This window comes from Lytechinus pictus, chromosome 2 (assembly GCF_037042905.1).
Source record: "Lytechinus pictus isolate F3 Inbred chromosome 2, Lp3.0, whole genome shotgun sequence".
NCBI lineage: Eukaryota > Metazoa > Echinodermata > Echinoidea > Temnopleuroida > Toxopneustidae > Lytechinus > Lytechinus pictus.
Window position 1 is genome coordinate 1,982,731 of NC_087246.1, and position 72,089 is coordinate 2,054,819.

The 72,089-nt window shown below is 36.5% G+C and overlaps 2 protein-coding genes and 1 long non-coding RNA gene across 3 annotated transcripts; all 3 read left to right on the forward strand.

The window, feature by feature from the left end:
* The first annotated feature begins 12,521 nt into the window (after positions 1-12,521).
* LOC129276503 (sialate:O-sulfotransferase 1-like) lies at positions 12,522-26,535 on the forward strand. The gene is made up of 3 exons (XM_054912885.2): positions 12,522-12,723; positions 17,964-18,152; positions 24,822-26,535. Exons 1-3 carry the CDS (start codon positions 12,522-12,524, stop codon positions 25,202-25,204), a joined length of 774 nt encoding a protein of 257 aa, XP_054768860.2. The 3' UTR covers positions 25,205-26,535.
* Positions 23,180-24,362, forward strand: LOC135153260 (uncharacterized). The gene is made up of 2 exons (XR_010292725.1): positions 23,180-23,244; positions 23,778-24,362. It is a non-coding gene; the product is annotated as an uncharacterized LOC135153260 (long non-coding RNA).
* Positions 26,536-39,751: 13,216 nt separating the features above from the next.
* Positions 39,752-55,053, forward strand: LOC129276492 (SEC14-like protein 2). Its single transcript, XM_064107113.1, has 12 exons — positions 39,752-40,051; positions 40,443-40,512; positions 42,480-42,523; positions 43,978-44,040; positions 47,096-47,189; positions 47,669-47,763; positions 48,708-48,803; positions 49,678-49,822; positions 50,107-50,216; positions 51,105-51,247; positions 52,739-52,890; positions 54,224-55,053. Exons 1-12 carry the CDS (start codon positions 39,998-40,000, stop codon positions 54,496-54,498), a joined length of 1,341 nt encoding a protein of 446 aa, XP_063963183.1. The 5' UTR covers positions 39,752-39,997; the 3' UTR covers positions 54,499-55,053.
* Positions 55,054-72,089: the final 17,036 nt, after the last annotated feature.

Genomic DNA, 72,089 nt, shown 5'->3' on the forward strand with positions numbered 1-72,089 from the left:
CCGCATGCCCCCCATTTTTTACAGCAGTATTCATTACTGAACATCATAAAATGTTAATATTTCCAAGTCGTTTCCCCCCTCATAGTCTTTGTTTATATCAAATACCCTCCCCTAATAAGTATGATGATCTCCGCCACCTAAATAACAACTATCAAAAAGATACTGGATGATAGGCCCAGTGATACGACAATCATTTCGAAGTGAAAATATCTATTTCGTGATAATTTTCAAACGAAGTTTACATTGCAAATTCTGATGATCAACTTCAATTCTCAGATAAATGTTACTATACTCAGTATTCCAATTCATTTGAAATGAATAAAGTAATTGAAGAAATGTCGCAGTTTTTTATGTTGTTGTATTATTTAACTTTATTTCAATTCAGTTAAAGATCTATTTTATTCCAATTGACATTTAATCAATTTTCATGTATGGGTCAATCCACGTCAAATCAACCAATTTTCTGACAATTTGTCACGCGACCCTCTTCGATTTTCTTTAAACTCGCATGTTGCCCCAAGTGTCCGATGGAAAAATCTGAAATATTTTGCCCCAAGGTCAAATGGTTGCTAAGATTCGGCCTACCATAGCAACCAATGCGCACTCAAAGAAATTACTTTAAATAAAATTGAATATTTTGGATTGACTACTGCAGCAAAGTTTGATTGGTTACAGTACTCATTTTAAGTAAATTGGAAGAACTTTTTTGTCTAAACATGCAGAGTATACTATAGCGCGGACCGAGGTCACCGGAAATGGTGTTAAGCTTAAGCATCCATGTTAATGTTTTCAGGAGCATGTTTGGAGGCTCATAAATCCAAAATTCAATTAGCTTAGAATCAAATATTATGCACATTTATGGACTTTCATATACCCAACAGAATTACAAAAATAATATTGACCCAAGAGTGTGCGTCGTTTTCTTGTAGGGCGCCCTCGAATTTGGATTTTTTTTCAAAGATGCCAAGTTCAAGATCACCCCCCCCCCGTCCCATCGAGGAGGGGGAACATCTTCTGTGTTTTGATAGACCTTGCCAATATTTTCAAGTGTTACTTGAGAAATTTTGCTACCGGAATGTTTAGTGGCTGATGTGCGCATTCCAAAATGCTCGTAAACACCCTAAACTTAATGTTAAACGAAACATACATGCCTTTCAACACTTCAAATTGTGATAACTCAAAGATGAAGAGCCAAAAGACAGTGATATCTTCTGTGATGATAGTCTGTAATTAGTATTAAAAAGGATATATCTTCAGAAATAGTTTGTATAGTTGGTAATGACCTTGAAAATACACCTAAAATTCAATAAAAACAATAAATTAGCATTGGTTGATTTGACATGGATTGACCCGTATAAACACGTCAATAATGTCATTAATATAGTAGAGAAACAATGAATGTAAAATGCAGTATATAAATGGTACATGGAAGAATGCGTAAAAACCCAGAAAGCAGGTGCCTTTGTCGGAAATCGGAATACCTTTAAAACCATGAGTAAACAAAATACAAATCCATCAGTCAAATAATTTGCAAACATCTGAAGCAAACAATAATCTTCCTAATATATGAAACAAGAATATATTTTAACATACCCTACATTATCTACAATACTAGAAACCAACCGAACAAAATGTGTGATTTTACTGGTAATACTGTTTTTGAGTTGCTTCCAGTTTTAGGTGCTTCTTTAATGCACTCTTAAATTTAGAAAAAAATTGAACAGCTTTTACTTTATTAGGAAGTGCATTCCAAGATTGGATGCCATTAAACACTGGCGGTGCCCGCCGTCTTTAATCTAATTGTCAAAGTTATGTTTTATCAACAAGCTTTGCTTATCAGTATATTACACCATTTGATCAAGTTTTTTCTTCTCATCTCGATCGTTCTCTGCATGGATAGTGTTTAATTCATTGTTCTAATTGTCATGTTAAAACTTTTCAAATAACTTTGGTAAATAATACGTAATTTTGTCTTTTGAATTTTGGCGAGTATTAACAAGCAATTGTTTACAAAAGTGCAGTGGTCATCGGACTTAAGTTAGTGACCTCTTTAGGATACATATTTCACCAATCGAATAATACGAGTGCGAAGCGCGAGCTGAAAAATTGTAAATATTCTGGCCTGAAAATTAATTTAAAATGTAGACTTTAAAAAGAGTATTTATTTTGAAAAAAGAGAATTTCCCATTTTGGAAAAATAGCATTTCCCTGTTATTTCTTTTGGGGGTGCAAGTGCCACCTGCCCCCACCCCCAGCGGATCCAACTTTCGCCAATGGGGGGGGGGGGCGGCGAAATGTTTAAACCCATATTTTCCCCGATCGGCAGCTCAAAGTTGATTTTTGTTTGTTTGTTTCTTTGAAAGGGTAGTCCTAACAGTCAATAATTAGCTTTATTCTTATTAAAAAAAAAAAAAAGCGCGAGCAGAAATTTTAAATATAAGCTCTGACCTGATCTAAAAGGGACGTGTTAAGGACTTTTTGCAGTTAGCAATTAAGACGATACATGTTTCAACCAGGGACGGCGGAACGTATTTTCCTTTGGGGGGAGCCAAAAAAGGTGTACTTATATGCCAAAACGGCCTTTTGGTGCAAACGGATATTTTCACCATGAGATTATCGTCTGTGTAAAGAAGTTGTGTGTTTTGTAGTAATTAAGTTGATAAATTTTTTAAAAATTGATTTCTGATTGATAAGATATATATTCAGGTTTTATTTTTTCGCGAGCAAGCGGTTTGGAAGAAAAATTCAAATCTGAAGTTGTATAACTCGCTTTTTGGTCAATTATGGACCTAATTTACTGTTAAAAGGGCATCCTTGTGAGATGTTGCGAGCGAATCACGAGCTCAAACTTTTGGAAATTTCATGTAGGACTAATAAGACATGATAATAATAATAATATTGGTGTTATTTACCCAGGGAAGCCACTTCAGTTCTGAAAACTGTTCTCCCAGCGGGCTCTGCTACTATTATTACCCCGGCTTAGCTGGGCTGCCTAGGCGCCTAAAGGAAGGCATGTAATACATTTCTTCCTACCGGGTACCCATTCACCTCACCTGGGTTGAGTGCAGCACAATGTGGATAAATTTTTTGCTGAAGGAAATGGCTGGGATTCGAACCTACGACCCTCTGTTTCATAGTCAGAAGACTAATCCACTGGGCCACAACGCCCCACATAAAAAGTAAACATTCCGAGCATTTTTTGTAATCATGAAAAAAGGATTAACATTGTTAACACTAGGCGTAACCATCAATAAAAATAATGTTATTAACATTTATATTCTTTATTACCATTTTTATTAGGATCATCGTTTGGATTATTATGATCATCATTAGTATTATTTTTACTTTTATTACCAGCAGAAGCTCTTATTAAAAATGACATCCCCTCCAATACAAATCCTATTATCTGGAGGTTACTGACCAACACACTTAATACCATTTGCTGAGGCAGCAATTGCTCAGATAAAATCGAAATTAAGCCCATGCTTGATCCGGGCGCCTATTCTTAATGCAAAACTTGCTTTGGCCACAACACACACATGTATCATCGTTCGTTATTACTTTCATTGCATATCCTGTTATCTTGTAATGACAACACCGTTCTTTTTACTAAAATGAGTTAATTTCATTTTCGGAAATACGAACCTTATTTAATTTTTGAATTAACGAACCTCATTTCGTTTTCGGACTAACGAACATTATTTTGTTTTCGGACTAACGAACCTTCGGAATTACGAACCTCATTTCGTTTTCGGACTAACGAACATTGTTTTGTTTTCGGACTAACGAACCTTCGGAATTACAAACCTCATTTCGTTTACGGATTAACGAACCTTCGGAATTACGAACCTCATTTCGTTTACGGATTAACGAACCTTCTGAAATACGAAACTTCGGAATAACGAACCTTCAGAATAACGAATCTTCGGAATAACGAATCTTCGGAATTACGAATGTATGCGGTAAAATGCTACCAAGTCTCTACGATGCCAATAATAGGCAATGGAAATGTGAATTTTAATAAATAAAAATTCGCAAATCATATCAAAATTATTTTGTAAACTGTTTATATTTATGTGCAATAAACTTAATTCGTCAGGAATATCACTATTTTATCAAAAGTATTATCAAATTCATTAGCTGTAAAGTATTTAATTTGGGGTAAAAAGGTTTCACAGTTTAATATAGTAGGTCGAAAATGCATGAACAGTGTTTGGTTTTCCAATCGTTGGAGAAAAAAACCGAAGTGCTCAAAATCAAAATCAGCATGAACAATAACAGAAACAATAAAACAGAAAGTCAAAAAGGGGCCTAAGCTTTCGATCCCAGCAGAATCTTCGTCGGAGGCAAAATGACAAACATATAAAGTGGAACAACCATAGTATAGACCACAAACAAGCTACAGCAACACTAGAAACAAGGAGACAAAAGGGGCATTAGTGAGTATAGAGAAGACCAATCAGGTTAGTGAAGGGGATGAAAGAAAAGGAGTAGGCAGACACAAAGGGAAGTTAGTGTAAGGCCAGTAAAAGACCTCAAGCCAAGAGGGATTAAGATAATGAGGCAGGCAACATCAAACAGGATCTGGAACAAAACAGTGATAGAGGGATGAATAACAAGAGAATTAGTGAGAGGTGGGTCAAACAGATTACAAAGAAAGGCACAATAAACTGGTGCATAAGAGTGGGGGGGGGGGGGAAAAGGAAAAGAATAGGGAACAACTGATAATGTGCAAAATACATATAAGTATATATGATAAAGCATTAAACAAACTAAGAGAAGAAGGTAAGTGTAAATATGTATCTATAGGTGATATGTATATAAATATATCCAAAAAAGAAATGTATATGAAACAATGTAAATACACATATGGTGTAACTGATATTGTAATCCGCTAGGTGTGACGGGAAAAAACATAAGACTATATAGTAGAAAAAAAAGAAAAAAAGAAGAAAAAAAAAACCAACCCTGTATATGTGAAAAAGAGGAAGCAAATTGCCTAAAAAGGTAAAAGCAAATATAGAAGAGAGGGGGTGTATTATGAAGAAACCATAGTATACATGTAAATAAGCAAATGTGGTAAATCTAAAAGAGGTGAGTGGAGAAAAAAAAAATTATATATATATATCATAATTATTATATCGCCTGAATAAGGAAGGAAAAATTGGAGCTGAGCTTGTATTAGATATGGGAGGAAAGTAGAGGAAGAAACTATAATGTAACTATTCAAAAGAGCTGAGGGGAAAAATTATATGTATATATAAATTGAAAGTGGATAGGAAAGAATAATCAGTCGTTCCCCTCTTGGATGTTCAGGCCATGAGGTTGGGTGGTGCGAAGTCGTCTCATCCAGAGCTTCTCTCTGCTAGTACGGACTGAGTCAGGACGGGTACCTAAAGATTCAATGCCCTGTAGCATCATGTCAGTGATGGAGTGGTTGGGGAGGTTAAAATGGCGGCCAACTGGAGTGTCCAGCTTTGCTGTGTTGACGGTGGATATGTGCCCGTAGAATCGTTTCTTGAGTGTGGTCTTGGTTTCCCCTATGTATTGTACCCTACAAACTCTGCAAGTGATGAGATATACAACATTAGTGGTAGTGCATGTGATGTTGCCCTTGATTTGGTGAGACAGGCTGGTAGACTTGCTGGTGAAAGTGTCGCCCTCGTGAAGGTGTATTTCACATATGATGCACCTGTTGCTGGTGCATTTGAAGGTGCCATGCTGTATGGGAGAAGAATGGTTAGTGAGGGAGGGCACTTCAGCACGAACAATGAGGTCCCTGATATTCGGTGGGCGTCGGTATGCTAGAAGGGGAGTATCGGGAACGGCCTGTTGGAGACGATCGGAAGTGTGTAAAATGTGGTGGTTATCACACAGGATTTTGCGGAGAGGGGGTAGATTGGGATGGAAGGTGGTCACAAGCGGTATTCTGTCGGTAGTCTCCTTGTCACTTTTTGGTTTGAGAACTTCAGATCTGGGTAGAGAACGAACTTTGTTAATTGCCAGTTGGACTGCCCTGGCCCCGTGGCCCCTGGCACAGAGATGTTTCTGCAAATTCCTGGCATGGAAGGAAAAATCAGGGTCCTCGGAGCAGATACGGCGAAGTCTGAGGGCTTGACTGTAAGCGATGCTGGTTTTGCAGTGACGGGGGTGGCAGCTGGATGAGTGGAGGTACTGGTGGGTATATGTGGGTTTAGAGTATAGGGTAGTGGTGATACCGTTAGACTTTTTCTGGACTGTGACATCAAGGAAGTGGGTTTCCTGTTGGGAGAAATCAGAAGTGAATTTGATGGTCCTGTGGATGGAATTGATGTGGTCAATGAATTTATGGAGGCTATCTTCATCCCAGGTCCAGATGAAGAAAATGTCGTCTATGTAACGCCACCAAATCCATGGGCGACAGGGGGCTGAATCTAACATCTGCTGTTCCAGCTTGGTCATGAAGAGACAGGCGAATGAAGGAGCCATCCGGGTGCCCATTGCTGTACCGAATATCTGTAGGTAGTGCTTGCCCATGAATGTGAAGTTGTTTTTTGTTAGTACATGAGACATCAGAGATTTGATATCGGATATGGGGGGACTGGAATGGCCACTGGCGGCCAAGGCTTCACATGATGCTTGGATACCTTCGTCGTGGGGAATGCTGGTGTACAGTGAAGAAACATCGAAAGTGCCGATGATCGCAGTCTCGGGTATCTGGTCCTTGATGTCATTTAGTTTCCTGAGAAAGTCTGGAGTGTCGTGGATGTAAGAGGGTGCACGTGAGACAAGGGGCTTAATGTGGTAATCAACAAAAAGGGAGATGTTCTCTGTTGAGGAACCATTTCCTGAGAGGATGGGTCGACCGGAGTTGCCAGGTTTGTGGATCTTCGGGAGGAGATAGAAGCGGGCAGATTTAGCATTAGTAGGGGAGAAAAATTTGTGGGCCTTCTCGGAGAGATGCTTGTGTTCTTTCATGTCATTCAGTGTCGAATGGATCTGTAGGGAGAAATTACAAGTAGGGTCAGAATCGAGGAGTGCATAGTGAGATCGATTATTGAGATGTTTCATGGCTTCATCGATGTACTGCTGGCGGTCCATAACAACGACGGCTGATCCTTTGTCTGCAGGCTTGATGATGATGTCGGACCTGTTTTTGAGTGATGAGAGAGCTTGGCGTTCTTCTCGAGGAAGGTTGTCATGTGCTCTGGTGTCGAGGGTATCTGTGGAGCGGACTTGGGATGAGACAGCTTGGATGTAAGTTTCAAGGGAAGGAACTCTATTCTTGGGTGGAATCCATGTGCTTTTCTTGTAGAAGGGCTCGGGATCAGGAGGGGGTGCATCTAAAAAGAACTCTTTGAGACGTATCCTGCGATAGAATGTAGAGAGGTCTTGGCTGAGAGCTATCTGTTCAACTTCTGGTGGCGTGGGGCAAAACTTGAGACCTTTAGAGAGAAGAGAGGTTTCTGCTTGGGAGAGAGGGGAGGATGAGAGATTAACAACCAATTGGGGGGATGCATCATTGTTGTTGGTATGTCGTCTAAATCTGTTTGACCGTTGTCGCTTCTTTGTGAGGTTGCCTATTTTCTTGTTCCTGCGTTCAGTGAGGAGAGACCTATGTTTAGAGAGATCAGATTCAATTCCATCATTATACTGAAGCCATTGGGTTTGGGTACAGCAAGAACGTAGTTAGTCTTCCAGGTTACTGATGTCAGCTGAAAAAGAATCAAGAGAAGCAATACACTGTTCAGAGAGGATGTTAATTAGTCGAACTGAAGCTCCATGTAAGGTCTGGTTCCATCGTTTGCGAAGTTCAGGTGTGAGCGTACCGAGACCGGGAGTGCAATGAAGTTGGAGGCCTGTGGGTATAATACGATTGAGGGAATAAAATCTGTAATTGTCCTGGTGAAAAGAGGTCTTGAGGGCCTTCAGCTTGATCTTCCTGAGCTGGTGAAATAAAGATAGATGGTTAGTCATGGTAGAAAAGAGACCTATAATAAAAAAAAATAAAAAAAAAAGGGTATAAACAAATCAAATATAAAGAATGAGAAAAGTTGAGATATAGTAGACTTGTTAACTGCAAAAAAAGGGGTGAACGCTGCATTTTTTAGTACAAATGTCCCACTTGGCACAAATGTTCCTTGAGTCAAAAGAAAAGGATTCATCCAAAGAGACACGCTGTATCTATGCAAATAAGCAAGTAATTTGCATAAATTTGCATATTATGTCGATATAGTAAAAACAAGTATTTCAGAATAAATTTTTAACCAGAACTGCCCTAAAATTGGTAATAAAGACTTAGGGTAAGAAAGGGAAGAAAATTGTCATAAAATAATTGGGATATCCTTGTTTATTATTACCTAATTTACATAAATTATGCAAATTATAATTTAAAACAAAGTATTTTTTCATGAATCCTGAACTGTTTTATAAATAACAGCAATTAATACACAATGTCAACATTCTACATGGAAGAGAATATATTAGCGAAAACATCGATATGCTTCATGACAGTATTAGTGTCTTAATTTGCTTAGAAAGAGGGCAAATATGTCAAAATGTATGACGTGCTATTGCGCTAAAACGAGACCAAAACAACCTCTATATCACAGTCACACTCACGAATCGGACAATAAAGCGATCAATGGTATGTCATTCGAGATAACACAATCTCAACACAATAGCTTCCATCGGCTTCTCGTATCGCTTTTGTTGGTGTGTCTGCCATACCGTAATCTATGGTATATACGGGCAAAATGCATTTCGGTATCGGTAAAACACTATTAATTTTTTTTTTTTCTAATTTGTTTCTCTTGGAAAATCTACAGGAGACATTGCTTTGCAGGTTACTGCTTTAATGAAGCTCTGGCACATGAATCATGACGAACGTACCCCACCTCAATCCATATTTTAACTTTATTAAAATATATATCTTTTGGAGACCCCGAAGTGGCAAAACTGCATTCCCCACGGCATTCCCGCTACTTTACAAAACCAGTTTGACTTGTATTATCGACTTGGAAAAGACAGAAGTATGAGACATCAGTTAACATGTTTCCAGAAGATAGTTTTTTATTGTTTATTTAAGCCTACGTCCATGGGAGCCCTCCGAATTTACCCCATCCCCTCTCTGTATTTCGACACTACATAAAAAAAAAATATCGTGTTTTAAAGCCATGGGCAAGGCAAATTGCGTTTTTGGTATAATAAAGCAACTTTTATATCTATATTTCATATTTATCTATATTAATATTATTATTATCATTAATATTATTATTATTATTATTATTATTGTTATTATTATTGTTGTTGTTGTTGTTTTGCAGTTTGTAATAATGCTCTAGCACAGTAAAGGCTATAACTCAACATGAGCGTGCCTAGGATACCCTTTCCCCTTTTGGTTTTATGTATTCAAAAATAGTTTATTGTCTTTAGAACTCATATCTTGGAATAGATTGAGGTGAAAATACTCTACAATTGACATGTAGAAGAGCTGTGGTACATTGAATAAAAGCCACACGTAAGCTCTAAAATACCCCTTTATTGATTCCACTCTATGTTAAATTTAAATATTTTTAGAGTCCATTCGGAAGAAAGATACATTTCTACTACACACAGTAAAGCCTCTTTACTTTCTCCTCTTGAAAAAAAAAACATAGAAGGCATTGTTTTATATCGCATAAAATAAGTTCGTGTAAATGACGGTGGCCTGTCGAAGTTGCCCAACCCTTTATTTTGTTTTGACAATATATATTTAGAATATCGTCTAAATGAAGCCCTCATCTGGAAAAGGGCACTTATTAAAGGCAGCATCTACATTATATAGAGGAGGCCCTGGTACTTGGAAGCGGGGGCTGAAGCACCCGCAAGATTTTTCTGAAGGGGGGGGGGATGTGCTGCGTGTGTTATTCTCCATAGACAGCACCCCCTGGAATTCCGGCAGATGTGACAAAACGAAAAAAAAAAGAAACGTTACCAAAAAAAAACCCTTCATTTTGTAGTGCAATCCATTTTGTTTATTTGCTTGTTAAATTTCTTGATGTAAATTTGAAAAGCAAAAAAGTTTCAATGTAAAATTTTGGTCCGAAGAAATTTAACAAGCTTCAGTCCCCTCTTCCCAGTGCCAGGGCCTCCTATATATGGTGTAGATGCTGCCTTTAATAAGTGCCCTTTTCCAGATGAGGGTTTCAGATCATTTAGACGATATTCTAAATATATATTGTCGAAACAAAATAAACGGTTGGGCAACTTCGACAGGCCACCGTCACGTACACGAACTTATTTTATGAGATATAAAACAATGCCTTCTATGTTTTTTTTTTTCAAGAGGAGAATGCAAAGAGGCTTTACTTTGTGTAGTAGAAATTCATCTTTCTTCCGGTTGGGCTCTAAAAATATTTAAATTTAACATGGAGTGGAATCAATAAAGGGCTGTGTGGCTGTTCTTCAATGTACCACAGCTCCTCTTCATGTCAGTTGTAGAGTATTTTCTCCTCAATCTATTCCAAGATATCAATACAAACAAAAGTAATCTTTTAAGAGTTCTAAAGACAATAAACTATTTTTGAATACATAAAACCAAAAAGGGAGAGGGTATCCTAGGCATGCTCATGTTGGGTTATAGCCTTTACTGTGCTAGAGCACTATTACAAATGGCAGAACAATAATAATAATAATAATAATAACAGTAATAATAATAATAATAATAATATTAATAATAATTATAATAATATCAATAATGATGAATGTAAATATAAAAATATAGATATAAAAGTTGCTTTATTATACCAATAAACGCAATTTGCCTTGCCGATGGTTTTAAAACACGATATTTTTTTTATTTAAAGTCGAAATACGGAGAGGGGATGGGGTAAATTCGGAGGGCTCCCGTGGGCGTAGGCTTAAATAAACAAAACAAAAATTCTTCAGGAAACATGTTGACTGATGTCTCATACATCTGTCTTTTCCAAGTCGATTATACAAGTCAAACTGGTTTTGTAAAGTGGCGGGAATGCAGGGGGATGCAGTTTTGCCACCTCGGGGTCTCCAAAAAGATATATATTTTAATAAAGTTAAAATATGGATTGAGGTAGGATACATTCGTCATGATTCATGTGCCAGAGTTTCATTAAAGCAGTAACCTGCAAAGCAATGTCTCCTGTAAATTTTCCAAGAGAAACAAATTAGAAACAAATAAAACAAAATTAATAGTGTTTTACCGATACCGAAATGCATTTTGCCCGTATATACCATAGATTACGGTGTGGCATACACACCAACAAAAGCGATACGAGAAGCCGATGGAAGCTATTGTGTTGAGATTGTGTTATCTCGAATGACATACCATTGATCGCTTTATTGTCCGATTCGTGAGTGTGACTGTGACATAGAGATTGTTTTGGTCTCGTTTTAGCGCAATATCACGTCATACATTTTGACATATTTGCCCTCTTTCTAAGCAAATTAAGACACTAATACTGTCATGAAGCATATCGATGTTTTCGCTAATATATTATCTTTCATGAAGAATGTTGACATTGTGTATTAGTTGCTGTTTTTTAAAAGCAGTTCAGGATTCATGAAAAAATACTCTGTTTTAAATTATAATTTGCATAATTTATGTAAATTAGGTAATAATAAACAAGGATATCCCAATTATTTTATGACAATTTTCTTCCCTTTCTTACCCTAAGTCTTTATTTCCAATTTTAGGGCAGTTCTGGTTAAATATATATTCTGAAATACTTGTTTTTACTATATTGACATAATATGCAAATTTATGCAAATTACTTGCTTATTTGCATAGATACAGCGTGTCTCTTTGGATGAATCTTTTTCTTTTGACTCAAGGAACATTTGTGCCAAGTGGGACATTTGTACTCAAAAATGCAGCGTTCAACCTCTTAACAAGTCTACTAATATGAACTGGACCTAAAACAGAATGATGATTCGAATACACAAAGTCACATGTAATTAAATCAAGCTGAAAAGTAAAATCGACCAGACAAAGATACCAGAAAAAAAAACAAAAACAAAGATGCAAGTTTAACTGTGGAAGGAAAGTAAATAAGAAAACACTAAAATACAAATACAGAAAATCAAACATATATGGATAAATCAAGACAAATTAGATAAGGAGGATCACATGGGAGTGATACAACAGCAGAATAGGAGATCAATGGCAAAAAGAAGCTGCTGAAAACTGCTTATCTAAAAAAAGAGAGCCAACAATAAAACAATAACAATAACAACAACAACAATAATAATGATGATGATGATAATAATAATAATAATAATGATAATAATAATAATGATAGAGGGGATAATTATGATAAATATTGGTTTATATCCTATAAAGAATATCACTACATTAAACAAAAATTCCCCCACCTTGAAACCTGGGGGTGGAGCACGATTGTATACCCATCGCTGTCTACACCTCTCCATAAGGCTCTACGGTGTATCTTGTATACCTCTAATCAACATAAACAGCAGCTTTTAACATGTTTAAGGCACTAAATTATGAAGGGTCAAATTCAAATATGCCGGGTTTTTTTTCTTCATCAATCTATAAAGGCCTTGTTTCCTGCAATGATACCAAACTAATGCCAGATGGAACATTCCCCCTGACAGCTCTAGCAAGTTATCCAGGTTCTGGTAATACATGGGTGAGACATCTTATAGAGACATCAACCGGATACGCCACGGGACATGTGGCACCAAGCTACATACTCGTCAATGCAGGTACACCCGTCTATACCCACCCTATTTTCTCTGACTCGATTTTTTTTCTCTCTCTCTTTCCAAGTTGGATTTCTTATACTAGCTTTATTTTCTGTCATACCATGGTTCCAGATACCAGCCAACCGTATCCTACCTCCGCACCGATCGAACGGCCGCGAAATTATTTTTCCCACTGTAGTTCCGGATTCCAATATGAATATTCATGACTTGCGTCTTCGAAATAAGAGTACACATGTTACCGTTACCGGTACCCTTACATAGGCCTTGTTACAACCGATAATCCCGACTTTTCGCTGGAGAACGCCACCGCAGATTTACGACGGAAGTTGACTTTGGAAGAGACTTTTGGGCCCGTCGTAAAAGACTGTCCTGTAATGCAAGTTGCGTGATATGAGAATTTTTTTTTGCGTTTCGCATCTGCAACGGAAACATTCAATCTGCGTTTCGTGTGCAAAGTTCTGGTTGCTACTATGGTAACAGCGATATATTCGATTTAGGACGAGTTTCCAGAGCCTCATTTGGTTCCTCCTAGAGCTCGAGAGGCTGCCCGGGGGCGAAATTATTTTTCCCACCGCAGTTGTGGAAGCCAATATGAATATTCATGACTTGCGTCTTCGGAATAAGAGTACGCATGCGCGTATATTTAACGTTAGCGTTCACGTTGCCACAAATGAACCAGCACCCTCAAATTATACCCTTACATTAGTTACATAGGCCTTATAGGCTTAGATCTATATCTAGATCCAATTTTTAAATACTTATCAAACTGCCATTAATGACAAGACAAAATACTAGACTAGGGCTAGCCTAGGCTAGGGATAGCTTAGGCAAGCGCATTAACTTTATCTCAAATCTGGACCTGTCTAATGCCTAATTATAGAACTAGTCCTAGATCTAAAAAAAATTATCTTAGTATAGTCAGATAGTCTCTAGACCTTGATAGACTCTGATCTACGCTGTATCAGCATGGAACGTATTCAAACGTCAGGCACAGTGAGCAGAATAAGCAGTTACGTAAACTGTCTAGATCTATGTTTAACGCACGGCTCTGCATTATACTAATATTGTAATCGCAGAGTAAACTGTCGATCTTGATCCCCGTCTTGATCAACAAAATATAATAGATCGATCTGCGTTTTCTTTACCAATTATTAAGTTTTTAATTTCTCGTGCTCCAAATCGGCAATTGTGTTACTAGAATCTAGATCTAGTTCTATATACGGACTAGACCTATTAAACCAAGGCGACCAAGCTCATCGGTCTAACGTTTACAAAACAGTAAACGTAAAGTTCGGAATTAACCAATTCTGAGTTATACCTTGGTCACATTTGCTCTACGGCGGCCGTTCGGCGGCCGTAGATACCTGAATTCGAGAAATTTCTGCGGCGGCCGCAGAAAATCTGCGGTGGCCGCAGGGTCGACGTACGGCGGATTCCTACTTTTTACAGGCCGTAGGGGTGGCCGCAGAATTTTAACGCGGAGTTATAACATTTTTTTATTTTCTACGCTCGCCGTAGAAATTAGAATAGCCGTAGGCATGGCGTAGAACGGTCTACGGCGGCCGTACGTCGAGCGTACGGTGGCCGTGCGGCTGCCCTCGTGTTTTTCTTCCCTCCTTTCCCCTTCTCCTTTTGTGTTATCTGCTCAGGAGCCACCAGGCGCGTATTTAGAATTTTGCACCTCGGGGGCCCTACCTATAATTTTAGCCCATATGCATGTGTACTTTTCAGAAAAAATGGCGACCCCTCCTCGTCAGGCAAACAGGTGTCTTAAATGCATGTTGAATTATCTTATTTCATAATCACATGAAAAAGGGCAACTGCAGACCAGGCACTTTTTTAATGATGACTTGATAAAAAGTAATCTATCCATGAATATGATGTAATACCACTTTTTTTTTTAGAACAAATGTGACCAGGAAGCACAGACATTGCCCTTTCACCAGCGGCTAACTTGGGTAAAATATGACGTTATTATCATTATTATTAGTATTATCATGGGGAGTTAAATGCTGATTTTTGTTGTTTCCTAGGGTGTAGTTCTTACTTAAGACTAAAGCGTTTATTAACATCTTAACATTATTCATACAAACAAGTTAGCATGGTTAAGGGAGATTTATTTCATAAGTCCAGATAAATAATGCGAACGCGATTTTTGATAGCTTGTGTATAGACCTGAAAATATAATATTCTGAGAAGTTTTGTAAGCATGAGCAGGTTGGGTATCTCTCTATCTGTCAGGGCGAGCTGAAAATTTTTTATATTCCAAAATGACCCAAAGTTTGGAAATTCTAAGCATTATTGGTAATCATGAACAGGATGGGCACTTAAAAATTATTCGATCCGTGCGCGAAGCGCGAGCTGAACCTATTTTATATTTCGTTCCAAAACTAGACATTCTACGCAATTTAGGTGATCATTAACAGGATGTCCATCTAACTAATCATTCGATGCGAGCGCGAAGCGCGAATCACCCCAAAGGTCGATTTGCCCCTCCCCCCTCCCTTCCTAGGTCGAACATTACTGATCGTATAATATTCAGATCAGTGTCAAACATTAATTTGGCGACCCCCCTTCCTAGGTCGAACATCAATTTGCCCCCCCCCCACTTTTATTACTCCCCCTTTTCTCTTCTCTCCTTTTCTCTTCTTCTTGTTTCCTTCTCTCTTTCTTTTCTCCCTTTTCTCTTTCTCTTCTTTCCCCCTCCTTTTTTATCTCCCTTTTCTTTCCCTTTCTTTCCTCCCTCTTTTTGGCGCCCCCTTTTCGCCTACCCGGGGGCCCGGGCCCCGAACCCCCCCCTCCCTCCCACCCAGAATACGCGCATGGGCATGGTGCGACACTTTGAAAACTTTCTGAAATGAAATGTCTAATGTAAAATATCATGAGTGTGACAAGCAATTCATGGTATACTCACTGTATAGTTCCCCTGCGGCCGCCGTGAGGGCGCCTTGCGGCCACCTCGCGTCTGCCGTAGTATTTGTCAAAAACCTACGGCCAGCGCAGGGTCGCCCTAGGGCGACCGTACGTCATGATTTCAAGGACATACGTCAGCCGCAGATTTTTTTCTCCATAAATTAAAAAATACGCCGTGCGGCGACCGTAACATATGTGACCACTAGAGTAAGTGGCCGTGGAAATTCTGAGGCGACCGTAGAATTGCTACTCGCCGTAGAAATTTTAGAATCTACGGCGGCCGTAGCAAATGTGACCAAAATCATGGCATTAGTCAGCCGCTGGCATTATACAGTGCGTATCAAAAAAAATTTACACTTTGAAAAAGCCCTGGGAATTAAAAAATATACAAGATGTGGGTAATTTTTTCACATATTATGTTGGGTTTGGGTCTCATCTATCTAATAAGAGTAAAAGTTTTGACAGAATGTTACACTTGAGTGAGCACTGTCCATTTTTGTAAAACTCGCAGAAATCTGTTCGCGCAGAAATGCTCGTTTTCACGCTGTGTCAAGGGGAAAGGGTGAAATCAAACTTACCCTGCGAAACATTTCTCATACATTTCCCTTGCACTTTTAGTCAGTAGAAATAAAATGGATACATTCAAGCATTTTGTAACAATTTTGCCACCCAAATTGAAATTTCAACACTTAGTAAGCACAACCTTTACCCTTTTTGTGCCAGCTGGATCTGAGGTCTGAGGACATAACTAAATCTGAATAAAAGTTTATATCAGACATCTCCAGCATTGTTTCACTAAGTTTTTATCATTTAAAGTGGGTTTACATTTCATTTTTCCTTTAATACTTGTTTCTCCACACTTTTTCCAAGCTTGACAATGATTAACAAAATAAAAATCAAGCCTAAGCAATTTCATGTAAATGACAGCTCAGTGTAAAGCAAATATCGTCGAGATGGCCTCGGTGTGTGGGGGAGTGGGGTCGGGCGAAATACACTCTTCGAAGTGTTTTGGGCAAGGAAACAAGTTAAAAGATATCTTCAAATCAATTTTATGAGCTAAATTCCACGTGTTCTTCATGATTAAGGTCTACTTTTATTTGCATAACTATTTCAAAGTTCTGCGCAAATCATTTTTCATGAACTTTTCAAAAGTAAGTGGTGCTCACTCAAGCGGAAATATTTTTCGACAGTTATATCGTCATTTGCTTAATTGGATCTGTATCAATGTTAAAATGTGGAAAAATCTTCAGGATATTACAAATGTATAATTTTACAGGATTTTGTCTAAGTGTGACCTTTTTTTGATACGCACTGTATAGACAGGTCCATATTTGAGATAAAGTTATATGCGCGCTAGACTAGGCTAGCCATAGCCTAGCCTAGCATTTTTCCCTGTCATTAATGGCAAGTTGATAAGTTTTTAAGAATTGGATTTACATATAAGCCTAGCTAAGGCCAATATAAGGGTACCGGCAATTTGAAGGGGCTGATTCATTCATGGTCCACGCGCATGCGTACTCTTATTCCGAAGACGCAAGTCATGAATATTCATATTGGCTTCCACAACTGCGGTGGGAAAAATAATTTCGCCCGCCGGGCTCCATGAAATATCTGACCAATCAGAGCACACTTCCGGTTTCGTCACTACTATGAAGCTCCGAGTTGATGCCCTCCACGTTCGTTGGTGACAAGCATAGCGGTGTCTCATCTCGGAGAGAAATGACAACATTTAAGACAAAAGTTATGACAGTGTTCCAAAATACCGCCCCAGGTGTTCTCGAGACTCTGCTGTAGGATTTTTTTTAAGTAGAAATTTTCTAACAGTGTACAATATTTGTGGTTAAAACAAATTTATTCTAAATTATCTTGTATTTATAAACTAGATTAAAAATGCATAGTGCAATGAACATAGGTCAACATAATAAGAAGAGATCGATATGAAAACCGGAGCAGTAATGCTCTGCCCAAATGGCATAGGCCTAACCTCGATAGTATTTCCTGATGATGTTGTATTCTGATTGCTATAAAGCCAACGAATTATTTGATTTAATTAGGAAATTTATATCACAATGATTCATTGCTTTAGTATGCTATTGTTTTCATTTCAACTTATCCTATTATGCATGCATGCTTTAAAACGTCTTATTCAAAATGAAAATTATTTTCCTTATAGGCAAAAAATAAATGGTATTATATTGAATTGAATTATAATGCCAACCTTGTTTCTCAAAATCAGTTTTATGTAGGCCTAAGCACGGTTCATTGAGACTATAATAATTAATGAGAACCATACCGCACTCTATTTTCCCCAATACTATTTACGACAGGTTTTATAGGTGAAAGGGTTCCAACCTTCTCTGGGAGAACTTTGACAATCAAGTCACATCGTTTTCATCCTAAAATGGATAGTGCTATTTTAATTGTACGTAATCCATATCGAGCAATGGTGGCCGAGTTTAACAGACAGAAATCGAATAAGACTGGATTTGCAAAGGACGGCGTGTTCAAAACAGAAGGTAAATGTAGTTTCTTTGGTTTTCTACCTATTTTTAAGGAGCAATTGTTTGGGAGGACGGATCTTTTTACTTCGGTTCATCTTCATTATGTTTATGTGCCGGTGTAGCAGCAGATCTCGTTCCACCGGCGGATACTCCGCCGGCAGGTATCGTTCTTTACTCGGAACCATATCTGCCGGGCTGACCCGGTTTGAATTTCTTATTATTTATTTTCCTATTAAAATAGATAAATAAAAATGGTAGGGCCTATATAATTTTGAAGGAAATGGTTACCGTATGCATGCAGATCGAGAAACGATAGCCAATAACGATATCTGCCGAAGAGAAATTGGTTCTGAATCCGCCGGAGTCGGATCGGGGGGGGGGGCACATCAGCCGGCCGGTGCCCCCGTTTTTTGAGAGCCATAATATCAAAATTCGTAATTTAAATATACCGCTTTGTCCAAAATGTGCCCTTCTCCCTTTGGATGTGAGGATCTTTTTGGGGCTTTTCCAAATTTTCCGCGGACGAAAAGATTTTACGTGAAAACTTTTTTTCCGCTTGTCAAACTTTCGCAAGGTCTTTCAGCAGTCTTAAAGATTAGTGACATTTGTGACCTCTATGGAATGACTCCGAAAAGCTCTGAAATACCCAAAACAACATTTTCCAATTCCTCCTGGAACTCCTCGTGGACTTTTTTTTTGGGGGGGTTGGCTTCCAAGCCCCACCCCTTCTCCATAGGCCACGCCCCAAGAGATCAGTACTTTTGATTATGACTGCCATAAGCTATATAGTGCATTTTAAAATTTCGTCTATTTTTCCCACAAAAGAATATGCACAAAAAGTTGATTTGACTAGAAATCGTCATCGCGACTTCCCTTGAAAATAATACCCTCAACCATTATCTATATCATCGAGAATACATTTAGTCAGGTACAAATGATCAGCAAAAAGCTGTTTTTCATCAATGACCCGATTTAGATTTTTTTTTTACTTTTAGATTGATTTATTTCCACAATCTGGTAAAAATACAGGTACAATAGCATAAAAAAACACATGATGAAAACAGAATCAAGATTACAACAAAAATCATCAATATTATACATGTAATTAAAAATAAAATTTTAAGTTGTTATCTAGGAAAAGTTTAGTAACAAATATTTTTACAATGATAACATGAAAATTACTAAAGAACGGAAAATATATAGACATAAACTACAAATCGTATGAAAAACACTGAAATGAAAGTAATGAACTAATTAGGGGCACTATAGGAAATTTGGTGAACAATAACTACAAAGTGTGTAAAACAATATAAACAGTGTAAGATAATACAGTATTGAATTAAAAATGCATGGCCAGTTAGAATACTATCCAACATATTAACTGGGTAAATGTTACAAACTCATTCACTAGTGCAACATAATGCAAATAATACAATTCTCATAATGAATAAAATTGATGTGAAGAATGGGATTAAAAAATTTGAATAATTTAAATTCCAGATAACAAATAAAGGTATACATAAATATTTTCAAATCTATACTAATGAAAATATGAAGAAGTTCAGAATACTACTACTACTACTAATAGTAAACATTCCTGCTAAAAATTTATTTTGAATGCTTCCTGAATTTCTGTTTCACCTCACTTTGTTATTATGCAATCTATAAATTACAAGATCAAATATTTTGGTAGATTACATTAGGCCTACCTTAGTTTTTGTAGCAGTGGTATACCAGCCAGGGGGTAGCCTATGGCCCTATCTAATTATAATTGTGCAGGGGCGGCGATCCTGGGGGGCACACTAGTTCCCCCACATTTTTTGAACCACTGAAAAAGTGCCCTTTTTTACGCAAGAAAAATGTCCCCTCATGAACGTGTACTGTGCCCCTTTCACCTGAGGAGGACCCGTTTTAGGTGTTACCAAATGCCCTTTCCCGTATAAGTGCCATTAAAAAAAATGTGTCATCACGAACGGGTTCTGTGCCCCTTTCACCTGAGAAGGACCCGATTTATGTGTTAGAGTGTGCATGCAATTTCTCGAATCAATTTTTACCGAAAAATGCCCCCTCACGAATTCACCTGAGAAGGACCCATTTTATGTGTGAGCAAGTGCCCCTTCTCGAATCAGTGCCCAGTTTTCACAAGAAAGGTGCCCCTCACGAACGTGTTCTGTGCCCCTTTCACCTGAGAAGGACCGTTTTATGTGCGAAAAAGACCCCATTGCCTTATTGTAAGTGCCCTATCTCGTATCAGTCCCCCCTTTAAAAGTGCCCCACACGAACGTCTTCTGTGCCCCTTTCACCTGAGAAGGACCCATTTTACGTGTTAACGAGTGCCCCTTTGAAACAAGAAAACAATATTCTAATTTTTATGATTATGTTAATAGAAAACTTGTAAGAATAATTCTACATGCCTTAACCTTCATGAGTCATGTGAGTGGGGTAGATGAGCATAGGCCCCTCGCCAAATTTTTCACGACCAAGAAAAAAAAAGAGAAAAGAAAAGAGAGTAGGGTGAAATATGATATTATTTTTTTAAATATTAGTTGTCAAAATCTATCACAAAATGGGATTTCGTTATAAAAATGTCAATTGTTTTCCTCGCTCGCAGCTTCTTTTGAATTTACGTGACACGATATATCTAGCCCCATCAAAATATTTGCCCCATTACGCCACTGTATATATAAGTTATATTTTCTTTTTGTTTTAAGATGCCCTTTAAGTGCCCTTTTCAAAAGAAAAGGTGCCCTTTTTCCGTGTGCTCCCCCCACTTTCAACTTCGCTCCACCGCCCCTGTAACTGTGTATTATACTGATGTATATAGATACGGGCTCTATAAGCACCGGATAGTTTAAAGGCTAAGAAAAAAAAAATAGGTGAAAAGGGTGAGTTAGATATTATCTGAATATTATATCACGTCAGATTTACTTTTCACATTTAAAAAAATCTTTTTTCGCTCTCGACTTCATAATTAAAAATAACAATTTTGTCCAATCCGCAATATTGTGCCCCATAAAGACGTTGACTCATTTCCATGTAATTTATTTTCCATGGATATTTTGATCATAATAAAAGCAACATTATGTTTCTAATCTGCATTTGAAACTTGTGGCTAATAGTGAAATTGAGAAGGCTCTCATTACACGTCAAGGTAAACCTATTACTTTCTTGGGTTTATTTCCAATTCGTTTAATGCTAATTCGTCCAATTGCCAACTCGTCTACTATCATTTGGTCTACCATAGTTCGTCCACTCACCACGTGGTCTACTTTCATTTAGTCTAATGCCATTCCGTCTGTCACGAGCGAAACTGCTCTAATTAACTCATTAATCTACAGGCTACTTAACCACCCTGAATAAAAGACCAAAGGATATTCAAGATATAAATGAAGTGATCAATTTAATGTCATAAAATATAATAAGCCATTAACATTGAATCGTTGAGAACATAAGTATATTGGCAAATGGATATTCAATAAATCTTTGCATATAAAAATCATAAAATGCCATATATGCATAAGATGAATATAATCATCATCGATTGTTTATGGGAAGAGATCGATCTAAAAATAGGCCTTTAAATTATGTTACCGAAAGTCTTAATCGGGTAAAGTGGAGTTCGAAAAACAGAAGAGATCGACAAACCACGGCGACTACGAAGAGGCGACGATTACGACGAAGAACATGTCGATGATCGATGACAACGAAGAACAATTATGGGACGATGAAAACGCGACGCACATCATCAGCGAAGACACGTGTCCTTGAAGAACGAAGAACCATAGTTGAGTTGAAGCTCTATAACTAGGAAGAATTATGGTCGAGTCCGACGACAGAAGCTTCGGCTGACTGAAGTGAGTCATTCCCCTCTGTGACTCATGACCTTGACATAGCGGGTATAGGTGCTACCCTGACCTACGTACGTTGACTCTACATTAACCCTGGGTTGACCCTAGGTTGACAGCCGCCTAAAATAGGAATAGACCAAATACTTAACAGCAAAGACCCTAACAATTTTCTATTCACAAAGATGTCAGCTTATCGAAATTAGCTGTCATATTATCAAAGTAAATAAATAACAAGCTTTTATTAGCATGAGCTTTGTGATAGTCAAAAATACATAACAGTGTGGAGAAATCTAATATAATTAACTTTCTCTCTGAATCGTAGATCGATTATATAATTGACTTTAACAGACTTGCAAAATACGTTTCCTTCACCGGAGGTATCACATGAAATATTCATAATTTGCAAAACAAGCTTTTTATAAATGACACAGAATTGTACGACTTTAAATAGCAAAATACAACTTTGTTCATTTTAGTAAGGATAATTGTATTCACTTTGAGGAATGGAGTAAGATAAGAAATATATGTAATTTGGTGACAAAATGAGCAGAATATATATATGTAAATCTATCTTTCTTTCCGAAAACAGACATGCCATATTAAGCATAAGAATTGTATTAACATTAAAACCATATAAACCAAACATTACTTACAATTCGGCATGAGTAGAAAGGAACCTGCCCGCACTGTGGCACACGCCCTTTTCCTTGGTTAGGAAACACACCAAAACGGACCTTCCTCTGGTGGAGAACCTGGGTAGTAAATTACTGTGCTATATAGTGAGCATATTAATATTTCACATTTATCCTGCGAATCATATATTTTTACACATTGAATAAGATTAAACTCATTTCTGGAAGAAAATCAGAGCATTTTCTTTAAATTGGGGAGTAATTGTAGGATCTTATTCAAAGTTAGATAACCCTTTTGTTAAAGTCCATGTTTTGTTAAACTCTTTTGTTAAACTCCATGTACAGATGTGGACTGCATACCTTAGTAACTGAACTATAGGCATGATAGGTTGCCTGGTATTTCAACAGGCTGGGTTGTCATAATAAGTAGACTATAGGTTAACAGGTGTGTAGGATGACAGACTCTTTGTGTTACATATTTCTGTTTGGTGTGCTGGCAAGAAAAGCCAAGCCAGCTCACTCTGACTTCTGATTTTGGAGAGGAAGGTCCGTTTTGGGGTGCTTCCTAACCAAGGAAAAGGGCGTGTGCCACAGTGCGGGCAGGTTCCTTTCTACTCATGCCGAATTGTAAGTAATGTTTGGTTTATATGGTTTTAATGTTAATACAATTCTTATGCTTAATATGGCATGTCTGTTTTCGGAAAGAAAGATAGATTTACATATATATATTCTGCTCATTTTGTCACCAAATTACATATATTTCTTATCTTACTCCATTCCTCAAAGTGAATACAATTATCCTTACTAAAATGAACAAAGTTGTATTTTGCTATTTAAAGTCGTACAATTCTGTGTCATTTATAAAAAGCTTGTTTTGCAAATTATGAATATTTCATGTGATACCTCCGGTGAAGGAAACGTATTTTGCAAGTCTGTTAAAGTCAATTATATAATCGATCTACGATTCAGAGAGAAAGTTAATTATATTAGATTTCTCCACACTGTTATGTATTTTTGACTATCACAAAGCTCATGCTAATAAAAGCTTGTTATTTATTTACTTTGATAATATGACAGCTAATTTCGATAAGCTGACATCTTTGTGAATAGAAAATTGTTAGGGTCTTTGCTGTTAAGTATTTGGTCTATTCCTATTTTAGGCGGCTGTCAACCTAGGGTCAACCCAGGGTTAATGTAGAGTCAACGTACGTAGGTCAGGGTAGCACCTATACCCGCTATGTCAAGGTCATGAGTCACAGAGGGGAATGACTCACTTCAGTCAGCCGAAGCTTCTGTCGTCGGACTCGACCATAATTCTTCCTAGTTATAGAGCTTCAACTCAACTATGGTTCTTCGTTCTTCAAGGACACGTGTCTTCGCTGATGATGTGCGTCGCGTTTTCATCGTCCCATAATTGTTCTTCGTTGTCATCGATCATCGACATGTTCTTCGTCGTAATCGTCGCCTCTTCGTAGTCGCCGTGGTTTGTCGATCTCTTCTGTTTTTCGAACTCCACTTTACCCGATTAAGACTTTCGGTAACATAATTTAAAGGCCTATTTTTAGATCGATCTCTTCCCATAAACAATCGATGATGATTATATTCCTCTTATGCATATATGGCATTTTATGATTTTTATATGCAAAGATTTATTGAATATCCATTTGCCAATATACTTATGTTCTCAACGATTCAATGTTAATGGCTTATTATATTTTATGACATTAAATTGATCACTTCATTTATATCTTGAATATCCTTTGGTCTTTTATTCAGGGTGGTTAAGTAGCCTGTAGATTAATGAGTTAATTAGAGCAGTTTCGCTCGTGACACCGTCTAATAACCAGTTGGTCCAATAGCCTTTTAGTCTATATGCCATTTGGTCTAAGTGGACTAAGTGTTATTATTGTGCAAAATGAATGAAAATAAAATGGATATTAGACCAACTGGTTATGAGACGAATTGGTCACAGACGAAATGGTGATTAGACGAAGTGATGATTGGACCAAATGGTTAATGGACCAAATTGTTGTTAGACAAAATGTTGATGGACGGAATGGCATTAGACTAAATGAAAGTAGATCATGTGGTGATTGAACGAGTTGGCAGTAGACGAATTGGCAATTTACCCTTTCTTGTGCATCTTTCTAAGCCAATACTCTGTCTGAAGATATGCAATCAATATTATTCACTTCTTAATACAGGATGGAGTAATTTCGTCAAGAATCAAGCCCCAAAATGGTTTAAGCTCTACGAGAGATACATCTTAGAATGCAACCACTTGGGCCACACCTGCAAGTCGATGTTAATCGTGTACTATGAACAACTCCAACTTCACCTTAAGGATGAACTGCGACGAATATTGAATTATCTTAACGTAACGATTGATGAAGAAAGACTTGCATGTACAGTAAGAAATTCAGAGGGACAATTTCACAGACCAAAGTTGAATAAAACACTGGATCTGTTTTCACAGGTAGACAGGAGTCCCGTGGAAGAATCTTTGAAAAAATATCTTGAATTGATTAAACAAGAGGGCTTGGAGAAACCACCATTAGAACTAAGCTCATTTCCTAATGATATATAATTGTAGAACCAAGGCATTTTATAGGGTTTTTTTTTTCCACCAGGGTACATAGTCTTAAAGGTCAAGTCCACCTCAGAAAAATGTTGATTTGGATCCATAGAGAAAAATCAGACAAGCATAATGCTGAAAATTCCATCAAAATCATGAAAATCGGATGTAAAATAATAAAGTTATGACATTTTAAAATTTCGCTTATTTTTCACGAAATAGTTATATGCACAATTTAGTCAAATGCAAATGAGAGAATCGATGATGTCCCTCACTATTTCTTTTGTTTTTTTTATTGTTTGGATTATACAATATTTCTATTTTTACAGATTTGACAAAAAGCATGATAAGGACCAACTTGACTGAACCATAAAATGTTAACCAATGGTAATAAAGTTCAGGGAGAAATAAAACTTTGTTTCACAGGACAATGAGGAGAAAATTGAAATATTTCTTATTTCATGAACTAATATACAAAAGAAATAGTGAGTGAGTGATGTCATCACCTCATTTGCATACTGGCCAGGATGTGCAGAGTATACTGTTATGTGAAATTAAACGAAACTTAAAAATGACATAACTTTGTTATTTTACATCCAATTTTGATGAAATTTTCAGTGTTATGTTTGTTGGATTTTTCTCTTTTTATTCAAATCAACTCTTTGTTGGGGTGGACTTGTCCTTTAACATCGACAAGTGGTCATGACCACCCGCGTAGCCAGGATTTAACTTTGGAGGGGACGATAAGTGACCGCGAAGCGTGCCAACACTAGAGGGGGGAGATCAGCTCGAATTCAATTGACTTGGTGTGGTTGAAAAAAAAATTATGTACGCTCCAAAAGAGGAAAAGTTTTAGGGAAATTGAAATGTTCCTCTTAAACAGTTTATAAAATAATTGAGAAGAGAAAAGGGCATTCACTTGACATATTGAAACAACAGTTTCGACATTCGCGACCCCAAATAGAAACTAAAAAGAAACTCAATAGATGCTGCTTATGGGTCATTGATTTCGTTAGTTGTATTTTTCTATACATACATGTATTATATCACTATAGGCTTATTCCTCCATTGCACTCATCATCAAAAAAAAAAATCTGTTTTCAATATCAGTTGTCTGTATATTGTCGAGGCACATTTAATTGATTAGATTCGTGTACTTGCACTCTGAAAATGAGTTGTTAAATCAACATGAGAAAGGTTGTAGGAGTGACAACCTTTTCCAAATGTTATATCAAACCTTGTATAAAGCTGAATCCATCATTTTAAGTGTTGGCTCGAACCATTTAAAGCGCCAAATCCAACATTTGGAAAATGTTGTCACCCCTCCAACCCACTTGCGGATCCAGGGGGACGGGGGGGGGGGGGGACACATCCCACCCGTGCCCCCTCCCTTTGAGAGGCATAATCAGAATTTGTAGTGTAAAATGCCGTACTAACACAAATGTGCCCCCCCCCCCTTTGAGAGCGAGGACCTTTTTTTTTGCTTGGGAAATATTCCGTGGACGAAATGACCTTTAATTTTGGGTGAAAACTTTTTCTTTTATTTTCTTTTTTTTTGCTTGTCGAATTTGCCTTGGAAGAAATAACCTTAATTTGGGGTGAAAACCTTTTTCATTCTGTCGCTCCACAGGCTGTTTGAGCGGAAGCAAATCTAACGATTCGTGGAACTTTCTACAGCAAAATAATCATTTTTTTAAATAGGAAAGTATTTTTCTTCTGGAAAAATATGTAATTGAGCTATAACTGTCATTGTTATATGTTTAGAAAATATGTTCTAAGACTTAGGCCAGTGTATTCAGCTAACATTTCAACAGAGAATATCAAATGTTAAGATATAAAATCATCTTTCCAAATGTGGCGCCCTCGTCGGGGCAGATATAACACCATGTTACAATTGCCCCTGGTACTTTATAAACTGTTAAATCTAAAGCTCAGAATAGAGAATTGCATTATTGGAACGTATCTGACAATCATTATGTTTACAAGGAAAGAGTAGCCTTATTTATAAATTTGGAAATAAGATTTACATATGTGTACATGTAGCTTTGAACATGTCTGTCAAATTATATTTATTAATACGCAAAATATGAATTTTGTCCATTAAAATGTGTGTATCATTTGGGTTTCATTGTAATCAGAAACTTCAGTGTTAATGGTTATTTCTGTTTTTCAAATTAATGGAATTGGATACACTTTTCACACTATTATCAATCTTGTGTGAGATTATTCATAGTTATAAACAGTGGCGTACCTAGGATTTTCCACAGGGGGGGCAAAACCGTCCGCCAAAAAATTTACAAGCCAAAAAAAAAAAAAAAAAAAAAAAAAAGGTCTTCAAGCTCGCCAGGGGAGGCAAAAAAAGTTCTTCAACCTCGTCAGGGGGGGGGGCAAAAAAAAAATTTCAAGCTCGTCAGGGGGGGCATGTATACGTTTTTTGCATTGGTTGTGACTCGTCAGGGGGGGGGGCAGACTGCCCCCCCCCTGCCCCCCCCCGTAGGTACGCTAGTGGTTATAAAGATATACCGGATTTCTGCAATATTACGTTCATGAAAACCACCGTTCCCTGTGTTGAAGCTGTGTGTGTGGACTTTCGGACACTCAAATGCATGCGACTAACCATTATGTTATGCTTGTCCATTTTTTTCTGGTACGAAATCCTTTATTTGTGGTTAAAGATCTTTTTTTTTTTTTTGCTTGTCAAATTTTTTGGCGGACGAATTTGCCCCCCCCCCCCTGTGGAAAATCCTAGGTACGCCACTGCCAGTAACCACGTCAGTTCAGTACAGCAACCACGTCTGAATTCAGTACAGCAAGCATGTATATTTGGAATTCACGTCTGGATCCACAAGACTCTACCTGTATGGAAGCAGGAGACCGTCAAAAACACGGATATACGTCGTGTCGTAATTGAATTTACTACACGACGTAAATTATTTGATGTAGCGACACTAATTCATTTAACGTCATGAGTCATGACATTAAATCGTTGGGCAGTAATTCGGAATTGCGTCGTGTAGTAATTCTAATTACTACCCGACGTAAATAATTACGTCGTGTGCAGGGGCGTCGATCCATTTTTCAGATTGGGGGGGCGAAATCATTAACGTTCCAAAGGCGCTCGATCGTACAAAACACCCACCCACCCACACACACACACACACACATACATATATATATATATATTATATACACACACACACACACACACACACACACACACACACACACACACACATATATATATATATATATATATATATATATATGTATATATCTATATATATGTATGACTCATGAGACACAGACACGTATCTCACTACACAGATAGTACGAGTGCCGAGAGTGAGCTCAAATTTCTTTATATTCTGAGCTGAAAACTTGATATTCTAAGCATTTTTGGTACCAATGATTAAGATTTGTATCTAAAAGAGAATAGATGCGAGCGCGAAGCGCGAGCTGAAAATTTTGATATTTCGATCTGAAAAAATGACAGTTTACTGGACGTTTTTGATAAAGAACAAGCTATATATCCAAGAAAAGATGATTGCAAATTGAAGCAGTTCTTTTGAGGCTTAGAACTGAAAATGGGACATTTACATTCACCAATTTAATCATGAAAAGTATGGGTTTTTGCTACAGAAATGATGCGAGCGCGAAGCGCGAGCTGAAAATTTTTATATTCCAATCTGAAAAGCGGACATTTTGAGCACGATTTTAAATAAAGAACGAGTTGTGTATCTCAATCTCGCTTGCTGAACATTACAATCTTGTTTTTTTTTAATGCATATCCGGAATTATTGGGGGGGGGGGCAAAATGATATGTTTGCCCCCCCAATATTTTCATTGGTGGGGCGATCGCCCCCCTGCCCCCCAGGATCGACGCCTCTGGTCGTGTGGTATTTCGAATTACTACACGACGTAAATAATTACGTCGTGTAGTAATTGTATTACGACACGACGTATATCCGTGATTTTGACGGTCTCCTGCTTCCGTATACCTGAAACATTGCCAAGTTTAATTCCCCATGACACTGAGTAAGATCGTGATTTCGCGTGCATTCATTGTGTAGCTGGAGCGCCATCGCATACTCCCTGTCAGCAAGGTAATGCATACAGGAAGTCGGACCGATGTAATGAATCGCGAGCTCAATAACCACAAACCAAACGCTTAGTTTCAGTTGAACCGACCGTTTTTGTCTCTCGGGTGATAAACTGATGAAGTGGACATTAGACTAAATGGAAATTAGACCAAGTGGAAATTAGACCAAACGGTCATTAGACCATGTGACAATTAGACGAAATGAAAATTAGACCAAGTGGAAATTAGCCGAAGTCGAAATTAGACCAAGTAGTGTTAGACCAACTGGAAATTAGACTAAATGGTTTTAGTCCAACTGCTCATTAGACGAATTGGATATTAGACCAAGTGAGAATTAGCCCAACTGGTTATTGGCCCAAATGAAAATTAGACCAATTGGATATTAGACCAAGTGGGAATTAGACGAATTGGATATTAGACGAACTGGTTGTAGACGAAATGAGTTTAGACTATGTGAAGTTGGACAAACTGATAAGTAGACCAAGTGATATTAGACCATCCGATAATTCACCCAACACATGCACGGCTGCCATTTTTTTCCTCTCCGGCAGAAAAATTAAAAAAATAAGGAATAAATCATCGAGAACTTATATTTTCGATATTTTCTTGGAATATTCCCAGCATCAAATGAAAGACTAGAGTCTAACGAAAATAGTGGGCCACCGTTCAAGATAATATAATGTCATTTAGAAAAAAAAAGGTTTATTCAAGATAGGGAAAGAAATAAACATTTGATTTTTTTAAGAGAAGGTTGTGGTTTGAAAGGAATGTGAAAGTTAGGTTTTTATTTGAAATCGTAATTTGTTTTGAAAAATATATGATTGATTAAAGGTAATAGTGAGAAAGTAAAAAGTGATAAAGAGTTAAAGAAATACAGATAAGAAAATTAAAATGCTATTGAAGTTGGACGAATATGATAGTTAGTTAAAGTAGGGTTTAAAAATATTGCCCCTCATTTAAACTATAAAAAGGGAAGTTTAAAAAGTATTTGGTTTTGGAGGATTTACATTAACCCTTTTATTTACTTGTTGATGGTATTTCATTGCATTAGCTGATATTCATTTTATTGCCCCCGCCATATATTTTATTTATTTATTTTTTTACTGTTTTTTATTTCAATTGGTCCCAAAAAGTAAAGGAGGAAGAAAACATTTTAAAAAGACGCAAGTTTATTTTTTTTTATTTATTATTATTTTTTTTGTCCCCTTTATCACTAAAAAAAAAAAGGATTAAAGAAAGAAAATAATAAGGAAGTATAAAGGAAAGGAAGGACGAAAGAAAAGAAAGAAGAATAAGTGAAAGGTAAAGAAAGGATAAATAAAAGGGTAAAAAGAAAGAACAAAGTGAAAGGAGTCAAAGGAAAAAAAATGTTAAATAAAAAAGAAAAAGAAAAAAGGATGAAAGCAATGGGCAGAAAACTAAGAACAAAAGAATCAAAGGAGGACATTATTATGATCGCTAACTTCAGTCCATATCGCAAATACGGCGAAGGCGAAGTCCAACTGAGAATTCAAACGAAGGCGTCGAGATCGAAGCCGAAATACACTCGTTTCCGATGCTCGATGTGGCTGAAATTCAGGTTATAGATTGATTAGACATTTGGGAATAAATCTGGACAAAATTTGTGCGAAAATTATTATATTGTGCCAAAATTAATTGGCGAAAATCGCCCGGTGCGAAAGTGCATTTCAGTTGTGACAGAATGCCAAAATCTCATTTCACGTTCACTTTAAATTCTACACAATATGAATCAAATCAAAGATCTCGCCACGTTTTTTTAGCGAGTGTCACACTGACACACAGTGTATGGAGCGGTAGATCTAACTTATATGTACCGCTCTCGTCAACTGTACATTTCTGTGCAAATTCAATGAAGTTGACTGCCATATTTTCAATAAAATAAAATGCAATCTTACCATAAGTACTTTTTACGTCTTCTTACTTCTTGCTTAGCAACCTCTCCGTAAGTGTACACGTTACTTGTTCACATCAGTAAACACGTACATAAGTACATCAAACTCCTCTTTTTCACGATCGAAAGAGCCCCACGCCAATACCGAAATCATATCACGTACCCGGCCGTGCTGGCTGACCAATCAGAACGCGGCGTTCGGAGCGAGACGACCCACGTGACGCGTCTGTCGTCTGTAATGGTTGAATGTCGGGCTACAACACGCAGGTCTACGGCGATTTTCGGTGGAAGAATCGGACGACGACTTCGTTGTGCGATGTCGTCATGGGCTGCGAGTGTGGCGAGTCCGTGAAGAGTGGAAGGCCCGACACGCGGTGCAATTTTGAAGCCCGGGCGTGGCGGATCCTGGGAGGAGATACGGTTCAACCGATTATTCATGTATAAGATTCTTCAAGAGGGAATAACATTCTTTCGACTCGTACCTCAAACATTATTTTGTATCTCGGGCTATTACACTGGCGTTCCAGGCCCATGTTTAACGGTTAAAAAATAAGCAAATTTTTAGATGAATTTCCTCCAAATTATTCATATTTTCAATAGATTATCCTTAATGATTACATTTTCTTAAAATTATAACTCTTAAGCTTTCAAATGGTATACGATTTTACGTGATTACTATTAGATTTTATGGTCTGCTAGGACGATAGAAATTGGGTCTCTCAGCTGATTACGTATTCATGCACACGAATTTCTTTTTCTCGGTGTTGCGGCCTAACTGTTAAGACCTAGAATCTGGGAATTCGAAATACATTTATTATGAAAATCAATAATGCGCGAGCGGGAGCTGAAAAAAAAATTGATGGCGATCTGAAGAGGGTTTTGCACCATTTCAAGCATCGTATAGGAAAATTGTGAAGTGGAGATGATGCGAGCGCGAAGCGCGAGCCGATTTTTTTAAAATGATATGTTTTAGACCAAGCACCCGGGGAAATTGCAAGGACATTTGTCATCATATGAAAATGACTATTTTCCTCTTCCTCTTTCTAAGCGCGAGATGAAATTTGTCGATATCGATATTCCATTCTGAAAAAGGGACAATTTCATTATTAGGAATTCATTAAACTGCTACCTTATTTATCAGTCTAATATTAATGAGAGCTCGAAATCTGATGATATTAAGGCATAAAAACCGGACGAGCAGTTTTAAAATATTGTTTTATGGCCTACTTGTGCGCATAATTATGGTAATCTGCAGAGCTAATCGACCGTTGAAGTGCAGGAGACCCAGGTGCGGGAGAATGTAGGCTTGATGCGCGCGCAGTTGCGGTAGCGTGGTTTGCTCATGGGTTTGCTTACTTATTGTGAACCAACAGACATGACAGATTTCGGTGCCACTGCGAGTAAGCCTGTGGGGGTCGGGCCGGCCGCAACGAGACCGTAAATTAAACATGGGTATAATACCTCCTTCGTACTTTTCTTTCTGTTTTTCAGCGTTTCTCTCAAGTTAAAAGGACCTTTTTATTGGTTGGTTGCCAAAAATAGGGGGGCGGGGCCGGACCCCCCTCCCCTTGGATTCGCGCCTGCCTTTATCTTCTTATAGTGCAAATGATTTTTTCTTAAAACAAACAATCCCTCAATAAAATTAGGAAGTAGTGTGTATAAATTCATTTAATAATCATTACATGTAATGTTTTAGCAGATATGGAGGGGAAGTAAATAGTAGGGGAGAGAGATAGGGTTCCCATGCACCCGAATGATATATTTTTTTAACCTACATTTTTGTAATCCGTAAGATGTGTAGTGAATGAATTTTGATGTTCCCAAAACGAAATATTGTCCCATGGGGTTCAAATTCAAGATGGCGTCCAAAATGGCCGCCATATTCATGGGATTTGGTTTTTCGTACATAGATTCCGACACAAACATTTATTTGCCACAAAATTAGTGTCATATGAAAGATAAATAAATTTTCTACAAGTTGATACTATTCATGGGTGATGAAAAGCTAATTCGGCTGAGATTTTGATAAGAAAAGATCAATTTTGATAATTTTTTCCAAAAAATGGAAAATTTGCGAAATACATGATTTACCATAAATCTAAAGAAAATAAAGGAATCGCCTCAAAAATTTCTAGAAAACTTTCCTAATATACAACTATTAAGCGGACGAAATTCCAAATCGATATCGTTTTTAGTCACAAACTTACAATGTCTCAAACTTGAAAATTCAATTTCCAGAAATTCAGCTTTTTTACTGCATATCGGAGACTTGGATACACTAATGTATATTGTCACATTTTCAACCCAGAAAATGGAGATAGGCCTTAATAAAATGCAAACTTATATATTATTTTGTTGGTAGAATTTACTACAATCCCTTTATTCTTCGATTTAAAGTCGGTTGATATAGTTTTTGAAAGAATTAAGACTTTTGGCCAAAATTTGTATGTTTTTGGTAAAAAAAATGCACATGCACTGTTATTGATCAGATTTATCATGAATGTTAGTAATAGATTCACAATCTCAACATTTGATATGAAAGAGGATGTATCAACGAGAATATTGGCAGGCTTCATGCCACCATAAGTATCTTCATTTGCTTCAGATAAAAGGAAAATTTGCTGAATGTATTAAGCGATTTTGCGCTAAAGTGAGGCCAAAAAGCAACCTCAGTGTGGCAGTCACACCCATGAAAACGATTGCAAAGTGATGAATGGTATGTCATTCAAATAATACAATAGCTTGGATCAGCCTCTCGCATCGATTGTGTTGGTATGACTAACACACCGTAATGTACAGTATGTAATGTGAATGGTAATAGAAATGTGATTCAGAAGGATGTAAAGGCAAAAAAGGTGTTTCTGTTACATTATATATAAATTTATTCAATGAAGTCTCTTGGAAACAGTTATAAGATACACTTGCACTGCAGGTAATAGAGATGAAGTTCTTACACATCAATACACAACTCAAAGGAATATGTCGAAGCTACCCCCACTTTATCTGTATTTTGAATCTATGGCCTGTATTCCTAAATCAGGTTTATCAGGTTTTCGAACACAAAATTAGTGTCATATGAAAGATGAATAAATTTTCTACAAGTTGATATTATTCATAGGTAATGAAAAGGTAATTCGGCTGAGATCTTAATAAGAAAAGTGCATTTTAAAATTGTTTCCCCCAAAAATAAAAATTTGCAAAATACTTGATTTACCATATATCTAAGGAAAATAAAGGAATTGTCTTGAAACTTTCTAAAAAACTTTCCTGTATAATAATATACAATTATTAAGAAATTGAGTTTTTTTTTTTTACTGCATTTTACAGACTTAAATGTACTATATTGTCATTATCTTGACCACCCTTTTCAACATATTGATTAGTTTTTCTAACCTACACCTTTTTCAATCCTGGAGTCGTATACTGAATTAATTTATTTGATCTTCTGAAAACTTGAATATTGTCCCTTGGCCGCCACCTTGACGGCCATCTTGGATTCTGACAAAAAACTCTTAACAAAACTTTTCAATTCGACGTCATAGGAAAACAAATTACAAATGAGGGTATTCTGATTATGAGAAATTAATTGAGTGGGTTATTTTTATTCTTTACGATTTGAATTAAACAATTCTGATACATTAAAGTGCCAAAAATGACAAAAACCTCTGTTGACCAATGTAAAGAAGGGGAAGGTCTTTTTGGAACATTGAGATGTGTAAGGTTGTGTTATTAATCTATTTAATATTTTCAAAAGTAGAAAATGTGGTGACGAATCAGTACCACGGAAAATGCCTCCTGTAAATTGCATTTTACAACTTGCAACAATTAACTTATATCATGTCAAAATGTAAGCTTTATGGTTCTTAGGGACGACTTTGACAGACAGGCAGTCAATCTTAGAAGTCATTGGCAGGCTCATGCTAGATTTGGGCGATCTTTTTTAACTAAAACTTTGTGCCAATGTGATCTTGGAAGATATATTCCTGATCCAGAAGTTGTAAACTTTGGACTGGAAAAGCAATTTTGCTTGCTGCAAAATTCAAGAGATTTTTATTCTCTTTGATAAAAAAACCACGGAACTTTCTTGGTTGCCATCCGAGCAACCATGATGGCAGTTTTGGTTGCCAACGTCACCCCGGCAACCGCTAATTTCGAGCCCTGCTTTGGAGTGGGGGTGGTGGATGGAATTTCCCTCATGTGTGATCTGTTCCTTCTCAAGATTCCTCCGCTCGGCTTTGATACTTCGTAAGACCTGGGTTCCTCACAGACTTTGGATGCTTTAGCTGGTATCCAAGTGTGTTATCTTTGATGTATAACTCTCACTGGCTGTCCTACATGCAGAGGTGGTAGATTATAACTTGCATGTCGATAATGCACTTCCTTCACCTTGTCTTGCCTATTCAAGAGAAAATCAGTAGTAGTAGAATCTCTCGAGAAATAGTGACTTGATAATGTGGTTCTGATGGGTCTACCAAATAACATTTCTGCTGGTGATCTCAAGTTACTTTCGACTGGAGTTGCTCTCAGGGTCATTATTGCTAGTTGACTGTCTTGGCCAGTCTGAGAACATTTTGTCAAATGATTCTTGACTGTACGAACCATCCTCTGAGCTAATCCGTTTGATCTTGGATAGTGTGGAGAAGAAGTAATGTGCTTGATATTCCACTTCTTTTCTTCTGCTGCCTTGCTTGATGTTTCTGGCATGTTTCACTCTGCTTTATCAACTGGTCGATGTCCTCGTTGATGTTTGACAAGAACTCTGTCTCACGAGCAAGTCGTCTGGTACTTTCGATTCCCATGTGTCCTTGGTGAAGCTGTCCAAGGATATCATTCCTCAGTGACTTCGGTACGATGACTTGACTTCCCGTGAAGAGTACTCCATGTGATAATCCGATGTTATCTCTATACGACCAATACTGCCTAAGGGATTTCAATAACTCTTGGATTGTTTCAGGCCAACTCAGGCCAAATCTGCCATAATGATCTGGGAATTGGATCACTAGCCGTTTCTCTCTGAAGTTCTGTCCTCTTGTGTTTTCCGAAGAGTAATAAGTCGATCGCATATGCGAATCTTTTTCCTCAGAGCAGATGGATTTAACTCTGACACCTAACGGTACATCGCATGCTTCCTTGGGATTAGGAAGTCGACTCAACGAATCGGAAAGAATCATGTCGTTTCCAGGTCGGTAATTGATTTGACACCTGTTTCCTTGGACTTTGATTATAAGCGATCGCTGTAGATGCGGCGTTGCACTTGTAAGAGTTATTTTTTCATATAATTTCCAGTGGTCTGTGATTGATTATGACTGTGAATTCTTTCGCGAACAGATATTACAGCAGCGTTTGATACCAAACATTAGGACTAAGATTTCCCTCTATGTTTGAGTAGTTGGAATGTGCAGTGGAAAGACTTTGGATGCAAACGCAACAGGTTACCTTCCTGAAGCAGGCATGCTCCTAGATCTTTCATTGATGTATCTATCTCGACAGTTCTCTCTCTCTCTGGGTCATAGAACTGTAGACATGCACCTGATGATACTGCACATTTCAGGCTGTTCAAGGAATGTTCATGATCATCGTCCCAGATAAACGGTACTTCCTTGTGGAGAAGTTATCGAAGTGGTGCTGACTTTTCCCACAAATTAGGAACATATGCTGCTAGGTATTTGAACAATACTAGGCATTTCTGAACATCCTCTTTGTCCTTGGGTAATGTGTTGGCTTCTACCTTGCTAGGATCTGGGTAGATATCTGATCTAGTGCACTTGGAGCCAAGGAAGTTGATAGCTTCTTTCTTGATTGTGCACTTGGAGCTGTTGAACACTTCCTGCTTTGCCGTCTCCATGAACAAGTACATATTCTTGTTGTGTTCCTCCACGTTGATCTTGATCTTGTCCTTCAATTAGTGTGCTGCACTTGCGTGGTGCGTCTATGGTAGGTTTAGCGATTTCCTTGACATGAAGCATCGCTTTTCCTTTGAAACTACCAATAGCATCGAAGTGCTCTGGAAATGCTTGTTCGAGATCCTTATCACTTGTGATAGGCGTTTGTTTAGGTTTAGGGTTAGGTGTAGGTGTGTCATAATTGTACATTGAGTGAATTGTGATAATTCCAAGGTCAGTACAACCTAACAACCCAAGGATAGCTGAAACCTTGACATCTGGTACATAGAATGTATGTGTTGACCATTTCGGACTGTAACATTTTATGTCAAGTGTACCTTTACATTTAATCGGAATCTCACCATAAGCTTCAAGATTTACTGGTGTTTGTTTCACTAATGATTCCCACTTTGAACTTTATATTTCCTTGCCGTACGTACTATGATAGTCTTAGTACTTTAGTACTTGCACGTGAGTCAACTCTTAGGTAGAGCTTATGTTGACCGACTCTGTGGGCATATGTAAATGTTAGCAAATGCTACTGTACCTTCTGAATTTACAACTGTGTGTGGCCCATTGGTGTGTATTGTGTCAAATTATGCAAAGTTGGATAGACTGTCTTTAGACTGATTATAATCATGATCTGTGATAGTATCGTGTGCTGTGTCCATTTCGCTGATTGGTTCTTTCGACATTTTGATTTTGATCGTGATTTCTTTTGTTTTGGTAAACGATCATCAGATATCATGTCAGATCTTCGGTCATCTGAACTAAGTTATGGTTTTCTAATTATGATCACTTTTTGACTGGCGACAGAATTACCCCCAATGACTTTTACTGACGTGGAGAGCCAATTCCATTAATATTGACCCCCAAACGGTTCATAGTTGTCTGAGAATGATAATTGAGGTTTTTTCCTTCATTATGAAAGCAAACGAAACAGAGTTGTAAACATAAGAGATATACAATAAACAGAATTTTGGCTCTTCATAAATTTAGAAAAGAGTTAGAACGTGTTGGAAAATAAACCTGATTTTGGAATACAGGCCATAAATTCAAAATACAGATAAGGTGGAGGTAGCTTTGACATGTTCCTTTCAGTTGTGTATTGATGTGTCAGAACTTCATCTTTATTACCTGCAGTGCTAGTGTATCTTATAACTGTTTTCAAAAGACTTAATTAAATAAATTCTTTATGATGTAACAGAAACACTTTTTTTGCCTTTACATCCTTCTGAATCAGATACATTTTTATTACGATGCACATTACATACTGTACATTAAGGTGTGTTAGTCATACCAACACAATCGATGCGAGGGGCTGATCCAAGCTATTGTATTATTTGAATGGCATACCATTCATCACTTTGCAATAGTTTTCATGGGTGTGACTGCCACACCGAGGTTGCTTTTTGGCCTCACTTTAGCGCAAAATCGCTTAATACATTCAGCATATTTTCCTTCTTTCTAAAGCAAATGAAGATACTCATGGTGGCATGAAGCCTGCCAATATTCTCGTTGATACATCCTCTTTCATATCGAATGTTGAGATTGTGAATCTATTACTAACATTCATGATAAATCTGATCAATAACAGTGCATGTGCATTTTTTTTACCAAAAACATACAAATTTTGGCCAAAAGTCTTAATTCTTTCAAAAACTAAATCAACCGACTTTATATTGTAGAATAAAGGGATTGTAGTAAATTCTAACAACAAAATAATAGATTATTTCGCATTTTATTAAGGCCTATCTCCATTTTCTGGGTTGAAAATGTGACAATATACATTAGTGTATCCAAGTCTCCGATATGCAGTAAAAGAGCTAAATTTCTGAAAATTGAATTTTCAAGTTTGAGACATTATAAGTTTGTGACTAAAAACGATATCGATTTGGAATTTCGTCCACTTAATAGTTGTATATTAGGAAAGTTTTCTAGAAATTTTTGAGGCGATTCCTTTATTTTCTTTAGCTTTATGGTAAATCATGTATTTTGCAAATTTTCAATTTTTTGGAAAAAAATCTCAAAATTGCACTTTTCTTATCAAAATCTCAGCCGAATTAGCTTTTCATCACCCAGGAATAGTATCAACTTGTAGAAAATTTATTTATCTTTCATATGACACTAATTTTGTGGCAAATGAATGATTGTGTCGGAATCTATGTACGAAAAACCAAATCCCATGAATATGGCGGCCATTTTGGACACCATCTTGAATTTGAACCCCATGGGACAATATTTCGTTTTGGGAACATCAAAATTCATTAACTACACATCTTACGGATTACAAAAATGTAGGTTAAAAAAATATATCATTTGGGTGCATGGGAACCCTATCTCCCTACCAGACTATAAAGGGGATCCCAAAATTATGATCAAACCTATATCTGTAAACACTCGATGTCGGTGAAATATATGTTGCTGTAGTTTATTCATTTCGAGCAAGGAGGGTATGGTTTGCAATCAGATAAAGACAAAAACAAGATTGTTTGCTCTTAGTAGACTTTACTCATATTCAGAATGTATCTTGAAAATAGAAAGCAGTGATTACAAAGATAAACTTTGATCTTATGCTCAGGAGACATTGATAATTAATCATGGCCAAACCACTCATATTGTTTCTGTTTGTATATATATATATATATACCGTTACAAGTAAGATTAGATAACATCACTATACCCCCTTTAACTGGCATTCCCACTGGAGATAGGAATATTATTATTATACTTCCTCGTTATCATATCTAATTATTCAATGGTCTGATAGTATGTGCACCTATATATTCACGTCAAGGTTATTTATCGTTCCTGCCTCGTTTATATCATACAAAGGCAATCACACTTGTTTGATAATTACGAGACTTCTAGTAATTCTAGCCTGATATTGAGATTGAAAAGGAGCAGTAATTATGAGCGGGGTTTTATCGGATTTGAACGCCAAACAGGCCGATGCTCTTAATGCGGTAAGTATTCATCAACATTTCACCACTTATACGAGTCGGGAGGTTAACTTGGCTATACATAGAATTATGTCTGAGAATGAACTAAATGAAAAATCAACAACAATTAAATGTAAATAGAACATAATAATCTTACGAGGAAACCGATATGTTTAACATTTTACCATGGGAAACATGTTGAAAATTAAAGTTCAGAAATTTACCAATCTATCATTGATTTTAAGAAAAAAAAAGTTAAATTCTCTATTTTTTGGCTCATTATGTCATGTATGTACGCACTTGCAATTAAGGATAAATGACTATGCTTCCGATAGTTTGATGTTCAGAAATAAAGAACCATGTGAAATAGCTTGAATATATTAACCTTTTCTGTCACATTCCAATTCCTTCTCAGATGAGATCAAATCTTCACGATGTCTTACAAGAAGATCATGATGATCACTGCTTGTTACGATTCTTAAGAGGTGAGAATATAGGTGCATAAAATAAAGAAACGAATGTTTGCTTTTAAAGGGGAATGAAACCCTAGGAACAAGTTGGGTTTTGTGGAAGGAGAAAAAATAAAAAAAAAAGATCAAAGAAAGTTTGAGAAAAATCGGACAAATAATGAGAAAGTTATGAACATTTGAATATTGCGATCACTAATGCTATGGAGATCCTCCAATTGGCAATGCGACAGATATGTGTGATGTCACATGTGAACAACTGTCCCTTTGATGGACTATAAAATAACCCCAAAATGTCTCTTTATGCTCTTTCTTATGGTAATACAAACTCTTTATCCATAATATATTCTTTAAAAATCTGTATTACAAGCCCTCATATAGAAAGAATTAACGATCTACTATAATAGATGGCCTTAAAACTTTACGCACTGCTTAATGAAACATCCGACTGTTATTAGTCCATATTTGACCTATTTTTAGAAAAAAATTGATTTTTTTTAATTATTATTTTCAGATGATAATAAAAATATGGTTAGACATCAGTTGTACCTAGCTGGCTACTAATCTTGCTACTATCAATCAATCATTTGCTCAGAATACTCTCATTGGTATTTCAGAATATGATGTCAACGAGAGAATATAATGAGGTGTCCATCCCAATGGAAAGAACAAAGTGTCTCACAGTGGGTGCCACAGTGTGTTCACAGTGTGGAACACAGTGTGATATCACCTTCACACAGTTAAATTTGATAATTTCAACAGTGTGAATCACGTATTCACATATAGTCGACCGTGATTGTGAACACGCCGTGAACAGTCAGTCACACTGTCGAGGTGTCCACAGTGTTAAAATATATTCACACAGTTGAATTTGAGCATTTTAACAGTGTGAATAATATTTTCACATAGTCAACTATGTGAACACACTGTGATCACACTGTGTGACACCGTGTTCTTTCCAGCAAGGATTGTAAGCATTTGACAATATTATATCATTCAATGGTAAAATTGGAATAATCTCATATCCAAGTCCTTTGGATACATAGGGACGTTTTGACGTAATGTGATATGCGCTATACAAGTACTGTGTTATTATCATTTAGCACGACACTAACATCTAACCCCTGGACATCCACCCTCTAGGACATCCTCCCCCTGGACAAGTTCCCCCTAGGACAAGTACCCCAGGACATCTACCCCCGGACATCTACCCTGGACATTTACCCCGGGAGGGGGTGTAGATGTCCGGGGGTAGACGTCCGGGGGGTAGATGTCCGGGGGTAGATTTCCGGGGGTGGATGTCCTAGGGGGTACTTTTCCTAGGGGACGGATGTCCTAAAGGGTGGATGTCCAGGGGGTAGATGTCCTGATACGAATTTGACTAATAACGTATTTCAAATAAACTTCCCGCCTTTACAGTGATTCTGTAATCAGTGTAGATAAGATATCAGCAATATGATTATGCCATTGAAGTCATTGTCGTAGTTTCTTTGGAAAAGGCACTACTCTTGAATACCAGTTCCAATATCGTAAACCTAAAATTGGAAGCTTTACAACTGATATAGGATGTGATGGAAATAATAAATAATGAAGGAACCTGAGAATGCATTAAAGGATTCAAAATGAGGCCACCAATAATTTCAACCTTAACCGTCTCACATTCATTTTTTTTTTTTGGGGGGGGGGGGGTTATATATAAAAAGCGAAGTTAATGCTCACATCGCTATTTTGTATATATTATGACTATTATTGTTTATATTATAGATTATTTTGTATATTACATATGTAATCACATTTGATATTATGTTTGTATTATTTTGAACACAGTAATAAAATCAAACCAAACCAAACCAAAATATTTGTTTTGACTTCAAAACTACTTGTCATGTGGCAGGTATGGTTCCACATGCTTAGAAATAACAGACATCTGTATATTCTAATAGAGTATATATAACAAAAAAACGTTTGTTTATCTTTTTTTATAGCACGCCGATTCAACGTAAAGAAGGCTGAGGAAAATTTTAGACAGGTAAGAAATAATTTCTTTATTGTCATGATTATTAAAGACCATACCGAGAGCCAAGACAACGACATATTATTTGGAAGCTGTGAAGAATCAGAATACAACAATGCATTATCACTGCTTTCCAGCTACGTATTTTGCTCGATGAACACACCGTGATTCTCGATATAGGCCTTCATTGTGCTTCTCAGTGACCCAAATTACATGACATCATCCTATATGTAGTCGGAGTTGAGATTACGTGCATTTTAACGATAAAAATGATTATTTAATTGTTTTCCAAATTACGAATTTGACATTTGTAAGGACAATACGCAAACCCAAGCACTGATGGAACTTATTTTTGGCCAAGCTCATTTGCTGGCTATTTGGTGTTAGGGTACGTCTAACAATTTCCCTGTTTTCAATTAAACATAATGAAAGAAAAATGATTTAAATTGTTTGAACTTTACATACGTATTTCACTCAGATATGGTTATTGACATATGAAATCGTATGATTTTGCAATTATTTTAACGCCATATTTCCCATCCTACCATAATTATTTCATTAAAAAATAATCTAAATAACAAAATAAATAAATATATAAATAATTTGATCTTTATTTTTATCGGGGGGGGGGGGGTGTTGTCTGGAGTTGGAGTAATTTCACCTCTGTTTTGATGATAAGCGGTGAGTACTAACTTTAAAACAAGAGTCTTACAGATTTTGGCATAATATATCTTTCATCGATATGGACTACTTCCTATTTCAGGTTTCGTGAATAAAACATTATACATGTTATATCCATGAGTTATGAGCTACAAGTACAGATTATCCTGGTGATTAATAAAGTGTTTAATGATATAGGAGTCATCTTTTAACTATATACTTTCACTTTCAAGATAATTATATGTTTGTCCATCTATTATGAAGGGCTTAGTGACCAAGATTGGGAGGGGAGGACAATTATGAAAATGAATTCAAGCTCGAGTTTGGCAGATGTCTTGTCAAATACTCGATTAAATATTTTATTGTCAAGAAAATAAAAAAATAAAATATTGAATGATGTAGGAATATGAACATCCGTTTGTGATGATTTTCCTTAATGACAAAGCAAAATAAAATCCAACCTGTTAATAGTCATGACAGTCACAGAATAAATTATAACCAACAGGGCCCAGGGAAAGATCTTTTAACATGGGGTGCGGGCTTAAATTTGTCAAGCAAAAAAAAAGAAGAAGGTTTTCACTACAAAATTTTGGCTACACTTATGCTATTTAGTAGCATACCTATACCAGACTTCCAGGGGCGCCGCCTATGCACCACCCCAGGTAAAGTTTTGGGATGCACCCCTGCTTCCAAGGGACACGATAACCAATCACCAATGTTACAAAAAAAATGACACGAAACTTGATGACGTTGTGTAATGGCCTATAATTCTCCACATTATGTATTCTTATCATTACTGTCGTTTGCAGAATCTGGAGTGGCGAATAAAGAACAGAATCGATTCCATTCATGATTGGTATGAAATACCTGAGGTAAGATCTTTTCTCTATTTAAATATTCTTAAAACATTCTCTTTTCCCTGTTGTTGAGCTGGGTAAATATGGATTTACTGATGAAAAGGGTTTGCATACATCTTTCCTTAAACATGTTAAAAAACATAACATTAGTCATTTGGAAAAAAGCGTGCAGAGACAGGTCCACAAAGTCATGTGATCATGGACATTAAAACTTTGTAGAAATAATAGTAATATTATTCAATTTTCACATCATGAGGGGTCATAATGGATAATTTGATGAAACGCGTGTAAAGACCTATAGTTTTTATATAAATGATAAAATTTTGTATAGCAATTTCTCACAGCATAGTCCTAATAGATGTCAGGTTTCAAAACTATCCAATGTTACTTTATCTGACTTGTTACGGTTGCCAAGTTATTACCGCCTGTATTTGGTACTGCATTGCCTATCAGTGATTCAGAACCTAGCAACCCGAATCGTCCTATTTTCATGAATTAAATACCAAAATGTGCTTTAAGTTTGAATATATTAGTAAAACGATTTGACACGTGAATGAATATGACGGTACCATCCCAGGGGATATGAATTTGCTGCAGACAATTTATAAAAATATAACTCGCTCCATTAGTCCGACAGTATAATTCAAATTTCCCCTTTTAATTTATTTTAGGCATATAGTTTTTATGCAGGGGATTTACTCTGACGTGTTGACTGTATGGAGGTATAACATCTGTAGTTTTTACACCTGCCGTTTTTACCTCTGCCATTTATACCTCTGCCATTTTTGCCTCTTACATTTTTATACTGAACCGCACAGATAAATGGCGTAATTCAAAGTTTAGTACTTCGATGTTAGATTCTGGCTTCGTTTTTTTTAATGTTGACAAAAATATGTTTTATTTGTAGATGGGTTATAACTCACAAGGTTTGGGACGTTTGTATAAATGGTCAGTACAGAATCAGTAAAAGTTATATGGATTATGCCTAATCGGTGCCGGGTAAAAATGGCAGAGGTAAAAATGGCAGAGGTAATAATGGCAAGGGTAAAAATGGCAGAGGTAAAAATGGCAGAGGTAATAATGGCAGAGGTAAAAATGGCAGAGGTAATAATGGCAGAGGCAAAAATGACAGAGGTAAAGATCATGACATGCTAGATCAGCAATAAAAAGATAGAGACTTTCCAGTTAATATCAGTCATAATTATTGACCTTGAATGAACTCCTATCGACAAAATGAGTATTATGAACTGATGAGATATTATTTGGATTTTTCTTTTAATTTAGGTCTATACTTTATCGTTGATATGATTAAACTCAAACATTTTCATGCCAAAATGATTTCAATTAGTGAGTGATGGAAGGATTTATCTTGGCCAGTTCGTATAGTAGAACAGTACTTCATCACATAAATACCAAACGAATTGTAATGTAAACACGAATGTGCGCTACCATTAACACACTGAAATAGACGAGTTCGGGATTTCTTTGAACCACTTGCATAACTTGGATAATAGAAAAACAACAAAACGTTCTGTAATAAAAGTAATTTTTCATATTTCAACATCACAATGGATCCGAATAGATATTGATAGGATACGTATATACTTAAATGTAAATGATATAATAATATCAACTAGTGTTCATTTTTTCAGAGTTATACCTTTATTACAGCTAATCAAAGTGGATATCAGTTTCCTTAACTAGTTTCTATGGTTACGGTTACCGCATGGATTTTGAATTGTAGCGAATCAGGAATTTAAATTTATCTGTTTATAGGTGTTTCTTATAGGTACCATTCTATCGACCTGATTTGAAGGGGAAATTCACCCTGACAAATGGTTTACTGTGAAAATAGCATAAAAAATATATTGATGAAGGTTTGCGGAAAGCCCATCAAAGATTAAGAAATTATTAGAAGTTTGAGTTTTTGATCTGTGACGTGATAGTAACTACAACGTATTTTATGCACTAAAATTTCTACTTTTCAATTTTTTTAATCAGTGGTTCATGATCGCTAATAAAAAATCTTTCAGGAGCGGATGTGAAATTATTTGTATGTTAATATACTTAAGGTACAATTCAAACCATTTTCATTTTTTTTTTAGAAAATGACATTTCATTGATATTTTTAATTACACCATATATGGGGAAAACTGCTCGCAAATAACGTCCCCTTAACGTAAAATTTTAGTAGCTTTTTAAATCTTTGATGGATTCCCTAAACCCCTCACCAATATCATTTTAATAAACTTTATGTCAGTGTGAATTTCCCTATTAATGAATTAAGTACAATATTTGTGTTCTTCAAATTTGAATATTAGAAGAGCAATTTGACATAAGAAGGTCGTGCATGTAAGTTAAGGAAAAAAAAAGAAATACCAACTCAAGTGTTATCATTTTTACCTCTGCCAGTATTACCTCTGCCATTATTACCGCTGATATTTATTCCTCTGCCATTTTTACCTTTGCCATTTTTACCTCTGCCATTTTTACCTCTGCCATTTTTACCTTTGCCATTTTTACCTCTGCCATTTTTACCTCTGCCATTTTTACCTCTGCCATTTTTACCTTTGCAATCTTTACCTCTGCCATTTTTACCTTTGCCATTTTTACCTCTGCCATTTTCACCTCTGCCATTTTTACCTCTGCCATTTGTACCTTTGCCATTTTTACCTCTGCCATTTTTACCTCTGCCATTTTTACCTCTGCCATTTTTACCTTTGCCATTTTTACCTCTGCCATTTTCACCTCTGCCATTTTTACACCGAGCCGATAAACTGCGAACAATTTGTCTTGCCTATAAACAAAGCATATAAGATTATAATTACTAGACTAGGTGTTATGAAAAGAGCTGGACCAACCCAGTATAAGGAGGTGGTGGTTGTTGCTACATCAGGCAGACAACTTTGTAATGATTGGGATCGCCTGCTGAAACCGGGTTTGTTTAAATTTTGAATACATGACCTTGTGTGTTACTTTATATTTTATGTTAGACAAAAAGACAACGACAACGTTAATCTTATTCCCCCTCAACCTTTCTTTTATTTTATTTTTTACTTATAATTCTCAGGCTTGCTTGAAGTATTGGCCAGGAGGAGCTACCGGATTGGACAAAGAAGGTCACGTGGTGTGGATATGCCCTCTTGGTAACGTCGATCCCAAAGGTAGATGAAAAAACACACATGCTTTCATTCATCTATGTAACAGATGCCAAAATATCTTTAAAAGAAGGTCTTATCAAACATATTCAATTTAAATTAATGATGTCGTTTTCGTGAATGTTAGTACTGGCAGAAGTTGTATTATGAAATCCTTCTTCGTTTGTGAAAAGGGCTCCTATTTCTTTGTTAGATCTTAATCACGGTTCAAAGAGAAAAAATATCAAGTAATGTATGAATTGTATTATGTTACATTTTACTTCCTTGATTTTCCCAATATGACACGGGACATCAGTTTCTTATGTATCATATGCATGCATGTTATGCGTGTGATTATATAACTATTTTGTAATCTGATTATTATCCTATAGTTCTATTTCTTGATGTCTTGTTAACACATTTGCTGCAAATCTCTATATGAAGGAGGAAAAAGGAACACAAAACCAAAGATCAATTCATATTTACGATCTTTTTTTCTCCCTCAGGACTGCTCTACTCGGTAAAAGCTGGAGACATCATCAAAACAAATATCAGCATCTTGGAGAGATTACAAAATGAACAGAAAGTCATTTCTAGAAAGGTAACTTTTTGTAATCAATGTACATTTATGAATTTTTATGACACTTCTAGAATACGAAACAAAACAATTATGTTTAGATTTCATGTAACCTTGGTTACTATGTGCTCTGATCGGTTATTATTTAAGAATTTAAAGAAATTTTAAACAAACATTTAACGTTGTAAAAAGCAATGTTGTTCATTTTGTTATCTTATTCGTAGGCGTTTTTTTTTTATTGTGAAGTGGAAATAGGGAAATAGAATGGAGGAGTTAAAAGATTGAGGAACAAAGTTAGAGCGGGGTAGCATTGTCGAATAGGGGGGGGGGGGTTGTTTAATCAACATATTCTTCGATCAGCTACTTGAAGATTTGTTTTTGTGAGGGCGGGTTAGTTTTAAGTCTTAAGCTAAAGTACTTGTTATCTTTATTGCTACAAAAATATTATATATTTCATAAGGACCAAATCAAATATGTCAGCGTGAAGAAGGACTTACGAGCTGATTTTTGAAAAAAATATATATAATTTATTTCCTATAGTTAGACCTCAAAAAAGAATAATTCTGAATTTGTTTTTTTAATCATGAACTGGATTTGTATTTCACTAATAAACAAGCGCTGAATTTGTTAATATATTGACCCCAAAAGGGGACATTTTCGGAACTGTTTGTAGGGATTGATGAAGAGGGTATGCATTCCACTACTATAAAAAAGTGCACCGCCCAAGGGGGGGGGGGGGATAGCGGGCGGCTGGGAGCTTCGTCCCCCACGAACCTATTACATAGGTCCATGCCCCCTGGATCTGCCTATATATGGGGTTCGGGGAGGGGAAGAGAGCTAAATTAATGTGTGAATTTGATTGGAAAGTTAACAAGACGAAGGAGAACAGCTTTGCTTTATATTGATTCATATTGATTAACCTAACATAAAATATTTGTTGAAATGACTATTGATTCGAATCCCTATAGCTTGGCCGTCACATTGAAGGTGTCACATTCATCATAGATCTTGAACACCTGAATGCAGGCCACATATGGAAACCAGGAATGACAGTCATGACAGAGGTCTGGTATCATTTACATTCTTCTATTAGTGTCTTTTGCTTGGTCAAAATAATAAAAATGTCTCACTGGCGAACAGATGGGTAGGGGGGCTCTTCCCCTAAAAATTTCCACGACCAAGAAAAAAAATAGAAAATGAAAGAAAAAGAAAGAGAAAATCGTGAAATATGATATAATTTTCTGAAAATTATGTAAAAAATATATTACAAAATTTGATTTTTGTAACAAAAATGTCGAAATTTTTGCTCGCTCGCTTCGCTTGCAACTTATATAAAAAAAAAAAATTACGCGATACGCCATATTTAACTCCTTTACAGCTTTTGGTTCATTACGCAACTGATACTCCCCGATAAAAATGAAGAAAGAAAAATATCCATAATAATGAGAAAATTAAATTGATGTTGACCATTATAAATTTTTACTGGTCAAACAAAATTTCACTAACACATTGGTTTCCAGTTATCCTCGTATGAATGCCAAAGATGTATGTAGTTGTGTATCAACCTAATAAAATAACAAAATAAAATTCTATTTAAAAAACGGATTTGTGTTTATTGTTGAATAATTTTACCGAACTTTAACACGGATTCTTGTTTTCATCCTTTTTATTCCCAACTTGAATCAGAGTAGACTTGGATAAATAAAATTCGAGATAAGATCAAACAAGAAGATTGAAATACTCGTTACAAGAATTCAGAAAAAATCGCTATAGTTTACAAATGTTTACTTAGAATTTTCACAATTAGTGACACTTTAAATAGTTATGACAAAACAAACCTGAAATATTTGTACTGGTAAATATGATTTGAACAAGTTCCAAAACTTTATCATCTGTGATATTATGTTTTTAATATACCGTGATTTTTAACCACTATAGGTCGCTGCGTTGTTTGAAGAACATTATCCAGAGATCATTCATAAAATGCTGATAGTCCGACCGACTAAGATATTTCCTGCAGTCTATTTCATCCTGAAACCATTCCTCAGTGAAGGAACAAGAGCAAAGATTAAAGTACTAGGAGGTTTGTCTTACTCACATTCACATTCATGACATTGGCACCATCACATTCGTAATTATAGTTTTTTTTAAATTAAAGTTCCTGTTGTTCCCCTTCTTCCATTTATTCCTCACCCCTTTTCCTTCTTCTTCTTCTTCTCCGATTGAAACTTGAAGTAAATGTGTTACACTGTTCAGTGAAATTTTGAAAAGCTACTTGCATTTTACTTAATCTAGTTTATGTCTCAACTTGACCAAACTTGACCATAATTATAATCATAATGATTTTCGGATTATTTTGTTTAATAGGTAACTGGCGTGATGTCATCCTGAAACACATAGATCCAGAAGTACTTCCGGTTTACTGGGGAGGAACCATGACAGATACTGATGGCAATCCTAACATGTGTCCTTCAAAGGTGTCTATTCATATACCTCGATTTCGTTTGTACCAAAATAACTATGAACTATACAAATCTTACTTTGTTTTCGGACTATCGTAGTATCGACCTTCGAATAAAAAATCTTTGAGATAGTTATGGACTAATAAACAATAAAGTACTGCTCTGAGTTGCCCATACCCTTACTTCTCGAAAGGTATATATCCATGGTTTAAAGGACAAGTCAACCCCAACAACATGTTGATTGGGAATAAAAAGAGAAAAATCCAACAAACATAACACTGAAAGTTTCATCAAAATCGGTTGTAAAATAAGAAAGTTATGACATTTTAAAGTTTGCTTAATTTCACGAAACAGTATATATGCACATCTTGGTCGGTATGCAAATGAGGAGACTGATGACGTCATCCACTCACTCTTTTTTTTTGTATTTTATAATATATGAAATATAAAATATTCTAAGTTTATCCTCATTGTCGAGTGATACGATTAATTCATCCCTGAACCCGTGGAATTAGCATTTTAATACAATATGGTTCAGTCAAGTTGGTCCTTATTGTCAAATATGTAAAAAAATGAAATATTGTATAATTCAAACAATAAAAAAAAAAATGGTGAGTGAAGGACATCATCATTACTGTCTCATATGCATGTCACTGAATTGTGCATAATTATCACTGTTTTGTGAAAAATAGGCGAAACTTTAAAATGTCATAACTTTCTTATTTAAGATCCGATTTTTATGAGATTTTCAGTGCTAAGCTAGCTTTATTTTATTCGAATCAACGTTTTTCTGGGGTGGACTTGACCTTTAAAAACCCATTTTTGCTAAAGGCAATTATATTCCATTAAACGACACTACTCGTGCAGAAAATAAATTTCACTAATTTTCTTGTCATTTAACAGATTAATCTTGGAGGTAAAGTTCCATCGTTTTATTTCAAGAAGGGAAGTGATCTGACACATTCTGATATGACATCTCAACAGCTTCCGGGTAAGAGGTCAATAGAGGTCAAGTACAAGGTCAAGACACTTGGCAGCATATTCAGGTAAATTGCGTGTCGTTTTGAAGATCATTATACTTGTAGTTTCAGAGCCCTCTCCACGCCCCCTCCCCTGATTTCTATATCCCCCTCCTTTTTTTCTCCCGACCTGTCTCCCCAATCTATTACTTCATCAAGGATACTATATTCCAGTCTCCATAACTTTGTATCAATTTTGCATGCTGATATTGTAATGAATTTTCACTGAGATACCGAAACGAGAAAAGTTATCGGTGATGATTTTTTATACTTTCAGTATTTTTTTTCAATAATTTGGTTTAAAAGTCTGTATTTTATTTAACGTAACTATTGAGTTTCATCCCCACGTTAAAATTCCCTTTCTTTCAAAATCATCCACCTAACTTCTTATATCTTATTTATTCAAATAAACTTGTTGACTATATAAAAACAGCTAACATACCCCAAAGAGATTCATCTGATTGGTAGGAATCAATTCCAACAAACTTTCATTTTTCCACAATCAATTTGGTTTTTACCTTGTGAGCTTTCGCCTACTCGTTCTGCAGGCTTCTTCAGACTAACGCTGACTCGACGTAGATGGGGTAGTATCGGCAGCGCGGAAGTCCGTGAGAATGGGAATGTATTGTCCAGCGTCTCTGTTCATGGAATGTGCCTGGTTTTCTGAATATGAATGGCCTCCCTAATAAATCTCAACAGGGGTGGAATACGAAATTTCTTGATAGGATTGCAACAAGGTGTATATTAGGGAAAACTGCGAGGAAGTTTGGAATACTGGATGCGGATTCGAACACCAAAAATAAGCAGAGACGCTTAGCAAAGCCAACTTCACAAGAAAGAAAGATGCAGAGTCTTAGTGACCATGTAGTGCATGTAGTCCAAATGAACCACACGATAAATTGGAATAAGAGTCACCTCTTAGCTTGAGACGACAACAAATACACTGGATGGATTAGGGAGGCCATTCACATCCAGAAGAACCAAGCACATTCCATGAACAGAGACGCTGGACAATACAAACTCTCTTCTACGTATATATTCCCATTCTCACGGACTTCCACGCTGCCGATACTACCCCATCTATGTCGAGTCAGCGTTAGTCTGAAGAAGCCTGCAGAACGAGTAAACGAAAGCTCAGATGGTAAAAACCAAATTGATTGTGGAAAGATGAAAATTTGTTGGAGCTAACAAACCCGACTGATTTTATATTCATGTTGACTTATCAGATCGATTTTTTAAGATAGCCGATACTAGGGTTTTAGTCAAGTGATCTTTATCAGTTATTAGATTCGGACAGATTTTTTTCGAAGGTCGATACTACGATAGTTCGAAAACAAAGTAAGATTGGTATAGTTTATAGTTATTTTTGTACAAACCAAATTGAGGAACAGAAAAACCGATATTATTATATTTTCGGATTAATGAAGCACTCATTTTCATTTTTGCAATAAACATATTTCAGAATAATGAACCTTTTGAATAACGAGCGTTAACTTATATTTCCTTTGTGTTGGTTAGATATGAATTCAAAACTGAATCTCATGATATCGCATTTGGGATTCATCGGTTGTTGGATTCAGGGGAGAAGATCTCCATACTTGATGAGAAACGATACAACAGTCACATCGTGCCTGAAGATGGAGAGGTACTATTTGAAGAACCAGGATTGTGTAAGTATTATATTCATATTCGTTTTATAAGTTAATAGTAGGGAGTATTCGCGCTGCGGCGAAGGACGAATTCAAGAATACAATGGATATACTGAAAATGCCCGTCAAATTACAATGAACAGCTGAGAAGTCTTTGTCGGAAATTGGTGAACCGGGACAGCGGTTTCGTCCTAAGTTTCGGAGCTGAAAAAAATGGCAAATGCGTCGTTGTCCAGAGTCCAGGACGAAACGGCTGGTTTGGATCACAAATTTACAACACAGACTTCTTGGTTGCCCTTTGTCATGACGGGCATTTGACAATGCATTGTCTTTGTTCTTAAAAGCGTTCTGCTTCGTGGTGCGTAAACTCCTAATGCTACACTCGCACCAGCGAATTCGACTCCTCAAAACAATTATATATAATAAAATATTGATCAGCTGGAGTTTGGTTGGTGTGAGTAAATAGCATGAAACCATTAAATTTGCTAAGAATTAATTTGAACGTGCGTTGACTGGTGTAAAAATTGATAATAAAGCCAAACACCTTTTATACGCAAATCTAAAATATATCAGAATAGATTTATCTAATTGTTTGAAAGAAACGGATATGAATATTAAAGAAAAAGTATAAGAATATATAAAGTTATTACTTACTAGATGAATAGAGATCTGTCTTAATGAAGAGTTGTCGATGCCTGACAAGTCGACTTCTTTGGGGGTAAGAATAGAAGATGAATTGTTAACATGCATTTGGCAAGTCGATCTGCTAGGAATAAGGCAAGATGCCGTGCTGTTGGATAGACTCCAACTCAATTTTTTATTCCTAGTAAATTCTATAGTAGTTGAAAGGATCGATTGATTTAAATTGTCCCGTTTTTTGTCCAGATCAGCTGTAAGCTAGCCCTACACTCGGAGAAGTAAAAAACCGCATGCAGACTTCCCAATATATATAGTTCTCCGATAAAGGGGTAGATTTTGTGCGACAGAGTCCGACCTGAGACTTGTAAAGAAGAACATATTGGCTCGCATCACGGTCTACTGAGTCTAACTCTGTGCTCAAATTATGGAGAGCAAAACAAAAACTTTTTATATTATATACTTCTTATGTTTACTATTTTGTTTCCTTTTGCTTTCATATTCAGGAAATATACTTCAGTTATCATTCCAAGACAATTATGAATAATTTGGGTGTCATATGGGGATTTGTGCCCTAATGATTGGCTCTCCATAGTTAAACCACGTGCCAATATAATACTTTTTTACAAAAGCAGGTGTTCTCTCTCCATCTTCCTTTCCTATTCTCTCTCTCTCTCTCTATTTACTTTTGATTCTTGATAAATTCATCTCCTTGCAGATGTGGTGAAATTCGACAACCACGGCAGTACCTTCCAGAAGACCCGAAAGCTTAGCTACTGGATGGAGGTGATTGAACCACGTCTTGAGGTCAATGAACACATGATGAGAGAATCATTTGACGACATCACAAGAGACAGTGGCTACCTCGACGATAGAGGTCCGATGTCGAGACATAGGTCGACGTCATTAGAACGATCATCGACCTTACCTCGTCTTCAAACCCATACTCAAGGACCAATGAAAGGGCTGTCGCATACACCATCTTTCTCTTAAATTAAAAACTGTGAAAAATAAAGGTGTTGAGAATGGTCCAGTAGCCAGCGGCGTAACAGGGGTCGGTGGCCAGGGGGGGGGGGGGGGGGGTTGGCAAGAGCCAAAAATTTCCCGGTCATATCATGGTATGAACAGGTGTAATGGTGTAATGAGGCGACTATTTTGAGAAGGCCAGATATTGCGTATCAGGCATAATTTATCTTTTAAAAAAAGTTGAGAGCGAGCGAAGCGAGCGAGCAAAAATTTTGACCTTTTTAATACAAAAATCCAATTTTGTGATAGATTTTGACATGATATCCAGAGAATAATATATTCCACTCTTCTCTCTTTAGATTCCTTTTTTGTGGTCTGTACGCCACTGTGAACAGGATTCTTTGCGGCAGTAGCGTGAAGAGTAAAAAAAAAAAAACCCGAGGGGCGCAGTATAGCACATGTGCTAAAAAGCTGCTTTATATAAGTCCCGAGCGAGCGAAGCGAGCGAGAAAAAATCACCTTTTCCTGAGAATCTAACTTTGAGCTATTTTTTATTCAGTAAATAAAATCACATCCTACACTTTTCCTTTGCCTTTCTTTCCTCCTTTTTTGTTGTTCTTGTTTGTAGAACTTTTTGAAGCCATGGCCCAACCCTTCCATACGCTCTACTGTGCGGTTGGGGTCCGGGGCGGAACCCCCGGAACTTCTTGATATCAAAGCCATTTAAACCTCGCAGATTGCCGCTATTTTAATCAAATCGCGGGCATATACAGAATATAGCTTAAATTTACACAACACATTTATTCAACCCAGTTGCGTAATGAACCAAATATTTTGAGGGAGCAAAACATTGCAATGTGGGAAAAATTTGTAAAAAGTCACCAGCGTGCAAAGCGAGCTGGAAAAAAAATTGAAATTAAATTCTAATTATGTGAAAGATTTTTCCATTATATTCAGCAAATAACACCTTTTATTGTTTCCATTCATTTCATTATACGTTGTCTCCTATAATTTATTTTATTTCCTTTTGGGTGTGGAACCAAGACCCCCCCGCCTGTCTGCCAGTGATTGAAAGGGGGGCGTTATAGAGCCATTTGAAGTTTATAAATGAAGAGCCCCTACTGCGTGGGGTCTGGGGCAAAGCCCCGGTAGCTTATTTGCATAACATTTAGCCCCGCATTTAGCAAGCTTAAAGCACAATGTTGTATGCAGTCCATTAGCTTTTGACTAATCACATACCTTCGTTTCCCGCAATTGTTTGCCATTTTGTCATCTTTTAATTTATTTCCCACTCTGCTATTGCATTACATAGGCCTATTTCGGAATGATTTGCTCTTTCTCAGATGTTCTTCTTTCGTACATTTTTCCGCTTTCTTTCCTTTTCCATTTAAAAAAAGTTTTTTCTTCGTTTTCTTTTCACTTTTCCCTTTCCTTTTCCTCCTTTCCTTTTCCCCTTTCCTTCCCCTTTCCCTTTCTTTCTCCCTCTTTTTTTTCTTTTTCCCGTTTTTCTTTTATTTTCCCGGTGAAATCCGCCAGGGGGGGCAACTTGCCCCCCCTGCCCCCCCCCCCGCCTGTTACGCCACTGCCAGTAGCGTATCTTATAAACTTCGCAGACCCTTTTTGGAACGTAGAGGAGTATTGAAAATGCCCGTCAAATCACAATGGACAGATTAGAGGTCAATGTCGAAAGTTGGTGGACTGGGACATCACATCGTCTTAGATTCGGACCGGACTGAAAATTTCAAATATGTCATTTGTTCAGAGTCCAGGACGACACTGCTGTTTTGATTCACCGATTTTCAACAAAGGCAACCTTTTAGGGCTTTTGACAAGAACTTCTATCAGCGTTATAGACAAGACCAATATGGGGAAAATTTGAGTTCACGAAGAATTTTGGGGTAAAAGTTGGGAACCGGTCTATTTCACCTAATTTGAATGTGATGAATCTGATAAGACCGGTTCCCAAGCCAATTCTGCATGTTTTTACCACCTAATTTGCATAAACAAAATGGCTTCCAAATTGACTATTTATAATCTTATTTCTACAATATTATTTTATAATATTCGCTTTCACCGATATGGATACTGCAAAATCCTGCATACATACCATGTACCATTCAGGAAAATTTGTTATTTCTGTTTGCGGCTAATTAATTATGCATATTTATGCATATTTTGCAAAAATGTGCTATGATTTGATAATTACTCCTAAAAATTATTATTCTGGGTACAAATAGCATTTGTATCATTATGATAAATGTTTGGCCCTTAAATGTTATATTTAAGTCAATTTTTATATGTATTTCATTATTCTTTGATATTTTCTTATGTTCTTGTATTTTTAACCATTTTCTTTGTATATGTTTGATATGATCTTTAGAAAAAATAATGTCAATGGCAGACAAATATTAAGCTTCAATCATTGAATCATTTGATAAACTTCTTTTGCCACAACTGTTAATTGTACTCAGGAACAAATACACACACATGCTCCCACACCCACACCTGTATATAGAAAGTAATATACTTGCAAGGTATATTATACATGCCCAATATAAAAAACATTGATGCTGATCGTATAATCATGACAATTACCAAATTCAATGAACCCGTAAGAAAAGAAGGGTTTAGAAGTTAAAAAATCTGTAATCATGTTGGAATTAAATTTCTTGAAATATTTATGTTAAAATGTCTTATTTATCCTTTATAATTAGATAACAGACCCAATAATCAATTAAACGTATGATTTATGCAGTGTAGTTTATCAATCGGATATAAGTATCAGTACATTGTTAACATCCTTGTAGCAAAATTATATCTTTGATTCGGCTACATCAGAACGGCAATCATGACAGTTAACAAAAGAACAATTTGTAATAAAGGCAAAGGGTCTGTACTACCGGATCACTTACTCATTTTTCTGGTCATTACCGATTTATTTCCCCCCCTGAGTCAACCATCAAAGTAATAACTGAATACCACAGCTTCTATCCAATCCTTGCCATTGAAGATTCTTTGCCGAACGATACTAAATACAGAAGAGGAAATGATAGAAATAGGGGGCTAAACATAGATTAGCTCCATGGTAAAAAACAGGTTTCCAGCCCAGTCACTGCCCAATGCAGAACACATTTTCACACTGCGTCGTAAGGTTGAAAAGTGCTAGGGATGCCTGAGGAAGGTAAACCAGCATGGAGACAGTTTGCAGAAGTCCAGTCTAGAGGTTATCTGGTCATGGATGATATTTTCCGCACCACCTCATGTAATACAATGTCTGATCTCAGCAATTCTATGAAGCTGGTAATATGCATATTGGCAGACATGTGATGTGTGTTTCTTCATGTTCATTGTCCTATCAAAAGACTACGCCAAGATATCTAGCCTTGTATACTGGAGATATATAGCTTCCTCACCTATTAAGACTGGAGTAAGTTGTAGTCATAATAATTACGCATATGGAGATGACAGAACAAGATACTTCGATTTTAATCGTTAAGCTCCAGGAAGTTGACCATCATCCAACATCGAATCCTCAATGGCAGCACCAACAACAGCAGCTACACGAACCTCTGTATCTTTAACTTTTGGATCAAAAGTGAGGTATACAGCTGGATGCCATCAGCATAGAAGTGTATACCAAGACCATGTTGCCACATTATAGAGCCAAGAGGAGTGATGTACAGTTTGAAGAACACGGGACCAAGGACAGACTCCCAAGGAACTCCATAGCAAAGGGTAGTCACAGGAGACTGCATGCCAGTGATGAATACCGCTTGTCCTCTGTTGGAAAGGTAAAGGGAAAGCCATTGGAGTGCAGAATCATCAATTCCAAAACAGACAGTCAGTCTCCCAAGAAGAATGACACGTTCAGTGGTATCAAAACCGGTTGACAAGTCAAACATAACTTAGGCAACTGCTTTCTTCATAGAAAGAGATCTCCTGGCTCTACAGTCGAAGAAATTATCGACCTAGACTTTGATGGTGATATCTCAGACTCGCATGCAGCCTATCAGAGCTGGGTAAGCTATTGGATGCTGTTGGGTTTAATACCGATCAAAAGAAGTGGATTAATAATAACCTACAGGAACACCAAACATGTCAGGAACCCACCATCCTCTAAAAGATATCTTCGTTATCAATTAGAAATAGTCTAATATCTTATGAAGATATGAAGATGTGTGAATATTAGAAGTTCGATAAATGGCCAAGGGGACATTACACAGTTCACTGCGGTATTGAAAGGTGCACTCCGAGCATTTTAACACCTGAAACAAGATCTGATCAGACAGCAGAGTCTCTCTCAAGACAAAAGTTTAGGTTTTCTCTATGGATCTGTGACATGAGAATCGGACATATCTCAAGAACACAAACACGATGACTTCGATCCGAACTTCCTCCGCAGAATACTTGTACTAAATTGATTTGATTTCAACAATTAGAGATCACGTTTATAATATGAGGCTGCCCTATCAATCAAGCCATCCAATGGAACGCCAGCTCGATGATAACTGACATTGATCATTCAACACCCCGAAGGTAAAAGTGTATATCAAGCTGGGGGAAGCTGGATGCCTCTAAGTTGGATGAAGCGGCAATCCTTGATAGGACAGGTGCAGTACTGCATTGGAAAATCTATATTATGGAGATGCACATGTAATCAGTTAATGAAGTCCAATTCTCAAAATTTGTTATTAAAAGGACATGCAGTGACTTATTCGTTGTGGAACTTTAGAACACCACAATCTGGCTTTTAAAACATGGAAAACGGTCTAATTGATAGGCAAAATGAGACATTAGATGGTTTATTAATATGTGGGTTCAGTTCTGAGAATTTTTTTTTCAAAATTGGGACAATTTGACAAGCATAATGGAGAACACACAAGACATCTCATTTTCAGCAGACTGTTTTCTCTTCATTTTGCTAAAGAAAAACGCACTAAATATATATATATTATATACATGTATGTGTGATCAGATTCTGTTGGTCGGGGAACATAACTACTCCAAAGGATATTAAATGCAACTGATTGACTATTAGGAGTTGAGATTTACAGTACTGTCATGATTCAAATTTAATAATCCATCATCTAAAATTGTAAATATGAATGAATTGATTGATATCATAATTCAAAAAAACATTCTACGTGTATAATCAAAATTTGAGCAATTAATAGTGACAATCGCTTGAATACAGATAGGTTCATGAAATTCGTTGGATCACCACCAGTGTGCTTTTAAATGGGAAGGCCCTCCCTGCAGGAATTTACCTTTGTATGCAGATGTGAGTGTGGGAGTCGGTGCATCTGTTAATGCCCATGGATATACACGAATACAAACATGTAAAAATCATTGAAACTAATCATTGTCTGCCATTGATAATCAATACTTTGACAGATCCCATAACAAAACATGCACGAAACAAAAGGTACAAAATACAAAGAAATACATAAGAAATACAAAAACAATAAAATACATTAACATTCACTGTGATATTTTATTATAGGGGCCGTACAATTATTCATAATGATGCAAATGCTATTTGTACCAAAAATATAAACATTTGAGCTGAAATTATCAAATTAAAACATAATGATCCAAAATATGCATAAATTTGCATAATTAATTAGCCGGAAACAAAAATAACAAATTTTCCCGAAAGGTACACGTATGTATGCAGGATTTTGCAGTATTCATGTCTGTGAAAGCGAATATAATTAAAGAACATTGTCGAAATGATATTCTGAATTGTCAATTTGGCAGCCATTTTGTTTATGCAAATAAGGTGGTCAAAACATGAGAAATTAGCTTGGGGACCGATCCTATCAGATTCAGCATATTTGAATTGTGTGAAATAGTCCGGTTCCCAACTTTTACCCCAAAATGCTTCTTAAAGTTTATACAGGCCTCTTTTTCCAGAATGGCTCTAGTCTATTATAGAAAGCGTGTGCAAAGGGATTGCTAAAATGCCCTAGTGTTTTGGCTATAGCATGGACCTACTATAGATATAGTCACACTAACGAAACCGAATCAAAACCGATTGGTAATACAATACCTTGCGTTAAAGATGTAGAAAAAAAAAAGGAAATTGGAAGAGGAAAAAAATATGTAAATTTCAAATTGGCAATCTAATGAGTAGATTGTGTGTCTTGTGGCATGGTCTAGTAGTATCCATGCTTTTGATATCGGGACAATTCTTTATTTGCTATTTGTGATTTTCTTATATCTTATCTTATATATTGATGATTATTCTAATTTTCTGGTAATATCACATTTTCTTTTCTGTTTCTCTTTTTAGTAAACATCCCCTGGATAAGGTCAAATAGGGTATTAAAACAACTACAGTTATTCTGCCACTTTTCTTTTACCCTGCCAGTGGGTGTACAAGTTCTACATGTTTTATATTATCTTTGTACATTATTCTGTTGTATGCTATTGTATTATTCTTTCGTAACATTCTCTATTTACCTAAATGAATAATAATAATAATAATAGTCATGATGATGATGATGATAATAGTAATGATAATAATGATAATACTACTACTACTATTACTACTAATGATGATAATAATGATAATAACATGAATATCAATAATAATTATTATGATGAAAATATAATTATCATTGTCATTTTTTCGGTGGTATCATAATGAATGCCGTTATCATAATTATTTATTTATTTGTTTGTTTATCATTATAAGAATTCTGTCTAGACGTGAGGGCAAATATTTCCAATGAATTTACCGTGTATCTTTTACGACAACTTGTGATTTGCATAGGATTTATTTTTAACATCATTGAATCTTGGCTTAACCGTATACACCAATTCAATCACATTCAAATAGCCGTTTGCTTTCTATTTTACGAGGATTATGTTCTTAGTATGTGTTTTCATATTTTAATTTGTATTTGGAAAAAGACGAAATTTTATTCAAAAGGTTGTTTCATTGCAAAAAGAGTAACTTTCAGACAACGGCAAACTGTGTACTAAAAACATGAAAAAATATTGATTGTACATGTCACCAATGCTTCTTGCCTGGGCTATAAAATAGAGTCTGTCCAAGAAACAAAAATATGACGGTTTCGAGTGCTAAATTATTAGAAAATTAACTCATCTTATCGATCTCGAAATGCAAGTCATGCATGCAGCTGCAACGCCTGGACTAAATGTTACCCAAATTATCAAAGGGGTACTCCAAGCTTAAAAATCGTAAATAAATTGATTAAGATTCACGGAGCAATGCGCTTAAAATTTCAACAAAACATGAAAACAAAATACTAAGATATTGATTTTAGAAATGTTAGCAATATACAGTGCGTCCCAGAAAAAACGAAACCGAGATTTAGCGATGATTTATCATAACTTAATCACAAATACAATAGACAAATGACCTACCAATGTAAAGCTTAGAATCTCCTCTTTCATCTGATATTACTTAGATTATTCCTCATTCACGCATGAGTGAGCAAAAACAATTTGAAGAAAGGATACCAAAAACTCATTTGGCGGGGGGTATCTGAATTTTAAAAAGAAAATCACATGCTTAAAAAGTTCAATATCTGCTCTTTAATTTGATACCTTAATCACAAAAAATGGTCAAGAAATAAAAATGTTACATTCCCTCGAAACAATGCTTGTATTTCCATAATTTCATTAAATAAACGTGTTTTCACCGGTTTCCCACAGAAGCTATCGCATGGTTAACAAAAGACTTCATGCATGGCTGATCGTCAACAGAACGGAGTGTCGAGTGAGTTTGAACGCTAGCCTGTAAAACCTCTTCATTTCATGAAATTATTGAAATTCAAGCCTTATTTCAAATAACCAGAACTTTCTTATTTTTTGACCATTTTCTGTAATTGAGGTATCAAATTAAAGAGCAGATATTGAACTTTTTAGAAATGTGGTTTTCTTTTTGAAACCCAGATACAGCCCGCCAAATGACTTGTTGGTATCCCCTCTTCAAATTGTTTTTGCTCACTCATGCGTGAATGAGAAATAATCTTAATAATTTCAGATGAAAGAGGAGATTCTAAGCTTTACAATGGTAGGTCATTTGTCTATTGTATTTGTGATTAAGTTATGATAAATCATCGCTAAATCTCGGTTTCGTTTTTTCTGGGACGCACTGTATTGTAAAAACAGTTATGTACACGTCGTTTCATTAGGTTGGCTGATGATGTCATGTCCTCATTTTCCTTTTTTCTTATGTTATTACATGAAGTTTATCCCCCACTTTTCTTCTTCATTGTTTCCTTTCCTCATCTTATTTGTATGTCTCTTTCTTATCTGTCGGTCTTGTATGATTCGTGAGTATATGATTTGGTGTTTACTTTATTTTTTTTCAAATCCCTTCTTTTCTTTTATGTGTGATGCTAAGCTCCTAATTACCTCACATCATAATATATAACCTAAGTAGTTGAAGTAATTAAGGATTAGCTTTTACTTTGTATTTCCTTCACAGATAAACAAATATTGGTTTATTTTCATGACACGTGACTGTGATATAGCTAAAATACCCTTAGAAATATTTATATACTATTGTGCCACACAGAATTTGGGTATAACAAGCATGACAAAATGGACTATATTCCACTGACAAGATCTGCTTTTATAGGTCTCTTCATCTTTCTTTCGTAATAATTCTTCTTAAAAAATGTTTCATGTTCATTGTTGTTATATTGGCATGTAGTGATTGCATGGAGGAAATAAAAGAAAGATAAATAAATGAAATGAACAGAAATTGTGATCTATAACTGAAATTCGTTTGTTGGTTCCTCTACCTAGTATGTACGGTTAACCATCTCGCGCACAATGTGAGGGACCTGTTCCATAGACATATATCCCCCAAAATGGAGGTTTCCTATATTGTTTGAAAATTGATATGGCGTTGATTATTAGATTATGCTTATTACTGTCAAAACTTAAATCCATTACATATCTATATTTTGATAAAAATGTTGTTTTAATGGGTAAAATCAAGAATTGATTTTAGAGGATATATGTTCAGAGTATTTAACGGTTTCATTCCAACGCTTATCTAGTTAAAGGCAAGCTGATTGGTCATTACTTCCATGTACAGAGACACTCCCATGCACGGTCTAAATTCACACGATCCATTCGTTGGATGATAAAGAAATAATACAAGGGTAATACCCTGGAGAAACATGAATAACTCTTAAGGTCTGTTCCATGATATTTTACCATGCCTATTCTCCATAGGCAATTACCCTAATTGTCTGTGCAGTGAAACCTTTTTTTTTTCTTGTCAAATTTGTCGGGACTGAAATAACTTTCGTTTTGTATTGAGAACCTTTTATTTCTTGCTTGTCAAATTTCTAAATAACCTTAGATTTGTATTGAGAACATTTCCTTGTCAAATTTACATCAGCCCCCCCCAGTAAAAAATCGATACCAGGGCCTTGCATTTCACTAGGGTATTTTGGCAATACCTTTGGCTTCGCAGACTTATTCTATAACGCAGAGATTCTTTTGTCAAAAGCTCTTCATAGGAAAGTATAACCTCTGTCGAAAACTGGTGAATCAAAACAGCAGTGTCGTCCTGGACATATTTGTATTTTTTGTCCGGTTCCGAATCTTAGGGCGATGTGCTGTCCTGGTTCACCATCTTTCGACAATGACCTCTAATCTGCCGATCGTGATTGGACGGACATTTTCAATAGATTATGAACGTTGCGGAAAGCGTCTGCGAAGCGGATGCTAAAATATGCCAGTACCGTCATAATCATCGACCGGTTATCGACAAGTTTGCACACGAACCGCACATTTACAGCCCCAGTTGCACCAATCATCGCTCGGGACCCCTTTACTTTGAGTATGAACGAAAACAACACATACCCTTGCTCTGTTCATTTCAGTTATCAATTGACTCAGGCAGATTAACCTGCAATAAGTTATTTCGCGTGTCTGACAGTGAGAATCATTATGGATTTTAAAAGGCTTGCGATATTTGTCATTCTGCTTTCAGGATTGATAATTTGCACGATTAACATAATTGAAGATGATTACTATTTATCAGGAATTAAAACCATCAGAGATAAAGTGAAGCACAAGGTTAAAAACGACCTCATCACTATTCTAAACACAGAATGGCATGCAACTGAAGCAGGTAAAGAAAACATTTCTTATCTCAATCTACAATCTTTTCTCATTTTCGGTTCATATTGCTCGAAATAAAATGAAAAGCATTTACTTTACAAACTTTCACAAATAATGTCTAATCATTTTTTCGCAAACTTAATGACGAATGATCGGGTTACTTTTATACATTATCGGAGAAAATGAAAACGTTTTATATATTTCAGAGGCGGCGGAACATCAGGCTCGGACAAAGAAAGTGGAGGGGCACCTTTTGTCTGCCATACAATAGGTGCCCCTCCACTTTTGTTGTATGAGCCTGATGTGGCGCCGCCTCCGATATAATTTTTGTATTCATCAATTTATTTCCATTTTTTGGTAATTATCTTTTTTTGGCAAAAACGAATGGTTAGATTTGAATTGAATATCTCTTGTAAAGCAGATCATATACTGTAAATTGTAAATACACAAACCAAGTGTATTTAGTGAGCCATAATGTTAAGATATACAAGCGAAATGAACGAAAATAAGGTCAAGCCACTCATCCGGGGGCTTTACTATATGCCGCACGTTAAGTTTCTCACCTACTAGTATTTGATTTGATTTGATCAATTTATTTATTAACGGTAAAACCATATTCATTTACTAGGATGGTTTACAAACAAAAGGGCCTTGCAAAAGAAAAAAAAATGCAGGGAAACAATGAAAAAGAACTCAATGAAATAGAATTACCGATGACACAATGGATAAAGAAAACAAAAAGTAGAATCAAATTGTATACAATCCATGCAAAAAAAAATATATATAATTTGTTACTATATTGTAATGTATCAATAATTATTATAAACACAAACATAAAGTAATATTTGTCATAATGGATCATAATTTACTAAAAATGTTTTATCTAATCCAAAGGTCGTTTGATATAGCGCCTTTTCCTTTCAGTTACAAAGCGCTGCGCACACACTACTCCATGTTTGGGTCAATAAAACAATAACTAAACACCTCAGAATGGTCAGCTTAGTCCATGCAATTCATTGTCCTCTTTAGCAAAATAGATGGGTGTGGCTGTAGTGAGGTCGATAAACAAAAGACAAGCGTAACAAAGGCCTCTACAGGATTTCGTTGTTTTAATATGTCAATCCGATATCAAATGCGTACAATCAATCCAATCGAATTGGTCTTAAATCTATTAGTGTTTTTAATCCGTTGATTGTTTTAATCCAATTCGTCCTTTTAATCCAGTTTGAACCAATTAGTACGTTCAATCCTTTGATCAATTTAATCCTTTTGAACCAATTAGTTCCTTTAATCCGTGAAAACTGTGGAATCAATGATAAAGAAAAAGGAATCATAAATACCAGCAAAATGAAACATCTTAAGTTACCAATAGAGTAACATCAATTCTTTGGAAACCTGAATAGCCTTGTCTCAACTAAATTCTATCCACTGTACATGTTATTTTTACTCATTATAGGTTTGCTTGAACTACATGTACAAACAGAAATTAGTTTTGCTCTCATTACAATTATAAGAATGCAAGAATAAATCAACAATCATTCTTTATATATCATAGAATAAATGTGGTACAAAATGTAGTTTCATGTAATAACTAATCAGTCTTATTTGATTACAAGGGGATGCAATGAGCCTGGTATAGCTTGTACATACATTATACATACACATTATCATTTGTCATTATGAACCAAGAAAAAGATCTCTAAAATTTCACTTTATGCTTAGACCATAATAAAAAATACATAACATAAAACATTAACTAACCTCTTTGCTTGCTTTCTCGAGTAAATTAAATGTCTTCTGAGCCAGGATGTTTCTGATTTTGAAGGGCAAAATCCTGGTCCCTCACACAACCCAATGTCCAAAAATCAAATGCACTGTCATGGTGCTATGTAAGTGTACTCATTGACTAAGGGAGTGCTAGATACAAATGTGTTAATCAGGTAGTGCAATAGTGAAAGTATATATACAAAAAGTGCAAAATCACTTCTGCGCTAATTTTGGTGTGCTAATTTATAAATTTAGATGTACTTTCATCACATGGCTCCTTTAAATTAAATATTAATTTACCACAAGAAAACATCCGCAATGAATAAATCTAAATTTAAGTACTTTATAGACTACATACATGTATACTTCTTAAAGATAATTTTACGCTACTAGACTAAGTACACATGAACGTTTCCTCGAAAATTTTCACTAATCACATTTCCTGGCTGTGTAATCATACCGTTAACCATAAGATGATACTATATACAAATGATGAGAAACTCAAACTACATCTTTCAAAACATGATTAAGAAACATCGATATCGCAAAATGTCATATTTGAATTCTAACAGTAATTTACGAGCGTAAATCCAATTCAAAGGTATCGTAGTACTTGAAAGGCTTTCAATGTAAAACAACAAAAATTACTTTTTTCCAGCATTTCACCTTTCCTTTTTTTGGGGGGTATATAGATAAAAACATTAAGTTCACACAATCTCAACCTTCAGAAATTTGACCATTTCAGGAAGTCAATAAGTATTCATAATCAAGAAACAAGTCATTTTAGGTAAAATATGAACTTAACCTCTAATCTAGTCCCTTTCCTCTATTTTCATGGAATATTTATCTAAACCAAGAAAAAAGGCTTTTGCCAAAAAGGAAGATAAGCGTCGTTTTAAATTTTATAGTCTTAACTTCAGACATCATATATATATGTAAAGATTCAGACCTCGATGCATGTGAGATACTGTACGTGTATATACGATAATTTGTATCAATAACAAATATAATAAAAAGAATTATATAGTATACCATACCTTAAATGAATTCAACTTGAATTCAGTCAAAACTTATGTTTTAGATAATTTAACACTATTCCTTGGAAGATTTCAACATTCTATGATATATACTTTTTTATGCGTTCTTCCTGCTCATTATATATATGAAATATTGAAATATTCTAAAATACACACAAAGTCATCTTTGATAAGTTTAAATACAACTGAAAACAAACATGTTCTCTTGTTCTCCACTTTGCATTTTTATAAAACTTTGAAAGTATGCAATATAAAAAATTGTTAATTTTCTTCTGAATGAAAATGACGAGAAGAATTAGTCTAATTTCCAGACCAATGTATGTTTGATCAAATTGAATTTTGGTAAATGTTTTTATGAATGTATATGAAAAAACAACATGATTAAGCAATTATTCTGCAATAATCAGACTCATTGTCTGAAATTCATGAAGCAGTATAGTCTTAAATCAGACCCAGAATGTTTAAAATGACAGTAAAATCTAAGTTTTACTTCAAATTTTTAACACAGTCAATTTCTGTTTCTATAACCCACAAAATTGATGTATTCATATCTTATGATTAGTCTAGAGTTCAGACTGTGCTCGAGAGCTCTCAAAGAGAATTTTGATGAATTATAGTCCAGATCAAATCATCGAATAAACTTCAAAATTATCAGATCCTGTGTGAGCATTTTAGTCTTTCTTAATGAGTCACGTTGGCTCCTTGGCTGGGAATTATTCCTGGTCTTCACTCGGAAGAAGAAGAACTAGCTTGTGGATAGGACGATCAAGGTAAGTCACTGGGTTACTTCGTTTTCCCACATTGTCTAATTTTCTGTCTCCTACCATGACCCTAACCTTATGAATGTAGTCATCCTTTGATTGATATAGTTCAACGATTCTTCCAAGAGGCCAAACATTGCGAGGAGTGTTATCATCTTTAATAATTACCACATCTCCTATTCTCATGTTGCGATGTGGCTTGGTCCACTTCTGTCGCGACTGAAGCTGACAAAGAAACTCCTTCTTCCATTGACACCAGAATTCATTATGACACTGAAATACAATTGAGATGGTCAGGTGAGTTTGAGGGAGGATGACAGGATGCTTGCTTTCAAATGAGAGGTCAGATCTCCTCAAACGTCCTCCAACTCTAAGGATGCCATCATCATCATCTATAAATGGGTCCAGAGGATACAAGCGACTGGTCTCCTTGTAATGACGCCTTCTTTCTCTTTGGTTGTGAGACTTGCTGACTCCTGATGATTTCACTTCATCAAATGTCCTCCTCTGAATCAGTCTTATGATTTCCATCTCTGCATGAAGAAGTACAGTAGTCAGAGGTTCCATCACAACTTTCTTGACATCTTTCCCATCTCGTCTTGCATGGCAGCATCTCTGTAAGTATGATTTGAGACGGAGGCAGTACGCCACAGCTCTCTTCGCTCGATACCAACTAGAGAGATGATCAAATCGTCCTAACTCGAGCTCATCTACCTCTTTTACTGAGGCATGGGTGTTGCTTTTCACTTCATGATCTTTAGGAATGACTGTAGCTTCTTCCTCAGTCTCTTCCGGAATCTCCCTTTCCATAAGCCCAACAAGCTTCAAGTCGTTCTGTAAATACGGTTCCTGATTCTTATCAGGAATTAAATCAGCCTCAAGAAGTTGGGAAGCTTGAAGAGGGGTAATCTCTTCCTTCATAGTAGCTTGATGCATGAGGATCACTTCCGAGCGATGACCCTTCAACTGTACTTCCTCGGGTACAATTTGTACAGTCGTGCGATGACTCACACAAATGGGATCATTGTGACTATCAACATGTCCTGCATTCACTGTCCCAACAATGCTCCAGCCTAGGTCTGTCTGGACTGCATAGGGTCCTCTTTCGTCAGGAGAGTGGATGACAGCACGCGGAGCTAAAGCCTTGGCACAGTCGTAGCCGATCAAGAGTCCAATTTCAACATCCTGAAGAGGAGCAATCATATCAGCAATCCTGGACAAGTGTTTGAAGGATCTCGCTGTGTCAGGAGTAGGAATATGATGTCGATCCGCTGGGATGAAGTCTCTTGTATAGCTTGGAGGGAGACTAATTACCTTCTCGGAGTTGTAGTAAGCCTTCGCTTTCAATCCAGTCACCTTCTCACAAGCTATTCTCTCATTTGCCTTTGTCATTGTAGAAAGCAATAGGTGCATGTCTATGCCTCTGATGCCCATTGCTTCTTTGGTTTGTGTGAGAATGAAGGATGTATCGGATTGCGTGTCCAGTAGTGCATATACTAGTCTCTCCTTATGACTGGACTCGTGCGATAGCCATACAGGAACAATCATCGATGACTTCATAGAATTACTGGAATCTGACTGGGAAGCATGAGAATTTGATTCCAGAGTTTCATTACTGCTTCTCTCTCTGTTTGTAGCATCCAATCGCCTTTCCTTCCATTCATCATCATGTAGAGCAGTGGGATGCTTTCCCTTACATACAGAGCATGTATCTCTTTTCTTGCAACTCTTTGACATGTGTCCCTTTCTCAAGCAACCAAAGCAGAGACCATTGTCCTTAATAGTCTGTCTTTTCTTCTGCATCGTTTCTGAATTGAACGAGGAACATTCAGCAATATGGTGATGACCCTTGCAGAAGACACATGACAGATATTTCTTCTCAGCAGAGCCGTCTTGGTGATTGTGTGTTCCAGTCTGTAAAGATCGAGAAGGAGTTGACCACTTCCTTTCCTTTGAGGTCTGCAGAGACTGAAGAGAGGTGACGGGATCACAAGCAACAGTTGCCTCTTCGTCAATGAACTCTGTGAAGATGGCAAACGGTGGAAAGGTTTTCCAATCTTGTCTCCACTTAACAACCTTCCTTCCCCATTTCACGACTAGCCATTCAGGGAGTTTCCTCAGTAGGTTTCGATTTTCTCGTTCGTCATCAAGATGATTCAGGTGGGGTACATACTTGGATGTGGCGTCACATTGTTTCAAGAAGTCTCCAAATCTCCTAAGTCCAAAGGAATCTCTTGATCCAACCTTGGGCCAAGCATCCAACTTGTCTCTGTAAGCATTTGAAACTACAAATGGATCCCCATATCTCTGTTCCAACGCTTCCTTCGCATTAAGGTAACATCTGCCATCGCCGATCATAGAGTAGCCTTCTACCAAGGATTTAGGCTCACCTGTCAGGTATTTTAAGAGAAAGTAGAACCTCTCTGCCATAGGAATTCCACGATGTTCGATCAATGCATCGTAGCTTCGCCTCCATGCCGTGTAGTCAAGAGGGTTACCTGAGAAAATCCCAGGCTCTGGAAGAGGAAGTCTATTTAAGGATAACAACTCTTTCAAACTGTTGGCGAGAACATCATCATTGCTGGACTTTGGTTCTTGTCGATGACCAATCTCAGTTGCAGGGCTTTCCGAAGGTGGAGCAGGGTTGTTCATCTCAAAGATGGGTTCCATTGAAGGGGCACTGTTACCTCCATTAACTATACTCTGAACTCGAGGAGGAACTGACACTTGACGATCAACCCAGTCTTGAATTCTCCCTCTGGATGATCGGGAACCTGACTTAGACGAAAGCGTCCCACCTTGCAATCGAAGAACAACTTTCATTGTTTCTCTCATTAAAGATGAATGTTCATCTTCAATGGTTTCAAGTAGATCTCCACCATCATCAAGATCTGCTGAAGGAGCTATAGCTGCGAGTTCTTCTTGAGAAGAAATGGCCTTGTCCATGGCTTCCTGTACTTGATTACGGGATTCTTTAATCATCACAATGTTGACATCGTCTTCAACTATAAGCTGTCGATGCTTATTTGCCCTTCTCCTCCAAAGTCGAATGGCATCTCTCCATGTCTTGACTGTGACGTCTGCTTTATTCTGCAAACCCTTCTCAGTGGGCATTCTATCCCGTCCATTCTCAACTCCTTCTGCCATGATTATTCCCAAATAGAAGATTTATGATGAAAGAAGGTTGAGATCAATTAATCACAAGAGATTTAATAATTTGGGCTGAACATTGAATATCGAAGTTCCCGATGTGCATTCGAAATTGTTCCGTAGCTGATAGAATTCACAAAGTCCATTGAACTGCGAGGATCTTTGACCGTGTCGAAAGAGGAAATTCACGTCGAAGAATTCTCGCTGCCCAAAGAGTTTTCACTGTGGCTGTAGTGAGGTCGATAAACAAAAGACAAGCGTAACAAAGGCCTCTACAGGATTTCGTTGTTTTAATATGTCAATCCGATATCAAATGCGTACAATCAATCCAATCGAATTGGTCTTAAATCTATTAGTGTTTTTAATCCGTTGATTGTTTTAATCCAATTCGTCCTTTTAATCCAGTTTGAACCAATTAGTACGTTCAATCCTTTGATCAATTTAATCCTTTTGAACCAATTAGTTCCTTTAATCCGTGAAAACTGTGGAATCAATGATAAAGAAAAAGGAATCATAAATACCAGCAAAATGAAACATCTTAAGTTACCAATAGAGTAACATCAATTCTTTGGAAACCTGAATAGCCTTGTCTCAACTAAATTCTATCCACTGTACATGTTATTTTTACTCATTATAGGTTTGCTTGAACTACATGTACAAACAGAAATTAGTTTTGCTCTCATTACAATTATAAGAATGCAAGAATAAATCAACAATCATTCTTTATATATCATAGAATAAATGTGGTACAAAATGTAGTTTCATGTAATAACTAATCAGTCTT

Excerpts from the sequence above, each read along its gene's own strand:
- LOC129276503 (XM_054912885.2), top strand. The coding sequence starts at position 12,522 with ATGCCGGGTTTTTTTTCTTCATCAATCTATAAAGGCCTTGTTTCCTGC. Across the intron at positions 12,724-17,963 it reads CTACATACTCGTCAATGCAG|GTTTTATAGGTGAAAGGGTT; the intron begins GTACACCCGTCT and ends TATTTACGACAG. Across the intron at positions 18,153-24,821 it reads CGGCGTGTTCAAAACAGAAG|GATGGAGTAATTTCGTCAAG; the intron begins GTAAATGTAGTT and ends TTCTTAATACAG.
- LOC129276492 (XM_064107113.1), top strand. The coding sequence starts at position 39,998 with ATGAGCGGGGTTTTATCGGATTTGAACGCCAAACAGGCCGATGCTCTT. Across the intron at positions 40,513-42,479 it reads CTTGTTACGATTCTTAAGAG|CACGCCGATTCAACGTAAAG; the intron begins GTGAGAATATAG and ends CTTTTTTTATAG. Across the intron at positions 47,190-47,668 it reads TGGTAACGTCGATCCCAAAG|GACTGCTCTACTCGGTAAAA; the intron begins GTAGATGAAAAA and ends TTTCTCCCTCAG.